Source organism: Alligator sinensis, unplaced genomic scaffold (assembly GCF_000455745.1).
Source record: "Alligator sinensis unplaced genomic scaffold, ASM45574v1 scaffold278_1, whole genome shotgun sequence".
NCBI classification, from domain to species: Eukaryota; Metazoa; Chordata; order Crocodylia; family Alligatoridae; genus Alligator; species Alligator sinensis.
In genome coordinates, this window is record NW_005841952.1 from 2,466,948 (window position 1) to 2,534,913 (window position 67,966).

At 49.1% G+C, this 67,966-nt stretch overlaps 2 protein-coding genes across 2 annotated transcripts; both read right to left on the bottom strand.

Moving 5' to 3' along the window:
- Positions 1-19,628: 19,628 nt before the first annotated feature.
- Positions 19,629-47,399, bottom strand: LOC102374136. The gene is made up of 33 exons (XM_025200015.1): positions 47,340-47,399; positions 46,995-47,141; positions 46,151-46,315; positions 45,404-45,555; positions 44,995-45,163; positions 44,276-44,371; positions 43,701-43,830; positions 42,855-43,000; positions 42,284-42,409; positions 41,643-41,822; positions 41,211-41,435; positions 40,660-40,786; positions 39,560-39,759; positions 39,085-39,297; positions 37,809-37,954; positions 37,066-37,193; positions 36,297-36,429; positions 35,558-35,690; positions 34,909-35,067; positions 34,352-34,478; positions 33,791-34,002; positions 31,743-31,905; positions 31,211-31,293; positions 29,024-29,184; positions 27,561-27,714; positions 26,530-26,690; positions 26,354-26,432; positions 25,639-25,803; positions 25,019-25,354; positions 22,880-22,989; positions 22,317-22,432; positions 20,393-20,522; positions 19,629-19,694 (listed from the first exon to the last, which is right to left on the bottom strand). Exons 2-33 carry the CDS (start codon positions 47,113-47,115, stop codon positions 19,629-19,631), a joined length of 4,812 nt encoding a protein of 1,603 aa, XP_025055800.1. The 5' UTR covers positions 47,116-47,141; positions 47,340-47,399.
- Positions 47,400-49,592: 2,193 nt separating this feature from the next.
- On the bottom strand, positions 49,593-51,872 carry LOC112549739 (signal peptide, CUB and EGF-like domain-containing protein 3). The gene is made up of 5 exons (XM_025200016.1): positions 51,845-51,872; positions 51,162-51,386; positions 50,749-50,898; positions 50,465-50,568; positions 49,593-49,814 (listed from the first exon to the last, which is right to left on the bottom strand). The coding sequence occupies exons 2-5, from the start codon at positions 51,259-51,261 to the stop codon at positions 49,593-49,595; spliced, it is 576 nt and encodes a 191-aa protein (XP_025055801.1). The 5' UTR covers positions 51,262-51,386; positions 51,845-51,872.
- Positions 51,873-67,966: the final 16,094 nt, after the last annotated feature.

Genomic DNA, 67,966 nt, shown 5'->3' on the forward strand with positions numbered 1-67,966 from the left:
CCACCTCCTCTTGTCCTCCCCTCGTCATGCTGGGTTCGAAGGGGTCAAGGCATCATCAATGCAGACTAATCGTCCTTAGCGTGCGCTACATAAGAGCCTCCCTGAATGCATGCAAGAGCAGGGAGGTGGCTGGGATACAAACAGGTTGCTCTAAGTCATCTCCCTGATGGATTACAGTCTCTTGAATGGAGGAGCGTTGTGCAGTCAGGGTGGGACATGGGAACAGCACTGTTTACTACATTGGAGAGGGATTATTGGTTTACGGGTTGTAAAGGTTGAATGGGGTCGGCAAGCCGGAGAGGAGAACAAGCACTCCCAGCAAAGTGAGCAGACAGAAAAATGGGAAGGGGAGAGATGAAACCGGAGAAGTGCAGGGTTTGTGGGGAGGACACATGGAGAGGAAACTAAGCTTTCTGTCTCCTTCCTCACCCCCAAAGGACTCGCTTCTTCCATAAGGCCCTACAACCACTGCACGCTTAATATTTCTGTAAACTCCTTTCAGGGGCTTCTCATCCATCCTGCCTCACTGGACTTGGTTTTCAGGGGTGCTGAGTCCCCAGTGTCTCCACTGTGGAGAATGGGATGTTCACCTCTTTCTTTAGGCAATAAAATGTTCTCTGGCCTGTTATGTGGGCATTATTACTGCTCAGGAGAGTCATCCTACCAAAGGCAAGAGTGAGAAAGGGAGGAGGAGGAAACAGAGCAGGGCATACAGAAAGAAGTGAAGGAGGGAGGGAGACGGAGTGAGGGATGGGTGATGTATCTCAGACAGATTAAAAACATACCGGAAGTTTTGTATTTTAAGCAAATAGAGTAAATTGAGCACAAGATCAACAAATAGCTGCCTGCCAAGAGTGAATTGATTCCCCCTAAAGCAGAAAGCATGGTTGCCAAGACAGGCTCCCGGAAACAAGAGGGGCAGGGGAGCGAGCCAAAGCTCACATGGTGTTGCTTTGCTTGGCCTCCACTTGATTAACATCATGCTCAGAGAAGAGATGGGGAGAAATGTGGACACACAGTGAAATACATGACAGAAGGGGGAAGAAAAAAAATCTCCTTGTTTTAATTTTAAAGCTACCTAGAGGGCAATACCCTTTTAGCTTTTTGCTTTCTTTCGCAAACAGAAAATGTGGGGTAGTAAGAGAGGTGGTATTTAGATTTGAGGCATCAAAATGAAAAGAAAACACATGGACATTATTTTTGTCTTTCTGACCTATTTCCAAATAATGAGATATTTGCTGAAGGCAGATTACACTGCACACAGTTCTCTCCTCGGCCTCACTCCATGGATGATACCCATCACATGCCAACCTCACGAGGGATTTTGCTTGTGGATTGACCATGCACCACTCATCCAGCCCACGGGGTCAGAAGCAGTTCTGCCCTAATTTGTTCATCTCTGACCATGTAGACCGTTTCCAGGAACTTCCTCAAGATTGTCTCTCCCCTAAACACTTCTCATTCTCCAAGAGAGAATATTTAAAATATGCAAAAGCTGGTGGAGAATATAAATTTATGGGGCATATAAATTCTAAGTATTTTTTTTTCTACGGGGATCATAGCATTTTCAATAATTGAATGGCTTGGTCCCATAAATATGTTTCCGTCGTTTCCTGGTACATGAAGCAAGGGAGTCGCATTCCCAAGGCACAGAGATGGCTCCACTGTCCAGCTTTGAAGGCTGCTATCCTGCTGTGCAAATTAAAATTTCAATGGCTCTGCTGGCATGCAGATTTCAATGCGACATTATATATAGGGCCTTGCAACTGAGGAGGCTGAAACACTTGAATTAAAACCACAAGGGCCTGAACCCTTCCGAGTCTTTGGAAAAGCACCTTATCCCAACTCCTCAGCTGGCTGCTGTCTCTAAAGAGGGACTATATGGAGATCCAGGTTTGTAGCTTGGGCTCTGTTCACAGCATCCTGTGTAGTATCAGGCTCATTTTATAGGGGGGGAATTGAGGCACAAATATGGAAAGACTTGTCGACACACTGTTAGCACAGGCAGGGATAGAAAAACCACTCTCCCCAGCTGCCAGTTCCTTCCTCATATTAACCAGGATTCCCTCTAATGCATGGGTGCTTCCTCAGACAGCTTAGCATCTCTTTGATTCATGCCGAGAGGATGTTTCTATTGTGAGCATACCATGCTCGCATCCTGCATGCATCCAGTCAAAGGATGGCTTTTCTTTGTGCAGTCATTCAAGGACCATTCTGTTCTTGTTACGCCCTCATTACTCTTCCTTTGATCTCAATTTTCTATCTCAGTTTTCTTTTTAAAGTGAATGTAGTGCAAGCAAAGCACACTGGTCAATTAAACTCCTGGGGCACTGCAAGAGTCCCTCCGGCTGACCAATAACATGACATGAAAGGATCAGCTGGGGGCTCTAAGGGAAGTATTACCCCCCCACCAAAAAACACAATTAGTCTGTAAGATTTATGGCCATGAGATATAAGTGCGGTTGAGGGCTTTGCAGAATTTCAAGGAATGTGACGAGGGACTAGATCATAGGATCTTCTTGCTGGGATCTTATAATTCTTCCTGCTCCTGGGGCAGGGGCTGGACTCGATGATCTTCCAAGGTCCTTTCCAGCCCTAACGTTGATGAATCTATAGAGAAAACAGAATCTATGGATCTATGGATACATTTTTTGCCGGCTGTCTTCACTGTACTGAGTGAATATCACATCTGTCCTCTCTTTCAACTGCATGGCAGCCACTGGTGGAACCTGGTCTTTCACCTCTCTCATATATTTATTTCTTTTTTAACCATTTTGAGATTCTTTGAGTCACGTTTCGTACAACCTGCCTTCTGTGTAAGAGAGACAAAGCAGACAGTTGAGCAGAAATGAGAGATCCCTGGTAACTCCTGCTGGCCACTACATTTGACATAAAAGAACTGAAACTACATGTCAGAAGGACCAGGTCCTCACTGCCATGTGTGACCACCCCAAACTCTCAACTCAGATGGGTGTCCTGCTGGGAAGACCAAAGGCCAGGAAAAACGAACTCCCATCTCAGGAAAGTAGGAATTGATATGATGGTCAAACCACTGTGATCATCGTCCTCATGCAATACAGCATCCTGTCTGACAGTGACTGATACCATTTCAGAGGAAAATGCAAGAAACCCTGCAGTAGGTAACTATGGGATAATCCACTGCCGGGGATAGATTTTGCCTACATTCCTGTTGCCGGTGTGAAGAGGGATTTGGGTGGTATGTATGCCGTGGCTAACTTTCTGCACATGGAGAAATTCTCGTCGAGGACCTGTGCTGTCACATCTTAAATTCCTTCTTAGGCCATTATGTGGGTGCATGCGAGGAAAAAAACCCAACCTAGATAAGAATAATTTTGCCAGGTCAGTTCTTCCTCTTCAAGCTCGGGCAAGGGGTGCTTGTTCAATAAGCATGGTTTTCTAAGGTGGGGTGGAGAAGCCAGAGCAAATGCAGATTTATAACAAGGCTTCAACGTCTTCCTCATTCTTACATTTACTTACGGGTGCCTGACAAAGCATAGGTAAATACAAATAAAGAGACATTGCTTGAGGCAGTACATGAATCATTAACGGAGGATGTCTGCTGACTTGATACAGTTCAAAACACATTTATCATCTGAAAACAAAATATCTAAAAATTATTATTCCCTGCCCTCTGCCAGAGATCTGAGTTCAAGGATCCACTGAGTGTCTGTAGCAGCACAGAATTGGCTATCTCCTCCTAGGCAGAGCTGGCCTTAGGGGTGGGCGACATGAGTGACCACCCAGGGTGCCATGGTCGGGGGGTGCCACATGCATGCACACATGCGTGAGCAGGCTATGCTCACATTAGCGCTCTCCCCCTGCCCATCCCTGCCCCAGGCAGGAGGAACGGTGCCAGCCCGACCTGCCCCCCCACTTCCAGTCACTACTCAGTTGGAGCCAGGCAGCGTGGGCAGCAATAGCAATGCCTGCTCGCCCACCTGCCTGGCACGCATGCTGCTCGGGCTCCCTGCCAGACTGCACCCCATGCCCCTGCCTGCCTCTGCCTGCAGCAGCACCACTGACTTGGTAGCAGGGAGGACTCCTCTTTATCTCCCAAGTTATCCAGAGAAGAAGGTGGACAATCATACCTGGGACTCGTCTTAGCAATGACAATAAGCTGCCTGTGAGCCTTCAAGAGAGAAAATGCCTCCTAACAGATATCATCACTAGAGTCAGGCAGAGGAGAGAACTGCGTGCAGTGTAATCTGCATTCAGCAAATATCTTATTATTTGAAAATAGATCAGAAAGACAGAATAATGTCCACGTGAACTGATTGACCAAGACATTAGCTGCTCCTTTGAGATCTGTGTTGGACCTTCTTTCTGAGTACTTCCGGGAAATAAATTACAACCAACAGCATTTCCCCCCTGCAAAATGGAAACAGTAAACACTTATATGACAGTGCCCGGCTGACTCAATGAAGCTATGCTACCAGTGCAGGTGAACCCTCATCCACCTGTTTTCTCCTTTTCCCCAGTCATTCAGTAGGTCTACTTCTCCCTTTGTTCTCGACCTCAGAACAAGCGTATACATCTTTATACTACGCAGAAGGTGTCAATGTGCCGTGAAACGTATTTTAGCTTGGCCGTTCTCCCAAGGGCGTGGAGCACATTGGTATGTGGAGTGACCTACATCTCATGTCACTAATGGCAGAGCTGAGGGGAAGGGGGTATGAGGACAAGGACGTTTGTGCAGTCTGTAGGCCTCACGCCCTATCACACACCAGGTAAAATGTACCTGCTTGTCAAACTGGAAAATGCCAATAACAGGTCACATGCAAAAGAAAAAGTAAAACCAGAACCTATTAGAAAAGATCTGCCTCCAGCTCACCCAGGGTTAGCTGACTGATCAACACAATATTAACCCCCACGGCTTTGCACCCTCTCGAAGCTGACCCCAACTGGCAACAGATCACGGAGTCAAGATGGTAATTCCCCCTTCAAATTATGATACAAAGCCAACTGCTCCACATAATTGCTCATGTGCTAGCACTTGACCAGAAGGCACATTGGGCCCTAGTGCTCAAGAGCTCGTCTATCATCTCTCCCAGCTTTGCAGTTGGTCCAGTAAAATATATCACCAAAATAACCTTTCTTAAAGCACCAGCACCTGCACTGATACTCTTTGATATGGATTTATGCATTGATTGAGTACCCCCTTCCTTTGTAGTCAAACAAAAAGGATACTCTCTTGTCAGAGAGCTCAACAACTGCTCTCTCAAGTTACCAGAGAAAAAAGATGAACAAGGATCTGTGAGATGCTTAAGAATGATGCCAGAGCATCTGCTACTGCAGATGCGCCTTGGAGGAAGAAAAAGAGAAGTTGAAGGAAATGCTTCTGCTCCTGAATAGTGATTATCAGTAGTCACATAGGGAAGAAGATTATATGTATTGTAATCTGAATTCAGCAAATAACACAAATGACCTATAGCTCATGCAAATAATGGTGATGCTGGTGGGAAGGGGTAATGGGGACAAGGGCAATTACCCAAGTGGAACTTGGAATCGCTATGGAAATCTTTGAATGAAACACTGATACCTGAAATTGTCAGCAGAGAGGGAGGATGGGCTGGTGGTTAGGCGGCAGGCCTTTCCTACTCTGCCACAGACTTCTCCTCTTTGAACCTGGTGGATGACAAATGCACCTCTCACTGCTGATGCCAAGGGTTTGCACGTTCAAATCTCCAGGCAGCAATAACGGGCAGAGAGAAAATTCACATGTGACCTTGTACAAGTCATTTAGAGAAATATAATCAAGAAGTGTTGCTTTGCATTGCAGAACACTTGTTCTGAGGTTGAGAACCAAGTGAGAAGCAGACCTACTGAAAGACTCTGGGAAAAGGGGAAAACAGGAACAGCAGTGTTATGGCAGGTGTCTGCTACAAACAACTGAACCAAGAGGAAGATGGGAACAAAGCTTTTTTTTAAAAAAAAATTAGCTGAAGCATTCAAATTACAAGCCCCACTGCAGATGCTTGCTCAGGCTGATGAAGGATATTTGTACCCGAAAGCTTGCTAAGAAGAATTGTTCCAACTATTCAAGTTGGTCTAATAAATCATATCAGATTTACCCAAAGAACCTTGTCTGCCTAAGCCCCAGGGAGGGAATTTAACTACTGTGGTATTTGGTAAAAGGGTAATACAGCAGGGCACAGACTATCCAGCAAGTTGGATTACACTGGGGGCAACTTTTTGGAACAGAAGATGGGGAAAACCAACTTGGTAGGAGGCTCTTCTTGGTTTGCTGTTTCCTAATTGGGAGGAATCAATGGAGAATTTGAAGATGGAAGGTAGCATGGGTGTCAAGAGTCGGGAAATGATGTTAAGCACAGGAAAAGCAGAGAAAAGTTGAATAAATCATTAGACTTCAGAAAACCAGCTGCTAACAAATTCAGAGAATCTTAAAGGAAGCAAGTCTAAAGGGAAAAGGGTTGAGGAGAGTTCATCATTCCATTAAAAGACAATATTAATTGCACAAAAACATGTTACTCTAATGCATAGGAAGGATAACAGACATAGAAAAAGACATTAGGTTAAATTATGAGCCTTTCAATGACCAGAAATTAACAGGAGCCTGACATATATGGGAAATTTGGCCATATTATTAAGGAGGAATAAGAGAATAGTAGACCCTTTAGGGATTAAATCAAAAAAGCCAAGGCACACATTGATATACAGCTAGCAAGGCACATAAAAGGAAAAGGAAGACCAAGAAAAGGGTCAGAGCTTTTCTGAAAGGGAACAGGAAGCTGGTAATGCAAATCAAGGATGGGATACAAGAAAAACAAGCCGATAAACCAGTGACACAAAACACCTGTCTACAGGCATTAGGAGCTTACTTTTAACTGTATAATCCTTTGGTTAATGTCTCCATAAAGCTGAGGGACTAACATTTGTAGGGCAGCTGGAAGAAGTATATTTTAAAGACTGATGTAAAGGAGGAACAAATAGAAATGTCAGAGACCAGGTCAGGCTATTCTGATAGCAGCTGGCATTTCCACAGTGTACTCTTCTTTTTCAAGGAAGTTTAAAATGGTTCCTTAATTGATCCCTCCTTACTTGTGCGATACAAAGAACTTTCACACTCTTTTATTGACCAGGAAACTAGAATTAAGAAGTCAAACATTTTCAGAAACATTCACAACTTCTAGCAGCCCAATTTGAGCCAACTGGGAGAAAGAACCTAGCTTTTATAACTTCCTTATTATGTGACAACTTACAGTTTATTGATGAAAATAGGCTGCTTTACATTTTTATGCCATGATCGCATGTTTGATAGGAAATGTTTAGTCTGCTCATGAGATACTTCCTTATGATGTTACAACTTATATTTTATTGATGAAATTAGGATGCATTATATATTTTATGGCCATATTTGCATGTTATGCAAGAAATGTGTAGTTTGCGGCTGAGATACGTTATAATAAGAATAACCTCCATATTGACAAGAGCAGGGATGGAGAAGACAGGCCAGGTTTGTAAAAATATCTGGATGTGTACAGTTCCCTTTCATGCACAGGCAAGTGAGCCTCTGCTTGCAAACAGACCCAAACTAGCTGAATTTCTACTGGGTACAAACTAAATACGTGCATGAAAAAAGCCTTTTGCACACATTAAAAACATTCAGGATGAAATCCTGGCTTCACTGACTTCAGCTTGGCTAGGACTTCTCCCCCCAGCAAATACACAGCCATAATCTGTGAAATCATACCGCCAGACTGTGCAAACACAATATAATGGTGGACAATTTTGACATTAATTGGATCCCACGGGTGAACACAGATCTTCAAAGTATTCATCATCCTGCAAGTCCCATAACTTTGTATTTAGGGGCCTAGATGGGATCTTCAGGGATGCAGAAGTCTGCCAAAGGATGATCCATAGATACCAAAGCCACTTTAAGTAGGTCATGTAAGGCCTATTGTACGTACCCTCAGATTCCACTCACTTCCTTTGAGTCTCTGGATGCTTGGCTGCTTGTTAAGTCAGGTCTTTTTGAGCAAACCTGGGCTATATCCAAAATATTGTTCTTTACATCTTATCCTGATATATGATAATGATCTTATTGCACACACCTTTTAAAGAGTCCACCGTGGTCATGACTATGACTTTTCCATGGTGGCCCCTTACTAGGAGTCTCAGTTCATTCTGCCTCAACTCACATTAAACTCACAAACATTTTTCTATTGCAAAGGTGTTTTTAGCCTAAGCAACAGCATGTTCTGGATGGCAGAGTGTGGGATGGGATTTTGCAGTCTATCCTCACTTCTCGAGTAGTCACTTTACTTGTGCAAGCCACCACCCTATCTTCAAACTGAGGATAATACTACCAACAATGCAATGTGCTTTGAGATCTAAGAACGAAAGGTGTCATTTCAATTGGTCCACTTAGGTTTTAGCACCAGTGTACGTGAGGACGGAGCTTGACCTCTGATCTTGACAAACGATGCAGAGACATTTTAAATGAATTGATTTCATCGTGTGTGTGCAGGGGCAATATAGAGTGATATTCTCAAGACTGACGATTATAGGCCAGAATCTGTCGTCGGTTCTGTTGTCAGATTTAGTTGCTCTGGTGCAAATGCGGAGTAATTCAGCAGACATCAAATAATTTCACAGTATTCTCTCTTTTTGGAGAAAGTTGGTTTTAAAGCCATTCAATGCAACAGACAGCTCTGAAGGGCCAGATACACACAAAGGGCCAAATACATACAAAGGCATGAAACACAACAGGAATCAAATGATAACCACATCAGAAGGAATGTGAAAAAATCCAAATCATGGAGAAAGCAACACAACAGAAGAACCTCCAGGTGATCCCCATAAAGGTGGCTAAACATTAAATCTAAGAGGAGCATAAAGATGCATTTCATACTGCATAGCTGACAACCTGATTACGGTCTAGGCCATGAACTTGTGGTCCTTACTCAGGCTTCAGTGGAATTATTGCCTAAGTAAACACGGTGGGGATGGGCATGAAAGCTCAGTCATTCAGGTAGGTGGAAACTTTCTTGTTCCATTCCTACCATACACAGAAAACAGCTAAGGTACAAAGTAGAGGTGCACTGATATATCAGTCCCTGTCGTATTGGCACCAATAAAAGGAAAATTGACATTATCTGCAATAGGCTTTTTGTGGCTGATAATGACACTGATAAATGCTGCGTGCGTGTGGCCAGGAATGCAGCCGGGCAGCTTGAAGTGAAGTGTCCAGCCGGTAAGTCTGTGGAGGGACGGGGCCGGGGGAGAGGAGGGAAGGGATGTTGAGGGGGTGCAATTGAGGACCCCAGGGTGAGGGAGGGAGTGGGGGGAAGCGCTGCCCAGCCGGGGCGGGGGGTGGAGCACAGGACGGAGCCAGTGTGGAAGGCCAGGGGGGCATGTGCCTCCTAGATTTGTTTGTGGGGTGAGGGTGGGCTGCCTGCTGAGGGCTCGGAGCTAGAGCCTGCGCCAGCCTCGTCCTGGTGGGGCTGGGCTGAGGCTGTGCTTAGGGCAGGTAGGGATGAGGCAGGGGGCAGTGGCAGATTTGGAGGTGACTGTAGCCCACCCCATAGCCCCATGCCTCCAGTGCCACTGCCACCCACCCTTGCCCATCCCGAGCACAGCCACAGCCCCTGGCTCCAAGCCTGCAGCAGGCAGTCCACCCTTACCCCTCACACAGATCTGGGGGCACATGCCTACTGTGCCTCCCTCGGGGAGGTGGGGTGCAGCAGCAGGAGCACCCCCCCCCCCCCCCCCCCCCCCCCACCTTGGACGAGCCACCCATGGCTCCACCCCACGCCCTGCCTGGGCAGTGCCTGCCCCTGCCCCTCTCCCTCCCTCACTGTGGGGGCCTCAATCTGGACCCCCCTCAGACTTATCAGCCTGACGCTGCTAAGCTGCCAGGATGCATATCAGCTATTGGATCGGTATCAGCCAAAAAATCTTTATCAGTGCTCCCCTAGTACAAAGATCCATGATCCAAGTCTTGCAACAAGGAGGGGTCTGCAGAGTTCTGCTGTAGCATGAACAACAATTTGCTGTGTGCTTGTAGCAAATAAAGGGTTAAGGCTTTGATTTAGCATAGTGCATAAGTGAGATACCGCACTGAAGTAGTAGCTCAATGAGATAAGGGTGTGCCTAACTTTAACCATGCCAGTAAAGCATTTTGCTAAATGAAGTGTTTTTAATTGCAAACTCCTTTGGATATGGAATTGCCCTTTTTAACTGGTCTGCAAAATATCAGCACAAGAGGGTGCAGTGATTTAACACTGATGGGTGGTTCAGTGCAGCTGGGCTCCTTCCTGACATCAGAACTCAGGCGGTTTCCACTCCTTGGCCAAGAATTAGACAATGCATCCTTTAAAAGTGCAGCTGGAACTGCTCTGGGAGTCCACTGATGAAACATGCCATTTATTTAATGTAAAATTGACCAATAGAAAGAATGGCAGGTGGGTTTCAAATTCAGATTTGGGATTGCTCAGAATAAAAGAAGATGCACAAAGAGAAAGCAGCTGGTGCTCCAGGCTCCTGCAGCTAAACCATAAAACAAGGTGCTTCACCCAGGAATAAGCCCACAAACTTATACCAGTGTTTTCAAACAGTGCCAGGGAAGAAGAGGTCTACCAGCAGCCCAGCACCTGCCAGCTCCCAGATATCTGTTGGGTCAGAGTTTCTTGCCTTGTTTAGAAGGGGAAACCATTGTATTCCTGTTGCCCTGGGGTGACTGAGTCCTTTTACCTGTAGCAGAAACAAACAGTGCTCATGGATGGGGGGCAGGGATCTTGGGAAAATGTAACAGGACTCTACCCCACGGTTTCCCCATTAGGCTTTAGGGACCCACCATCAGCAGCTGGGATCTCTAAGTGCAAGGTGGGTTTTCTGCTGGCCTTTCTGGACCTTGCTCGGGTGGACGGTACCTTGGAGTCTTCCCAATTCCCCAGTTTTGCTTCAAGAGAGAAGAAAAGAACTGACTATGTAACGTCCAGAATCAAACACTTGTACTTGCACAGCACTCCCGATGATCTGACTTCCCTTACAACCAGCTGTAGAATGAACCCTACCATCTAAACTAAAAGAGGTCAATCAATGGGCCAACCAATGCAAAGACCGAGAGGTCTCCTACAGCGGTAAGAACAGGAGTGTGTCGGGCCTGATTCTAATCCCGCATCTTGGAAGGGACTGGACTCCAGTCCCTAGACGCGGCTAGGAAATGAGGACTCTTAGCTGGGTCTTTTAGCCAGTTCTGCCACCGACACATTTGGTGACCTTTTGCTAAACGTTTGCCTGCTCCATGCCTCAAGTTCCCCATCTCTAAAATCAAGACAGGAGTAATTACCATTCAGAATGAATGCGAGACAGTGCAACAGGGAGCCAGGGGCTCCTCTTACTTGAAGGGAAGGACGGCAGCAAAAAAGCCCCAGGCAGTTGAACAGGGGTTAGCTGCAGGAGGGAAAGGAGCAACTGCAGCCTAGGCAGTGAGCTGTCTGTTAAGATGAGGGGCCGCACCTGCAGCGAGTCAAGAGAAGAGCTGACTGGAAGGGAAGGAGCCCTGAGGCAGAGGGGCAATGTAACCTTGAACTTTGCTGAGAGAGGAGTTGGTGCCCAAACAAGTCCTTGCCTTTCAGAGCCCTTCCTGCAGTTCGTACACTGTATTACCCCTAAGAGAGTTTAGCTATGAACAAAGGAGCTTGCTCATTCCTCAGCTCCGTCTCAGGAGAGGGAAATCCCATCCTGAAGCGTGCACCAGGCGCACTTTCATTAAGCAGGCTAGAAGGCCGGTCTTCTAGGAAGCTAGTCTTCTTCATATGAGGCCTGTACATAATCCTCATTTAAAGGATATTTGAGACACTTTGGACATCTAGATGCCAATATAGGCCCAAGAGGTGCTGGAAACCAGAATTTCTGATTCTGGCTGGAAATGGAAAACTTTATCCTCCATCTTGGGCTTTGATCCCTGCTGAGAAACACAGCCGAGATGGTACCGAAACCCCAATAAACCACGTGTATTGGATTCACAAACATTTGGAAGCACTACCTACCTAGAAATTTAGGGTTAATAATTCCTTCATGTTTCAGCAACGGTGTAAATACTGCCTCTGCAGAGCCATCCGATCCTGTGGGGAACAACGGCATTTCAGAAAGAGGGAAACATTGATTTTGAATCAAAATCACATTGATTTTGTGATACCATTCACAGCAGGGAATGGTATCAAGTGATGGGCCAGCAGACCTGACGGTGACTCGCTGTGCAGTCTTGACTTTGTTACCCAAGGCAAAATTTGCCATAGGGTCTCTGAGTTGAGATGCCCAGCTCCAAACATCTTGGATCTGGCTTTCAGGAGCTGCTGAGCAGCTGCAGGTCTACTTGATTATGATTGGGGTTGCAGGTGTTCTGCATCTCTGAGAAAGCAGAGGCTGAAGGAGGGAAGCCCCTCTTTTAACACTGCAATCTTAACCTCTGCTTCCCCATCTACAGATGGGGAGTAATAATACCCAACTTGCAAAGGGTGTTAACACCTGCAGATGAAAGCACCAGATATCTTGCAATTGCAAATTCTTCTCTTGCTTTTCTCTGGAGGATGGCATGGAAGGGAATAATCAAGGTAAGGCATTCTGCCCTTCAGTGGGGAACTCCTAATGCAATGCTTTAAATTGGATACACCTGTGAGTAGGGCCCTCACCTGAGGGCCTGCATCAAGTCCAAGAAGTTGCTTTGCAATTCCTAGGCCACGTGGTAGGCTGGAGGTCCATCCTCCTTGCCCAGCCCCTGGGGAAATGATCATGGTGTCATGTACCATGTTTGACTGGCGGAAAATTGAGATAATGAGGAGCTATCACCACTCACATCTAGACTGCAAGGGAGAGCGGGCGACTCCACCATCCTGAGCTCCTGTACAAGCCCCCTGTTCTTTTGCTACGTTTCCTCTGGAGGGTTGGGCACCGCTGTACTTACGTGCGATGCTGAGGAGCACACACAGTTCTCTCTCATGCAGCAGCTCTGAGGCATAGCAATGCTGGTTCTGGAGCAAATTCTTCACTTGGCCGCTCTCATCTGCCAGCTCAATTTCCCCTGCAACATATAGTGCATGGATAGATGAGGATGGCAGGCAGGGAGTGGACCGCGGCTGGCTGAAGACTCTCCACATGGCAAAGAAACCAGGGATGGCTTAGAGCAGCACAAACCTTTCAAAACAGCTGGTTCTGAGAAGTATGATTCAGGCCCATGTTAGAAATATGATGGTTACTCTGATCTGCAAGGCATCAGCTAAATTCGTCAGCAGGTGGCTATAAACAGCCAGTCTGTTAGTGAATTTAGTGTGATTTAACCTGGTAATGAAGCCAGCCCATGGACATCTTTTCAAATGAGAGATCAGACTGAGACCTGGGCCAATGCATCTGGCTCTATATGGAGACATATGCAAGGACAGTAGGGGTCAGCTCCAGTGGCCTTGTTTTAGCTGGATAACCGTGCTTGATCACCATACAGGACTCGGTGATTATAATCTGCAGGAAGTCAGCGTGCACTTTCTGGCTTTGGTTCACACCTTGCAAACTTTGATGACAGACTCCTTCCGTAAGCAGATCAACAGGATCCACTGAGTTTGGCCTGGCCTCATGCCAGACTTCACAGCCACATAGTGCCCCACATTGAGCTAAGATCCCCGAAAACCACATATGCCCTCCGTACCTTCACTCTCACAGCCACAGCAGTGCTTCATACTCTCCAGGAGAGGCTGGACCTTACAGTTAATGTTAAAAAGAGCTTGCTCATTCTCTGTTGAAAAAGGCATACATAAAATTAATGGTGACAAGCTGAGAGGTTTGAACAAACCAGATGCATTGCTTCCGCCTTCCTCCAACTCAAAGCTCTGCATGTGGGCAGTTGCTCACAGCTCCTCCTGTCCCAGCCTCTCTAGGACGTGGTTAGGTGCTGGCTATTACAGGAATCCAGCACTACTCCATCCTCACCAAAGCCCACAGTACAAGTGACTACAGACAACAGGGCTAGTTAACCATAAGTTTACTCAAAATAACAGAAAATAGGGTTTTTAATACTTCCCTTTTTCCCCCCCCTATCTTCTAATGGACAGCAGCAAAGAGAAGTTGCATATAACCCAATGCTAAGATATATCCATGGACATGGAGCTGTACTCTGTAATGGCAAGAAGCCATGATAGGGTATGTATTACCAGTGCCACTGCAGACTAGGGAGGCACTTACCCTTTTTTTGGCCTTGTGCCTCCTGGCACCCAAAGGGCATATATCAATGATAATACACACCCTGCATGAGTTTATTGCACTAGCAAGTACAAATGCTCATCACCATTTAGACCAGATTGCATCTGGTTCTGGCCCTGAAAGTTTCACCTTAACTAAACAATTTAAGAGACAGAGTTCTCCAGTCTCAGAATCACTAGGGAGCTAGTGGGCTCAAGTCCCAGAAAATTAGTTCCTAAATTAGTTGCTTTGGAGGATTTTAGGTGCCTTTGACATGTCACCCATAATTTTTTCACCTGGATTCCTTTGGTTTTAAAGTGGAGCAAAAATGCCAGGTAGCTCTCACAGGACATTTAAAAAAAATGTCCATTTTATTAAAAAAGTCCCCAGCAATACTTCTGTGTTTTCCTACCCCAAACCCCCCAACATCCCCACATTTCAAGTTTTGAATAAAATTAGAAACAATCTTTTTAAAAAGCCATACTTCTCTCTCTTTCTCTTCTTTATTACTTATAAGTATAATGTATTTTCTGAAAAGTGTTTGGTTTCCTGTGGGGAAAAAAAAACACAACTAAAAATGTCAATGAAAATGGAAATGTTTCACAGACAACTTTCCTTTGCTTAAAGAGAAGTTACTTCTAATTGAAAAAATGTGTTCAACTGAAAAGGTTTGTTAGGATGACAGAACTTTTAATCATATTCACCTACAGCTCTCCCCAGAGACCGACATGTCCCGAGATCACCCAGCCCACGTAACCTGGTTCTTTGTGAACGGACAGGAGACAACGGAGGGTCAAGGTTGGGCAGGTCACTTACCGCCGTACAGCACGGTTATAAACATGTCTGGGAATAACCTAAGAAAAAGGCAAGAGAGAGACCCATTGGCAGCTTTCTCACCATTGCACGCTGACCATGAGAAGCAGCCACATCGCTTGGCTAAGCGTCCCTTGCAAATGCCCACGGTTAGGTATTAGTTCCAACCCTGCTTTGCTTGACCCCTAAGATCTTCCCACTCTGCCCTCTGCTAAAACGCCCCACCAAGGTGTTGCTTAGTGGCTCCGCTCTGCCAAGATGCGTCACAAGTGCCATTTGGCACCATCTTCAGGTTTTTGCCACAGTGGGAGGGGAAAAGCTGGAACCACAGCCCAGAGCAGGTGAGGAAAACAACAGATCTCAAAGGGGTGCGTACCTGGAAATGTTCTCCAGCAGGAAGAGTCTCCAGATTCCTTCACATACGACCGAGAAGGCAGCTAAAAGTGAAGCTTAGGGTGCCTGTCCTGGCTGCCAGGCACCAACATGCCTTGTTTCTCCTTCGGATCATGCCACCCGTGGGTCTTGCAAACATTTGCTTAGGCTAGGAACCAGCAAAGTTGAGAAATGTCTTTATGTGGCAGCAGCTGAGCAAATATCAGCCCATTATTCATTCAAAAAACCTAACAGGGCTCTTGGCATCTTCTGTCAGGCACCTGCCTGCATGGGGAGGCAAGGTGTTGGGCTGGCCCCTTGCCAGGATGCTTTGCTTTACAGTATCTCACCTGGGAGGGGACTGAGGATAACTGGGGAGAAACGGAGGGAGGAAGCATGTTGCTTCTAGCCCTGCTCAGAGGAAACGAGGCCTGTTTCACAGCCAGACATCGGTTTGGCTTCATCATAGGCTGGCTTGAAGAATGGAAGTGACAGTTTCTTTTAAAAAAGCAATCAACTTTCAGTTCCAGGATTCGGTTTCCAAGGCAAAGGGTGTGCTCAGCCCCTCTCATTGCAGCCAAAATAACAGTAGGAATGGTGGAGGAGTGCTCTCTGCTGGGAGAGCTCACCGCTACACAAGTCTTGGCCTCTCCCAGGCTGGAAACACACTCCTAATTAACGTGAGCGCACTGGCAGCAGACAGAGGCCACGGCTCCTGGCTGCCCTACTCTCTGGAGGCAGGAGATGCTGCAGAGCTTGGGCTGCAGATGGAGCCTCTGGGAGCAGAAGTTGCTCTGAAGAACTGTTTGCACAAAGGAAAAGTGCACACATCTTGCTGAATGCTCAGCTTCTCCCAGTACACAAGGAAATATGCAGGGCATGAAACACTGGGGATTAGTACTCCTCCTCTGAAACAGTGAACGGAGTCCATTGGCTTCCCTGTCATCTGCAACGCTAGCAAGTGAAGAGAGGTAAAGTGATGGCAAGCAAGCAGCCTTCATATGCCCCATGTCTTTGTACGATGCCTCTAAAGTCAAGCCTGCCACTCGGCAGTACTAGAAGAAGTCTGCTGCTGGAACCTGGACAGCAGTAACAAGGCGCAGAACAACCCAGATGCTCTCCTCCTCATGCTTTAAGTCAGTTTTGGCGCTGGGTGTTTTTCCAGATGTAAATTTTAAGACCTACTTGCTAAACCATGACAAGTAATTCTCCCCTATGTTTAGTGTCCAAAACATTGTGAAAGTCATTATTCCAATGTAAACTGCTTTGAGCTCCATGGAAGAAAAGGGCCAAGTTTTAGGATCAATTAGTAATTTAGAAACAGGCACATTTCAGCACATGAGGGATGTCCCTAGCAGTATCCCACAGATGTCTCGGGAATTTGTGGGCCCACCCTTCCTGGAACTGGCAGTGCCAGTTACTGCTTGAGTGCATGGTATAAACCAGACTGTAGAGGTCCAAAGCAGCTTTTATCCAGGAAGGAAAAATATCCTTTGCAATGCAATGTAGTTGCTTATAATGTACATGAAGGCTCTTCTGGATCTCACCAATGGACAGTGGCATATACAGCTCAATGAACAGGGTTAAAAATCTTCAAGATTGCTTACTTATGAATGTCCTAAAGCAGTGGTTTTCAACCTGTGGTCCACAGACCACAGATTATGTCAAAGGGGTCCACGAAACATAAGTATGATCAACCAAAAGTATATGAATACCCACACTTATAATTCAAAGGGGTCCGCACCTCCATTTGAAATTTCCAAAGGGGTCCACGCTTCCATTTAAAATTGTTTAGGGGTCTGCAAATGAAAAAAGGTTGAAAACCACTGTCCTAAAGCATCCCGTTGGAACTCCAGTATGCAACCATCAGCGTGTATTTGAGCATGTATGACTATGCCCACATACTTGCATATTTAGGGTTTTAAAAATAGTATTCCACAGTGTCTTTGCCTCTGCTTGTAATTACCTGCACATACATGCTCCATAACTCACATCAGGCATGTGTAAGTTTGTATTGGAGTTTGTTTCTCTCCCTGTATGTACTGATATGTCTCTGTATGTTATTACGTGTTGGACTGTCCTATGGATATTAGGTATGCATGTGTGCACAGAGGTGTTGTTCACTGCAGCAATGACTGAACTTGTTTGGTTGGATGCTTTTAGCTGGAAGGGATGCAGGAATTATGCAGAAGACAAGCTGGCGGCCACTGTAGTCTGCTGAAGATGAAACAGTTCAGATTCTGTGTCACTAATCCGCTGAGCAAGGCAGCTCCTTCTAATTTCCAGCAACTGGGTCTGGTCTCTCTTTGTGGCCCAGGCTTCCAGCAGCCTTGTGTAGTGCTGTGTTGTATCCCCAGGGGTGTCCCATGCCTTCTGCTGTAAAACAAATGAATGGCACAAACTCAATGACTTAGCCCCAGTGAGCAGCTACATCCACGCTCTAGCAGCCCTAGCCTAGTGCATAAGCCACAGGACTGGGCACAAAGGGAGTCGGCTTCTAGTCCCAGTTCTGCCACTGACCCTCTAGGATTTTGAGCATGAAACAAACCGTCAGTCACTCGTTTGTAAGGCAAGGGTAATGATACACACTTTTACAATGCACACTACAATGTAGGGTGCCCTCACCACGCAATGGCTATTTTCCTCCATTCGCAGGGAACATATCTTATCACCGCACTGATTTTTTTGTTCCCTAATTTCTAAAATCTAGGTGATGCCTATTAACGACTCGCCAGCACCTCAAGGAAAAATCTTCTACTTAGAAACCATTCCCCTAATCTGCCTATTGCCATTTATTACTGTGCAATATTCACATATTTGTATGAAAAAGAATGGGGCTGCCTAATCTGCTGTTTAATTCCCACCCAAAGTCATAAATCTTGGTTTTTTCAGTCTGTCTCCACAGCAGTTGGTTGTGATGAAACAACAGAAAGCTGTCACAAATGAGTTCTTAGGAAACAGAAATGCCGGGTTCACGCAAATACCTGGTGCAACAAAGCATTAAGGAAATGTAAGACAGAAGTGGGACAGGTTCATAATGGCATAGCTTCTCAAAATGTTCTAGAGGGCTCTTGACAGCTGCGAACTCTGTTGTTCCATGTAGGGTTTAGGTTGTGATTAATTAAACACTCATCACTTTTATAGTGACAGGGCAGATTACAAAAGCTTCCTCCATATCGTAATGAACCGGGCCTGACTGCCACCTTGAAGTAGATTATCCCCCCATGTGATAGACAGGTCTGAAACCGAGTAACACAAAATGTATGTGGTTTGTTCAGGACATGCGTGGAACAGGAACAAGAACAGAACCGGGACTAGAAGTGAAGCATCCTGACTGCCGGTTCCCTTCTCCAACCCCTAGATTATATGTCCTCCATGTTCTGGGCACTGCTGATTTGATGGAGAAACAAGCAGCAGTAGGGTTAAAGTGCTGCCATAGCCGTGATGGTCCAGGAAATGCATGAGAGGATGGGGTTGTTGTGATCTCTTTTATTGAACCAACTGTATAGTTGGGAGAGACGTCTGCCAAGCAGGAGTCATGTGAGCCTAGGAAGTGCTTGGCTTCTGATGCTGGCTATAAAGTTCAAAGAACTGGGTCTCCTCTGTGTGCTTCAGAAGAGATCTGGCTTGGCTGGATGAGTCTGCAAATGGCTGACTTGCATTTGCCGTCTCTACTCTGTGGATAGACTCCTGGCATGCACCATGATACAATGGCATTTATATCATCATATAATGTTACATGGCAGGGACACATCCCTATATGCAAATTACACAATATAAGACTTATCCTGGAGGGAAAAAAAAAACTTCAACGGTTGTCAGACGAAATGAACTCCTGATACTGGAGCTGGTGGGTCTGCAAGGTTGGGTATAACTGGCTCAGGTCAGTCCATCTTCCCTGGCTTACAATGTTCACCTCGCCTCACCTTTTGCAGTGCAGGAGGCTGAATCACAAGGGCCATCACTCCATTTTTCATGCAGGCTTCTTTGAGGTTTGGCCAATAGCCCAGTGGAAAACAAGATGGTTCATACCGTAAGCAACTCCTCGTGGGCTCTGAGCTCCTGGTCCAGTAGTTCCCCCTCCTTCTGGCTTGCCAAAGTCTGCACTGTAAGCTGTAAAAACTCCTCATTCAGCTCATCCAACATGTCCTCCAGCTTTGCAACCTGCAACTGAACCCAGTCTAATGAGGCCTTTCAGTCAAAGAGCCCAACAATGAGGAGCCAGGTCAGATAACACTCAGCAGAACTGACCCTGGATCCTTCTCATGTGGCTTGGGGGAAACAGGCAGCTCCTGGATGCAGAGGTAGAAGAAAACACAACCAAGGAGTACCAGCTGTTGAAGAGCTCACAGGACCAAGTGTAAATGCAGCCTTTCTTGGCAGCAGTCAATGCTGGGGAAAGTTATGTGTGCTAACTGTGTGCAAGGTGTTGGGTGCTATTGTAACATCAAGATGCAACAGCATCAGAGCAATGGCAGCGAGTGAATGCCCCCGGGACTTGGACGCTCTGCAGTGACCTCCTGTTCTCTTCCAACAGGTGAGCCACCAGTCAGAGGGGCTGTCATAGCGAGAGGGGCAATGGTTTTCAAAAATAACTAGAGATTTTGGGTGCCCAGCCTGAGACAGTTTGAAGGGCCCTTATCTCTACAGGGGGCACGCTCAGCACTTCCTGAAATTCAGAACCCTTTAAGGTATCTGAAATCAGGCACCTCAAATTTGAGACCTGCCAACATTCAGTATGGAGACAGGAGGAAAAAGGAAATATAAAAGGCTTCTTAAATATTCTTCTTATATAATATAATATAATATAATATAATATAATATAATATAATATAATATAATATAATATCAGCTTCTTAAATATACATTGCTCTGAATTTTCCCTCCCTTCTGCTGGATTACTCAGAAGTTGTTCCATTGAAATGAATGGAGTAACACGTAGGAAGAACTGATATGAACCAAACAAGATTTGACCGACCGACTGACTTACCTGAACATGAAGGGAATCGGCATTCTTCTTGCCTGCGTTTTCAGACCGTTTCCCGGCTTCTTCTCTCCCCGAATTTTCAACAGAATCCAGGATCTCTGCCTGCAGCTGGAAGCATTGGTAATGTTGCAACCTAGACACACCAGACAAGAGATAATCACACTGGGCCTTTCCAAAATGAACCTCCTTTGCTCACAGCCCAGACTCAACAAGAGCCTATGGCTTAGGCCCTTCCTTCCCCTGCAGTGAAAAGGCAGAGGGATGAGGAGGAGGAGGAGGGGGAAGAGAAGAGAGTGAACTGATACACTTGCTATTGCACCCCACACCTGGATATTAAGGTTTCTAACTGGAGCTTCAAACACATTTGGAGAATTTCTCCAATTTGATCGGAGCCACTGTTCAGCACTGAATGCAGCACGGAAGGAGACACTTAGGACCAGCTCTAGAAGTTTAATTGTAAAAGGAGCTCATCTCCAGATTAGAGCTGGTAAAAAATATCCAGCCAGCTGTTTTATTATTAACAGAAAATGGGTCTTCCAAGAAAATATCTTTTAAAGGGAAAGAAACAAAACAATTTTCAGAGGGAAGAGCTATGCTTTTGGAGAAATATTGAGATAGCTGTTATAAACAAAATGTTTTTTAGTTTTTAACCTGATTTTTTTTTTTGTACAGAACTAAACCTGAGTTTATTTCTGTCATTTTCTTCCAGAGAGGGAGTCAGTTATTGATCAGCTTTGGTCTACATACACATCTCTGATTTTTTTTTCCAACCATAATTGGGTGCTAGATGTTATACAAGGCTAAAGAAGAGGACCAATAATAGTCCTTGATGACTTAGGCTAAATTCCTGGGCACTCAAAAACTGGGGACCGGATTGGGGATCCTGTATAAATAAGGGACATATTCTTCTTTCAAATATTTTGGGTGAGGAAAACTCCCAACAAGTTCTATGACAATTTGAGCCCATGTTTATGAACATATAGCTTTAGTAGAGCAGGATCTGACTATATTATAGATGATTTTCTCCAGGATAAAATCACAGTGATTAACAAACCTATTTGATATCTAGAGTGCTCCCACTCCTTCCTCTCTGGGGGTGCATTTTAGTTATTTTGGGTATCTTTTACAGCTCTGGTCCGTCTTAGGATCCCATGATAGTTGAACATTTATACAGCGTAAGGGGAGAAACCAGAACCAGGCAACATGAATGCATCGCTTTGAGACCTAACTAATGGAAACGTTGTCCTGTGATGTAGCCTAAATTCTCCTTAACTCATTTTCATCTGAACACTCCTTTGACTTCTTCCTATCATCTTTCTCCTCCTGCCTAGGCATTTGTCAGATTATTCTCTAGTTGTACTGCACACATCTACCACAACCTACTAGTTGTTCTTTAATAAATCACTCCAGAAATCCTAGAATATTGTCAGTACAGAGAACATGTGTTGGCACAGTGATGGAGAAGGAATGGCTGCATCCTTCAACTTCCTTGCAATCATCTTGATTTAACAATGGTTTTAATATGCTGCTTTACAAGTAGCCTGAGATTAAAACTCACTTCTCACTGGGAAAGAAGCAAGTGGTATTAGCCTAGTCTTTTAGAAATGGGGAAACTGAGGCACAGGACAGGATAAGCGAGTTGCCTGAGAATGAGAGCCCTACACTGTCCAGATGACACAACTGCTCCCGTCTCACTGCAAAGCTGTTTCTGGATCCTTTCCAGAGCGGAGCCAGGAGCTGAGCTGGAACGCAGTATCCACGGCTTAGGTCCGTGCCCAAAAGCAACTTGGAAAGAAGCAGCAAAGTTATGTAACACAAGAGAGGGGAATGACATGCTCATTATCTAGTTAGTCAGAACCTCATTATAGGACTATATAGCAATTGCATGACATAATTGCACAGGGACCAATCTGTCCCTGCCCAGTACCTCTCATGTTGGGATTTCTCATGGCAGCAGGGATCTGGTGACATTTGAACCCTCAGCAGTTCTTCAAATATTGTCCGGGAGTCTAAAAGAGTGGATGAGTTATCTTCTATAGGATCCTAAAGCAGGCACCAAAAGAAAGAAAGAGTCAAGTTCCAAGTCTCTTGTCCAGAGAGGCTGAACACTTGCGGCTCCTACTGTTTTCAGATGGAGATGTGGGATCCCCCCCACTAGAGACAGAAGAAACAAGGCCTGCCCTACAGGATGCATTAAAAAAAACCCCATGAACCAGCTGTTTCAGTTCACCGGGGTTCATGTTTCATTTTGGTGCATTAATATGTGACACCGAGCAAACCGCAAAGTGCTCATAGCACGTAAGCACACTAGAATGTCACAACCTCTGTGCAGAGCTGCAAGGCAACCCCAGGTCTACTCAGGAGGTTTCCCAGTGCATCCAAAAAATCTGGCTGACCCAGGAAAGCTGTGGGTGGTTTGGTGGTTCACTAAGCATGTTTAATAGGGCCTTTGTCCAGGGCTGCTAATGGAAGTCACGTCATCTCATTTACCTTCTCTGCCGCTCCCCAGGAACTCTGGAAAAAGGCATTGGCTAGAGCCATGATGGCTCTGTTGAGCTCCCTCTGAAAGCAAGAACCAGCAGCTGCAGCTGAGGTAGATCCTGAAGCAAGGCAAGCACAGACGGTAACGTGCCATTCAGCTTTCCCTATCACAGTGCTCCTAATCTCACAGTGCTACCTCCTCAGCCATTAATTTGCCAGACCACTTCCCTAAGTGCTCCTGAAGCAGATGAAAAAGCACCAGAGAGGACAAAACTAACCAAAACCAATGCTTCTCTTTTAACAATAGTAGACCACAGTGACTGTCACCAGTCAGGGTGAGCTCAGGGATGTCTCCCCAGACACTCAACTGGTTTTACAATCGGGTTAGCTGAACCAGGTTTAAAAATGATATAAATTTTTGCCCCACAAAACAAGCCAACAGTGTTAAAGGGGCTTTATGCAGTTAGCCAGAGGACAGTGGACCTGATTAGACAGTAGTAACTGGGAACAGTGATAGCTGCTTTGACCTTCCTGCAGCCAATTAGAAAGAGATTAAATATGCACATAAAGAGAAAACATCTAATTATGTGCATAAATAAATATACAAAACCCACGCAACTCATTGCAGAGAAAGAATTACACATTAAGAGCATGCACATGGATCTGTTAGTGTAGAATAGCTGTCCAGTTCATACCCTAGCCAGCCATGCAGGTCATCTAGTGATATTAAAGTGCTCCTGTGTAGTCAAGTCCTGAAATGCAAGCACGTCTGAGGAAGGAGGTAGCCAACAAATCGCAAACATGCTATAATGTATGAGATAAGAATTATCTAGGAAAGGCATTGGGACAGACCATACATTTACAAAAGTCCCAAGATTTCTAGGGTCTGATTTTATGCTCATAAAGGAGAGCTGGGCCGGAGATCTGGGATTTCAAGGTCTCAGACTCCTTTGCAAGGACAAGCTCCGTGTCAGTCAGACAGGACAAAGGGCTAAGATGAGTTTCATGGTATTTGAATCTAGTCATTCAAATGACCGAATCCCATTCCAGACATTTCAAACCTGAAGCCCAAAGTTTGATATATCTCTGTGTGGCAGAGGTTGATTATAGGGAATGGCCAACTTGGATTGTTGTGCATCCCTAAAATTAATCCAAGTTACCAATCTGAGGTGCTGAAAGACACGGGGAAAAAAACCCCAAGCCCCCATGCTTTACTGGAAGAAGTGGAGCGTTAGTTCGACCCAGCTCTGCAGTGCAAAGATTGGGCACTTCAGCAGGTTTTTGTGGAACTTTTTTCTAATAGCTGATTCAATCAGCTATTAGATAAAAGCACCAAGAAAGCCTCGCTAAAGTGCCCAATCTATACAGATGTTGGGCGAGCCAGGTCCAACTAACGTGATGCCTCTTCTGGGTATGCGCCGGGCTTGGCGTGGGAACATGCTGAGTTTAAAGTAAAGCACCCTTTTTTTCCTCACCCCCACTTCTGCAAGCAGCTGGATGTTCAGCATCCTGCCCATTCACCTGGGATATTCATGCTACTCTTGCCTCCCCTAGATATGTATGGCCACCCACAATATTCCCGACTTTTCTCCGCAGCGGAGATGGTAAAATGAGAGGATTAAATTTAATGAGCAAAGGGAAAGACTGAGGCTGGCAATGTTCTAGGAGCAACACAGTTCCGAGCCGTAGCTCACCAGCAGTACAGAGCTAAAGCAAAAATGTATCGGCCTTACTGGCAGAAACGGCTCTGAAGTGTCACCAGATTCCAGAGCTCTGCAGTGTAATGGCCTGACATTTCCTCATTGAGTGCTTTGCTTAGTAATTATACGGTAAGTGAATGTGTTTTCCTCTTGTGAGGTAATGACCCACTGTGAAACCCAAGCATGCTTTCTGCGAGGATATTCATGATGATACTTGAGAGTTTCAGTAATCAAAAAAATGCAGACGCCTTCAAATGCTGGACCCATGCATACTCACCACCTGTGCCATTTGCAATGAGGTGGTAAATAATAGTATAAAGCCAGCTAGAGAGGAATCATTAAGGCAAGGAAAATGTCCTATTTATCCCCGGCTGAGTCACAGACAGAGCGCGAATATCCAACATGCTCCCCACCTAGAACAGATTCTAATGGTGCCTGGCAGTCGTACCTGTTTTGATCCTTGCCAGGGCATTCAGCAGGGTGGCAATAAATGCCCCCACATTCTCCAGCTCTGCTGGATGTAGGTACAGAAGTCTGTTGACGGCATCATAGTAAAAGGCTCCAGGGCTCTGAAAATCCTCTTGAGTCCCTGCCAGATCTTGGTCTGGGATTGCCTGAGCCAACATGAGCACCAGCGCTGGGTGGAAGCAGGCCTTGCTTAGCAGACGAACCATGGCACAGCCAAAACGGTATACCACAAATTGCCGAGGAGACAAGCTGGCTAGATCCATGGGGACTAGGGCATTCCCAGTGAGTCCTGGAGAGCAGTCACGCAACCCTGCCTCTGGAAAGGAGAAGACACAAGAGCCCAGGTGAGCAACTCAGCATCATTCCCATCTTGGAGAATGTCCTCTTCCTTGTGTCGGCCAATACCATTCCCTGCTCCCTGCGGATAGTTTGGTCAGTCTGTATGTAAGGGACAAATCTACCCTGTAATAGCCACTCATCTCCACATATACTGTGAACAAAGCCTGTAATCCCAGACTCCTATTCTCTCTGCCCAGCCCTGGAGGTTTGCATTCTGGACCTCAAAGGGTGGAGGCAGCTGGGATAGGAGCGCTCCTTTACCTGGAGCAGGAGGAGGACTAGGACGCTGTTCCAGCTGCTGTTGCATCTCCAAAGCCTGCTTGATCTCCTGCAGGGTCTTGGCGAGGGGGGAAGTTGCCATCAGGCACTCCACTTCCAGCTCAGTGAGACAGGCCAGCGTGGCACTCCCAGGCTGCAGGCCTAACCCTGGTGAACATGGATAACACGGTACATGAGACCCAGAGGAAGGAGGCAGTTTTCACTTGGATAGCTGGGGTGGTAGTCAATGACTGCAGAATATGTTGCCCCAAATGAACTGTGCTGCACAAAAGCAATACCTCCCCTGAGCCCTAGAGGCTGGAGAACCTGCCTGGTTCTCTTGTGGCTAACAGCAAAGTAGTGGCCAGCAGTTGCTGAGTACCCAGCTGCACAATGACTAGCAAAGCTAATGCTTTGCAGTCCCCCAATTGCAATGTCAGGGATGCAAAAATCCCTGGCTGCAGGGTCTTCCTCAGACTGACCCACAAAGGGAGCTTGCTGGGGAGTGTTCGCTCATTGTCCTCCTTCCAAAAAGACCTATATGTTAATATGGCACATCCTAAAATATCAAAGGACCTTTAAAACATAAAAATTTGGCCGCTTATTCACTCCACTCCTACATTTTAAGGCAACTGTGTTCACCAAGAATGCCTCCACAAAACCTCCTGTCATGATCACTGAAGGGTTACTGTGTCCACAGCTGAAGCACTGCTCTTACCTTGTTCCTCATAGCCAGGAAGGCCAGCAAAGGCACCTTTCCTACTGGAGAGACCATGCTGTAGGGACAGAGCAGGGTCCTGCAGGACAAACAAGGCTGTGGTGTCACAGAAATGGAGAGAGACAAGGCAATTGGAAATAATAGAGACAGACCTAGAAAAAGCACCTGGCCCGCACCTGTCCTTGCTCTGTTTCTGCTTTCCCTTGACTGGCCATCCTGTCCTGTCCCAGGAGCTGCTGTGTCACCTCCATCTTCACAGCCACGTTCCCACAATGGACTTTACCAAGGAGGATTTTCAGTGCTTTCATTAACTCCATTGCCTCTCGCCACTCGGCACCTACTTGATTCAAGCAGCCGAATCAGGCACAGAATAACCATGAATTTATCAATGAAAGTGCCAGGCATTCATACAGCTCCATTCATTTCTTTGAAAAAGCACTTTGAAAACTTTATGTGAGGCTCATGCCACCACCACAAACCAGCAGCTAATTCCAGGGTGCAACATGCCCTTAGTGGAACAGCTTAAGCTAGAAAGCTAGTAATGCTGGTATCAAAACTTGGTGGAGAATTTGAAGAAGCTGGGCAGCATTAACAGAGCTGGGGTTCGGTGGAAACAGGGACGGTTACTAACAACCTTATTAGATCTTTACCTTCACATTGCATTGGAAAGGAACCTCTGCAAACTGCTTAGTTGCAGCCAGGACTTGACCTTTAGGAAGCCCAACCACTGTGGGTGAGCAGGGTATGTGGTTGGTGGCAGTGCCACCCCCAGCTCACCTCACCTGCAGCACAGAGTTCAGCAGAAATTAAATTTAATGGGCAGGTAAATCTAATGGGCTCTCCAGAGCTCTGAGAAGGTTATGGGAAATTACAATCTACCACAAGCCACCCCAGAGAATTTAACAGGGAACTACAACCTGCACCAGGATGCCAGAGGGTGGATCCAATACAGCTTAGGCAGAGACTGATCATCCTCTGTTGAAACACCTTAGGTTGACTGTAATGTCTATGGAGCCCATTTGCATTTCTGAAAGGCTTGGTGGATTCCTCCCACACGGGCCTGATAAACTTGATGCTCAGTGATATGGAAAGGTGTAATGCTCTTCTCTTTGCTGCCCTGACTCAAGAACCTCCTAGCCATCCTACTGATGCCCCATCCAGGCCCTAACACACCCTCCCCGCTGGCGCTGCCTTCTGGTTCCCTCACCTGCATAGTCCACTGCTTGAACATCATTGCCAGTGGGTTCATTGCACTTCCGAGTACCTGTGGCTCCCTGAGTGGTGCTTTGGGTCTTATCCACAGGGACCCTTTGCTTGGTGAGGACTTTCAGCCCTTCGGAGTTCAGAGCCTGTGCCATATCCTAGTTACAGAGAACAGCACCATCATGCTTTGCCACTCCCAAAGTCACCCCTCCTTTTCCTCGGCCTCTTCAACCAAACACACAGACCCCAGCAGCTAAATTCCCCCTCCATGCATGGGTCTTGCCCTGGAAACACAGGGAGGCATTTGGCCCTAGATGATGCGCCTGCCTAAGGACACTGAAGAATCCGGGTGCACTTTAGGAGAACAGTCAAAGAGAAGCGAGGACCACCAACAGCAGGATGCAGCACTGAGCAGGTTTCCCCAAAGCACACGGAGAAGCCAGGGAGCAGTTCAAGGCAGCGCTGTGCCTAAATGGTCCAAAAGGGCACTCGTACAGCATGTGCACTGCAGCCCTTAGGGCAATGGCTACCGGACTCTCTCCCTCCTGCAGCAGATGGGTGTACAGTGGATGTGGGATCAGTGGAGGCAGATGGACCCAGGATAGTTTTAACCCAGCTTGCTTAGGGTACAGTTACAGAGGAACTGCAGTGGCACAGCAGTCAATGAAGGCTGGCAACCCCAGTGCATACCCAGACTCCCCAGGAGGCTCCTCCTCGGGTTGCTAGCCTGGGCTGAAGCCCAAGCTGCTGTGCTAGCACTGCTATTTGTAACCTAAAGCTAGACTGGGCTTGGCCGTCTGTGCTACAATCATGTCTACATGGACGGGGAAGAGCGAGGAGCCAGGCTGTGTGGGTAAAGGCAGCAAGCACCAGGTACTAAGAGAAGTGACTGTGAAGAGTGCAGTGGGCATTCAGAGCAAGATGAACTTCCAGGCACTGAGATTCCTGGGCAGCTGAACTCAGAAATAATGCCTGAACACTGCAGTGCTGGACGAGAGCCAGAGAAAGGTACACACAAAGGCTCAGCACAACTAAGACGGGGAGCAGAAGTGGTCCAGATAAATGCAGTGTCTGGACACTGGGGGAGAGAGCCGAAGCTCATCCATTCTGGATTCTGTATCCATTAGCACCTTGATCTCCACCAGGACGTGGACAGGTATTCAGTGCCACATGATGAATTGCTGCTGGTCTGCTTCTGCAAAGAAAGGGGGCAGCTGCATGCTGCATCCACTGGTGCAGCCTCAAGAGAATAGGCTGCTACAGAAAGGCAACAAAGGCCCTGCTAACCATAGTGAGATGTACGTGGAAGCAGGGAATCTCCTGCTGCAGCATGTTTCTAGTTACTTCTGCCATCCAGGAGCCAGGAACAAGAACTACCCTAAGTAAATCCTCACCCCAGAAGAACTGCCTGTGCTACAACTTCTGTAGGTCCACGACTCTCTCCTTTCATCTCCCTGGAATACTGACCGCCAGATCCTGGATCCTCTGGCTGATCCCCCTGTAAAAGGCCATCACCTCCGTTCTGTGTTTGGTCAACTGAGATGCCAGGTGCAGGTTCTGGTCCTCCAGCTTATCATACAGGGTGCGGACACTGAAATCCTCCAGGTTTCTCAGGGCACGCTGCTCTCCTGAAACACAAGACACCTTTCATTTTCCACAGCTGAGCACAAGATCCAAGATGATTTCTTTGCTGGAATCCTCTCCTGAACTGCCAAGTAGCCATAATCTCAAGACGCTTAGCACGGCACCCGGCAGCTCAGCTGGCTTCACAGAATGCAAGGGATAGTAATGGGAGGAGAAAAAGTCAACTCCCAGGCTAGAAGCAGGGAGGCAGGGATACAGAGGGTTGTGAATGGAAGGACGGCTAAACACATATCTGTGAGTGTGAAATGAGAGTGTGACAGCACTGCACAGACTGAAGCCCATTGGGAGCAGCTCCTGTGAGCTTTCCCCAACCCTACAATAAGTTGAAAAAACTGAAGCCCAGCCTCAAAGGGCAAATGGAAGGAAAGCTACAGCTTCCATGTAACTCAGCTGTGGCCTTCCTGCTGGCCCTTAAAACTACTCACATCCCTTGCACATGCTTTACCTTCCCCAGCCCTGCCCCAGGGACTGAAGATGGCAGCCTTTGCAAAATGTTTTGAGACTGAATACAAAGTACTGTTTGGTTTTTGGTGTTAGCGTGGAGTTTGTGCACTCTGCATAGCAGCAGCTTTTGCTTGTGATGACATTGCAATGCCAGGGCACTTTCTAAATGGGGGCACTTCAAAAATATTTTATACTTATTTGTCTCAGAGATGCAAGGGACTAGGATGGCAGTGGAAACAGCAACACCATCCTGTGCTTCAGAACAGGGGTAGTAAAAGGGAAGTCACGTTGCTCTGCCAGGATTTCTGGAAGTTCAGAAACTCCTCCTAAGACAGCAAATTTCTCTCTGACTGTTCTTTGCTGCACAGCCCTAACTGGCTTTTCCCTACAACATTGGTTCTCGACCTTGTAAGACTCAAGGCCCCCCATCAGAAAATGCCAGCTTTAAGCTTTCAACCATTTTTCGACTTATGGAAAAATAATAGAACTATTCTTGCATTGCAAAGAATTCAGAAATACCACAGCAGTTCAGCACGGGTTTTGTCACTGTGGATTCCCATCTGAAATCTGTGGCTTCATCCTGTGAATCACGTGTAGGTGTTTGCACACCTAACAGTGTTAATACTGTGCAGTACCCTGTGGCACCTTTAAAGAGATCTTGTGGCACCTTGGGGAACTGTGGCACTCTGGCTGAGAATCACTGCCGCCAGCCTTTCTGGTTTTTAGTTATATAGTATAACCTCATAAATCTGGATATCAAAAATCTGGAATTACCAAAAATCTGTCACTTTTTAAAACTTTTTAAAACTCCATCAGGGAGTAGCGGTGGCCATTCCTGGGGCAGAAGAGGGGGAAGCTTGCACGCGGCAGCTGCCGCTGCCATCCGCCACTCCATGCTGCCGCTCCACATGTGGCCGCTGCTCTGGGACCAGCCACTGCTATTCCTCTTCTCCCTCCCCGACTGCTGCTCCGGTTTCAAAAATCACGAATTTTCACATTTCCAGCAGGTGCTCGGTCCCGAGCATGCCCGATTCATGAGGTTATACTGTCGTTTCTTTGTCAGCACAGCAATTCCCAGCATCAATGGCTGGTGCCATCTTCTGGGCTCCAGACTTACTGTATCTCATCTTGTAAATCTCAAGACAGGGTCACCTGTAAAATGGGAGGACACGCACTAGATGTTGGACACCTGGAAAATGGACAAACCCAAGCAGCAAAACACAGGGCCTTAATTTTCCAGAAATGCAACTTAACTTTCTTCTTCCTCTGACACCCCTCAGAGCCTGACCACTCTGCTCATGACCAGCCAGGGTGACCGTTTCATACCCATTATACAGCTGGAAGGACTTTGTCCCCTACTGGGAGGGTGTGTGAATGGAAGGCTGAGCTTAAAATAGGTGCGTGTGTCTGAGTGTGTCTGCATGGCAGCCTGAGTGAGTGACTCCAAATGTGTGTGTGAGCTCTGAGGCTGAGGATCCTTGAATGCCATAAGGGCGCAGAATAAGAGCTAGAAGAGAAGTGGGAGTGAGTGTGAATGAATCAAAAGGAGGGGCACAGCCACTTTACCTGCACCGTAAATAATTGCTTTCTCTCCAGTATCAGCTCCTTCTCCAGAGCCGTGGGGGCCAAGAGCTTCATAAAACTGAAGGCTGGGGGGAGAGAAAGAGAGTGAAGCATATCCATGGCTACAGCATCCCTCTCTGCACCCACCACAGGGCTAGTGCTGGCTCCCAGCAGCAGCCACACTGTTGCCAGCCCTGGTCAGACATGGGGACAAGTGTTTTTCTTGCAGCTTCTGAAGGGAGACGCAGGAGACAGACTCAGGCAAGAGTGAGGCAATGGTGCCAGGCAGGGAGCTGTGGTAGAGATGCTCATGGGGACTGGAGAGCAACAGAGGTACCCACCACTCTATGGGAAAGCAGAGAAGCTTCTCCTCTGTGTAGCTGGTATCTCATCATACCACTATAGTGGACAGGAGCCCAGTACCAAGGGGCAGCAATAGGAAACCCACATTCCCCATTGCTCTTGCCCTGTATCCACAGGCCTCTAAATCTGCATGCTCTGGAGTAAGTGGAGTGCCAACACACGGGGGGCTTACCTGTCTTTAATGAGGACATACTCCGGAGGGATGTGTGGCTCACCCAGGCTCCTCCATCGTGGCTTCCAGCTCTTCATGGGGCTGGGGTTGGAGATGGGGGGCCTCAGCACAATTGCCAGGGTCAGCAGCATGAGGATCAAGAAGCCCAGGACAAAGAGCACTGCTGAAGAGGCCATGAGACAGTGGGATGTAAGAGGTGGAGGAGAAAGCTGTGTGATTCTGAGTGCACCCATAGGACCTACGATGCACGCATGGGATAAGTTTCCTTTTTGTGTAATAGGTCACTGGGATAGCCTTGGTGTGAAACTGGCCCTGCACTTCACAGGAGGGAAGGCCTAAAGGCTCCTGCAGCTGGAATCAGCAGCACCCCAGAGCCTGCAGCCATCTGTCCTGATGCTCTCAGCACCTATGGTCGGAGGATGGTCACAATGTCCAGCATGCAGGATATGGGTGGATGTTGGCAATCACCACTGGATTGCACAAAGCATTTGCCCCCTCCATGGCCTGATCAGAAGGACTTGTAGAGACTGTCATCATCTTGGCTGAGCACTCTCCTTCCTCCACAGGCTCTCAATGCCCCACAGCATGGGGGGGCATTAAGTCACCTGCATCTCCACTGATCAGGCCTTTGCCAAATGTCCCTGTGAGCCCAGCATTGTGTGGAGGAGGTAGAGCTCTTTGGCACTGGCATCGGAGGGCCCTGGAAGCTGGCGCACACACTTGCTGGTTCATTTATATTTCTGTGCTCCCTCCCTTTCTGCCCCTTCTCACTGAGGGGAGACTGAGCCAGGTGTCTACCATAGGTACAGATGTGCTCCTAGGATTAGATCTTGCCTACCTGCCTGCTTGAATCGTCTACAGGATGTGCTTTACGAGACAGTCCCACTCCTCCAGCCTCCCACAGAAATGCTGACATTTGCAACTGGTGCTAAGGGGAGCAAAGCCCTCAATTAACTGCATTCCTTGCAGGGCAGGGAGAAAAGGCAGCCTTTTAATACCTGCCTCTGAGCAGTTTCTGGCGAGGGAGAGCATGAACCCTTGGGAGGCTCAACCCCAGGAGCAATTAGAACAGGGAAACGCCAGTGGCTTGATGCTATTTCCAGAGAGGAAAGCTGGTTCAAACATGATCTACCACAATAGGAGCCAGTCTCTTTGGCAGACATGCCCCAAATTAGCTCAACAGTGCCACTCCAATCTCCTTCCTCTGCCTGATCTGCTGCTTTCCTTTCTGTTCCCCACTCTGTGCTCCCTATCTGATCTGCTGCTCTGCTTTCCGCTTCCTGCCCTATGCTCCCTGCCTAATCTCCTGCTCTGCTTTGTGCCTCCTGCCCTATTTGCCACTGTGTTTCCTGTCCCCACCCTGATCAGCTATGTGCCACACATGGATCAGCTATGTGCCACACATGGAGGCTGCAGGGTGGCTACCCCTGCTCTACCAGGTGCAGAGACTGACTTATAGGCTCAAGAATCCAGGTGCTACAGGGCTTGGTAGTGAATGAGGGAGCAACACCTTAAATTAAAAAATAAAAGCAGGCCCCCCTTCATCAGCAGGTACTTATCAATGGAGAGCTATGGAGACTGTGGTTCTTTATATCCCTAGCACAGAGACTATGGCTCTTTATATCCCTGGCATGAGCTCTTCCTCATTGCCAATGTCCCATAGGACCCAGCTGCCTTCATTTCTGCTTCTCCTACAGCTCTAGCCTGCTGGAAGCCTGCAGAGCGCAGGTCACAAGCTTTATTCACCTCACAATGGGTTTGTGTATCTGCAGGACAAAGACAGATGTTCAGTCTAAATGCCAACAGCTGGCCTAGCATGAACATACTGGGCTAGCCAAATTAATGCCTGCAACAAGCAGATTAAGAACGGTGTTATAGCAAAGATCATGTTGGTCCTTTAGTGATAAGGCCTATAAGGTCATTCTTCCTGGTTAACTGAAAGACAACCTGATGAAAAACAACATGCATCAACAGGAGCTCATTCCTCCAAAGGAGGCCATTAATAAGATCCTTTAATTGAAGGTATCAGTGGACCTTGGCTGCGGTACCTGTGACAGCTGCCCAGTTGGGCGCTAGATTTAGTTTCCGGGGCTTCAGGATCCCATGCCTGGCCAGCTGGTATGGAGACGAGGGCTGAAAGGAGGAATCCTTAGGGTCACAGCCCATGTTCTCCTCATTCACAGTCACAATCAAGGTACGGTCCTGGATGGTGCTGTCCCTGAAAACGTATCTCCCAGGATCTGGGAAAACGTGGGCAAACCTGAAGGAGAGGGTGAAGTCATACACATAGGTCCAGCTGCCCTCTTGTGTTCAGCTTCACACAGCTACAGCCACCAGTCTGCTCCAGCTGGGAAGTGAAATGCCTTATCTGGAGGAAAGACTCTTGTCGAACTCAGTCATTCAGGCTGGTCTGAAGCTCATTGAATTCAATGAGCATCTTTCCATGGACTCTGGTGACTCAAACCCTTGGTCATGGATTCTCACACTATGCCCAATGCACTGGACCTAATATTTCATTAAAGAATAAGGGGAAGGCACAACATTCCCCATACCTGCTTATGCATAAGCTCCCTCCCCACCCGGGCACTGTTAGCAGCATCAGGCATTACTTGGAGATGTTGAGGTGGGTCTCCTGAATGAGGTGGTCCAGTCGTCGGAAGGGACCGAAATCCCAGCTGGGGTTGCTGTTGTAAAGATGCTGTTTCTGATAGACTGGGTAGTGGCTGGAAGCGCGATCTGGGAACAAGCAGGACAGAATCACAACTCTGAGCTCCAGGCTTAGCCTGGATGAAGCCAGGCCACACCGCTTGGGTGACAGGGTTTGTTTTATGCAGCTCCACGCATGTCAGAGCTTCTAACAACAATATGTGGTATAACTTATGAGATCTGAGGGTCTTAACAGTGCTTTACCCTATACAAAAGTCTCAGAATCACCTCCTGTAGTAGGCACTTCTATCCCAATCATACAGATACGAAAACTGAGACTAAATATACTGGCTGAGTCTGGAGTTGAGTCAAGATTATACCAGGAGTCCTAGGCAGACAAAGATATGCAGGCAGGCAGGCAACCCCAGCACAGACTTTAGTAGGCAGTCACAGAAGTGGCTGAGCCTAGGCACGCAAATAGCTTGGACAGACAGGCGTGAATCCAAATGGCAGCACTCACCATGGGGATGGATGCTGAGCTGGAAGAGGATGGTGTCTCCCACATGCATACACACGATGGGGTTTGGGATGTGGGGTAAGTGGTGTGGATCCTTGGCAGGGATGGCCTTGCTATGCCGACCTTTCTGCAAGGGTGTAGCTAGCCCAAATCCTCCTGAGGCTGACAGTGGAGACAGGGAAGAAAAGAGTGAACCCTGCCAACAGGCAGCAAAGGACAAAATCCCCTACCCACTTGGCAATACAGAATTATTTCCCTCACATGGGGCCAATTTCTGCTCTGAATGCAGAACAGGGGTAACTTTACTGCAGGCAGTGGCCAACTGATGCAAGAGGAGCATCATGCCAGCTCATCTATTTGCAAAGGTGCAGGATCTTCCACTTATTCTTTTTCGTGGGCTGGAGTCATGTTATAACCACAAGTGAGTGAATTTCCAGGTGCCCAAGGGGTTTGAATGTGAAGCCAGCTAATATCTCAACTGAACAAAGGCCACAGTCCAGTTTTTTCTGTCAAATGAGGACCCCTCCCTTGCACAGTGTGGAGGGATCGAGTGCAAATTCCCTCTACTACTGATGAGCTGGGAGGAAACCTGCAGCTTGGTCTGACGGGCTCTTTGCTGACTCTTCCCTTCTAGAGAGCTCTTGGGTTTCACCTGTGAGGAATTCATTGAGCTCTTCTGTGCTGGAAATCATGACACCCAATACCCCGCCTGGGCTAAACAGAACAAAATGCACCCGCTGGCTCCTCTGCACGTGCTCATCTGGTCCCAGGATGCCAGTCACTTCCTGTAAAACACAGGAGGACAATGAGCTCTTGGTGATACTCTCAGCCTTGGAAGCTGTCCACTCTCCAGGATTTAGGCCTACCCCTGCCTTTAATTAATCCACCTTGAACACTCCTAGACTTGTCTACCCTGCCCCTGTGCCACACCCAGGACCACTGCCAAGAAGCACACCCTACTCACTTGTCCCTGCCCAATACATGCCTGTTCCCACAACGGAGAGGGCGTAGCTGGCCTAAAGTAGCCCTGGTACCAGCTCCAGTGCTGCTCTCAGATACTCTGCCTCAGGGATGCTCCATGGCAAGTGCTTTGAGGAAGCTGCTGAGGGGCAGGGAGTGGGCAGCATGGCGGCAGCAGGTATGGGCCTGGTGACTCTCTCTCCCAAACCCAGCCACTGCTATTTTGTAATGATTTGCAACCTCCCACCTTCTCAGCATCCTGCTCCATGAACAATATGGAACATCCCCCATGTCCATCTCACATGGTGGATCCCACACATCACATCAACTCCCTGCCTGGAAGCCCAGGAGTCTCTCCACCTCTCCACGCTCTGCAAGCTCTCCCCAGCCTCCCTCCAACCCAGAGAGCAAGTCCTAGCCCTTATACTCACTCTGTCCTCTCCCTCCTCCACACTCAGAAGCAGCTCTCGATTGATGCCAACCCTCAGAGAGATCTGTGGGGCTCTCAGCAGGCACTCCCGGTCACACAGCTCTTCAGCAGAGACGTATTGTTCACAGTGACACCTTGCAAAGGAGAAGAAGGGGCCTGTTCCTTAAGTCTCCTGGCAGGCAGCTGCAAGGTGCTGATGGCCAGACCTGAGACCAGCTCTATTGTTTTATTTATCATCTGTACAGGGAGTAAGCCAACTCTTTAGGAAAGGAATTGGCAAGCTGGATCACATGCAAAGTCCATCCAGTCTAGGGCATCGTTGATGTGACACCCTTCCTGATATTGAAATGATAAACTCATAAGCTGCCACAATGTATCTGTTATATCTGCACCATTCTGTAGTGATACTAATGTAGCAAAACCATTGCAACTTTAACACTGTTTCATTCAGGGTCAAAACTGCGGTGATTTAGCTAACCTGTATCACCACAGGTGCAGGATATGTCATAACAGCTGATGTGCACACCCGGGAGGCAGCTCCTCTTAAGAGGTTGGCAGCAGTTCACAGTCCTATAAACTCTTTGCTCATCTATTGAGTCCACCCGCAGGGACAATGATCATGATATGGACTCTTTTGAAGTTAGGAAATGGACTGAAACCAGCAGCTTATTTCACAAGACACACAAGACCGAACTACTTCCATTCACAGTTAACTGGCCAAAATTCAAGCCCAAACTCTGTTTGAAGTGTTTTCTTAACTAAAAACGTACATGCCCAGCTCTGCGTTGAGTTCTCCACCCACTGGGCCACAGAAAGGAGAGCAGTCATACTGTTCGGGTGAAACACACTGGCGCGTGGATGCCAGACGGACCTCTCCGGGAGCGCAGCGCTCCTCCACCTGCAGCAGCAAAGCCCACAGATTCACGTAAGACAGGGATGAAAACCAGAGGGATACCACTGCTCTGGCATGACCCAGCCCCCCTGCCACTCTGCCCCTGTCCCACCTAGCATTTGAAGGGTAAATCTTAATACATTTTGCGCTGTTAATTGGTCAGAAAACAGACAGAGGAAATGACAACAATATCAATAATGATCTTGTGAGGTCCCTTCCAGCCCTGAAAGTTGATTCCCATCAAATTCCCTTTCCAGGTCTAATTATAAGACATCATAATGACAACACAGTGAATGAGGTCATCAGTTTTGGATACATAGATAGCCCCATTACCAGAGTATGCTGTTGCCTCCCAACCTTCAGTGTGCTTATCCTCATGCTACCTCTGTGAAGTAGGGCAGTGCTGTTATCCCAGTTTTACAGACTTAGAATGGAGGCACAGAAAGACCAAATGATGTGGCCCAAGATCCAGGGGTGGATCAAAGAATTGAACCCAAGCTTTTGCATCCTAATCCACTATTCCAACCACGGGGCTGACTTTCTCCCCCACTCACTTGCCTTCTCACCTGAGTCATTCAGGTTTAATACACTCAAGGGCCTTGCGTTGCAGAAGCATCTTACCTGAGACTGGCAGTCCTGGTCACTGTTGCTGTCAGAACTTTTCTTGCCTCTTTCATCATAGTAAACATACCCTGCCTGGCAGATACAGGAGCCATCTGACTGCTGAAATGCCCGGTTCAGCCCATGGCAGCTACAGCTGGTAGCACCTTAGGAAACAGCAGCAGGAGTAGCCAGCATTAGTGGAAATCAAGGTGACTGGGAACTGTGCAAGTTCCTTTCATATTGCCTGCTCTCCAGCTCCATTCACAGCTACTGCTATATGAGGAAGGGTTGAAGCACTGGAGTCTGGAGAACAGAAGACCAAGGGAAGATTTGGTAACTGTCTGCAGTTACAAGAAAGGGCTGTTGCAAAGATGATGGCAGTCAGTTGCTCCCTGGGTTTGCAAGGGATAGCACATGAAGTAATGGGAATGAATTGCAACCGGGGAGATACTAGGAAGAAGGATCTCATTCTGAATGTGGTTAAGTCCTGGAACAGGTTACCGAGAGAGGGCACACAGCCATCATTGTAGGGAGTTTTCAAGTGCATGCTAGCCAAACCTTATGGGGGATGGTTTAGACAGGGATGGCCAGCCTTGGACAGGGGTGGGTCAAGATGACCTCCTGAGGCTCTTCCCAGTCATATTTGCTATGACTCTAAGTTCCTACAGTAGGTGGGTTTTAACTTGTCCATTGAGCCATCTGGAGCAGGTCAGGGCCTGTCCACTTCACAGCTGGTAACTGCAGGAGTCCCCTGTTTTATTACTCACAACCCGCTAGGGAGGACATGACTGTGAGTGGGATAGTCAGTGTGCACACGGCCACATCACAGGGCAAGGAGTATGCTCCACTTCATGGTGGCCAAGAGCCCAGGGCTTCTCCCACTTTATCAGGGCCCCAACTGGAGTTATTTCAGGTCACCCTGCCCAAGTAACCTCCATCCACTGCACTCACTGCAGATCTGGGCAATGCATCCTGCTGTAACTCCATTAGATTCAGAAGAGTCATATGGCAAGCATAAACAGGGACACTTATCTATTCCTCTCTCCTCCCGGACCTGGCAGGACTGAACTTCTGATGCCTCAGCTAGCCCAGTCTGTGAGGGATCGGGGTGGGTCTGAAAGCTGTGCACTCTGTCTCAGCGGTGGGGCAAAGCCAGGACATGTGGCAGATGCAGAACCACAAATGAGCTGGCCCTTCCATGGATCACAAACTCATTCATAGCAACACAGAGGCCAAGGGGTTGTTGGTGTTTGAAAATCTCAAGGCAGCTCCATGTACAGAAGATGCAACTCACCTGGCTGTGAGGAGGAAGAGCTCCCGCAGGGAAAACACCCTGTCTGAGCATGGAGGTGGTTGAAGGAACCAGCAGGACAGGCATGGCATTCATCAGGGTGCTTTGCAAGGCTGCTGTTCCCGTGCGTCCCAGGGGGGCAGGGCTCAGGGGCATGTGCCATGGGAGGGCAGTAATAGCCTCTGGGGCAGGGCTGCTGGAGGTAATTTGAACTGCCTAGGGGGAAGCAACGGAGGCAAGTCAAAGGTGGCTGTCCCCTCCATTGGTGAAATGGGAAGGACCTAGCTCACTGCATTATGAAGGCAAGCAAGGTGGTTAATTATTTAATTTAGAGTTCTGGATCCGACGGAGCCCAGAGACCTGGATCACCTGTGAGATCCCAGCCCCGTGCACTGCCCAGTCTCAGCAGAATCACCCTGTAACCCGCCCAGGCTCACAGGCTTCTCACACCCCTGAAGCCCCCTGGATTCTCAGTTACCGGGTGGGCAGGTGAAGCCTGCTGGGCAGGGCTGGCAGGATGGGGTGGTGAGGAAGTCACTACGGTAGGTGCCAGCATCACAGAGCCTGCAGCATGTCTCAAAGGAGTCCCTGGGGCCTGTCACGTTGCACGCCATGTATCCTCCTTTGCAGGGAAGCGGATGCACACTCCCGGGGGGGCAGTAATAGGGAAACACACACCTAAAGAGAGACACAGAGGCAGGAGACAGGGTGAATGGGAAAAGTTCTTGGCTAATATTCCCAAGTGCCTTCCTGCTAGGCTGACAGGAAACTCTAGTCTGCAGCAACTTTGGCACCTGTCCGCAAGGAGAGAGCTGCTGCATTTCAGAGGGAGTGACAGCATGCAGAAACAAGTGAAATCTGTTCAGAAAATACACAGAATCCACTGAAATGCACCAGAAGCTCTCTTTTCTTCACTGTGAACAGTGTCTTGTTATCCCAGATCACTATAAGCACAGTCTGCTGTACAGACAGCTGTCAAGAACCCAGAGCTACAAAGCTGGGGATGCTTTGAAGAGACAGGTTCAAAGTCAGCTTGAGCTGTGCCAGCACTGTAACACTGGGCCGAGCTGCTAGCCTGTGCATGGGGAAATCAGCGCCTCAAACCAAATCTGCCAAGCCAGCTTTGAAATCAGCACTCTGGATGTGCTCACACATACTTCACTGCAGTGCATGGCATACATGGGACTCTGCTTTTCCTGTGCCCACAGATACCATTGACACAAGCCCCTCCACAGCTGACAGGCCCCCAGGGTCCACTGCCAAGGATGTAACTAGAAAACTTCATGTTAGCTCAGTGTGAATCTGCTGCACACGTGACGTGGATTTCACTGGCCCAGATTGTGCTCTGTCCTGTCTCCTGCCCCAATTGCAGGCTAATTAACACAAATAAAGAAGCACTCTCATTCGCTCCACCAGCTTCCAAATCTATGGCTGTGATGGAAGACACATCTGCAATGTTTGCCATATTCACAAAGGTTGTGATTGAAACATTTGTCCCAGTTTGGCAGCAAGTGGATTTCACAGTGTCAGAACGTCTCGGAGGCTATTGTCGCCTTCACCAGTCTCCCGTATACTCACAGCTGCTCGGGGGTGTTGTACCTCGAGGATCCTTCAGGACAGTAATACCCACCAGGACACATGGAAGGGAACCCTGTATGAAGCCCACAGTAGAAGCCAGGTCTGCATATGATTGGATTTACTGAACCTGAGGGGACACAAGAACCAGAGACCCAATGAGCCTGGGGACATTTCCACCCTGAGGTTATCTCTGCATGACCCACGTTTCCCAATACCCATTGAAGGCCAATGGAAACCCACTAAAGTAGGCTTGAACACAAACAGGGTTGGGTGCATTTGGATGTTGCAAGGCATCTGCTCTTCACTAGACTCATCTCACTCCACCTGGGGCTTATGCACACTGCAATTGAGGACAGGATTCAAGGGGCAAGATCTAGTTTCAGGGATCTGTGACTACTGCCATGTCCCCCACAATGACCATTGCCCCTGAGGCTCACTGCAGAGCCACCATTGCCAACTCCTGTCAGATCCCACTGGGTGCTGGATGGCATTGCAGGGGTGCTGGCAGACAGCAGAACAAGAAAGAGAGCCAAAGGGAATGAATTCCTCACCAGGTGGGCATTCATAGCCAGGTTCACAAGGTGTTCCTTGGATATTGGGCATCTTTGTCTGGGCTGGGTCTGGGCAATAATATCCAGGAGAGCAGGGGTCACACTCGTCCAAGGAGGCTGCACCAGGCTGGGTCCTGAAGGTGCCAGGTGGGCAAAGGAAAGTGTCTCCTTCCCCTGGGCACCAGTGCCCAGGGGGGCAAGGGTAATCTTCAAAGGTGGTAAGGCCTGTGGAAAAGAGAATGGAAAAAAAGAGAGAGGAGGCAAAGAGGGGTTTAGAGGAATATGCTCCCACTCCCTTGACCATCCATGGCTCGTGAAGCTTTCCTTGGCATCTCCCATGGCCCCCACCCCCTGTCTCCACCCACTCATCCTTTTCCATGCAGGGATTTGACCCTGCATCTGGTTTCAATAGCAGCAACATGGGGCCCTTACCTGGCATGGGACAGCGGTAGCCAGGAGGGCAAGGCTGGCAGTCTGCTAGGCTCTGTGCTCCTAGGCCTGGGTAGTAGGTATGCTCAGGACACTGCTGAGGGACCATGACGCTGCTGGGACCAGTGATGTTCCCCCCAGTGCAGTAGTGTCCAGAAGGGCAGAGGTAGCTCACTGGGTCTCCTAAACACACAGAGAGCATAAGCTTCAGTGGAGGGACCCTCGCCCACCACCCTGACCCTTCTTCCCCTGCCTCTTCCCCAGGCCCTCTCAAACTGGAGCCTCTTCAAACACTCATACACATCCAATCTAGCCACAACCCCAGCATCAGTTTGGGGCACAGGAAGATTAGAGCCTGGGTTTGGCCTTGGGTCCCTCTCCAGATGATAAGGTCCTATTACTATTTAAGGAGGGGGCAATACATTAATAAATAATCCTCCTAGTGTGAATCATGTGGGGATTTGTTCTTTCCTCAGCAATGTCCAGTTGGCTGCAGTGGAGGCAGGATACCTGACTGCCTGGGTCAGCTGGGTGGTCCCTGTGCCCAAAGGTCTAGTCCCCTATGCCCAGTGCCAGCCTGGCTAGACTCAGCAATGTGCCACACATGCGTGGAAAGTGACTCCTGTTCCCCCCCGAGCCTTGACCTGCTTGACACCAGCGGCCTGGGGGGCAAGGCAGGCAGTCTTCTCTTTGGCTGGCCCCTGGGACAGCTCGGATGGTGTTGGGGGGGCATGGTGTGGGCACCTCGGATCCCTCCTGGCAATAGAAACCTAGAGGAGGAAGACAGAAGCTGTTCTGATGGAGAAGGTGACTCAGGGTCTGTCCCAGGATGAGCATCTACAGGGTTGGGGAGGCACCATTCTTATGAAGAGAAGAGCCAAACCAAACCAATCACCAGTACAGTGAACTACCGAACAAGGGGTGAGGGCTTCAGATTCAGGGCTCTTGCTCAGGTCTGCACTGAACTGGAACCCGGAGACCCCTACTCAGTCACTGAGGGCAGCAGGTACCAGGATGAGAAGAATTGGAGGTAGACTTGGGCTAAGCCATAACCTTCAGCCAGGGTCTGAGTGATACCACACCCTGCATTGCTTGGATTTGGGGGTTTGGTCAGTTGATGGAGAAAGGGAAGGAGCCAGTGTGAGGTTGTGAGGAGTGCAGCACTTCTAAAACCAGATATCTGTCGCCAACGGCTTCATGCTGGTGGGCACATACCTGCAGGGCACAGTCCTGCGCACACCTGCCCCCAGGGGCACTCAGCCAGGGAGCTCCATGGGAAGTCGTGGCCTTGGGGAGTTGATTCAAAGCTCCTGGCCTGGCAGAAGTACCCAGCAGCACACTTCCCCTCCAGCCGTCCGCCCCTGGTGTGAAGAGAGCAGAGGGATATGTATATGGGAAACAGAGTAATGCAATGCATGCACACACAAAGTCATGCAGGGGCTCCTGTACACAGTACACCCACGAGACAGAACAACCCAGAGGCTTATACCAGAAAAAGGTGCAAATTGACCAATTCTTTGAATAATAGATGCATGTATTATAAAGATGAGGCAGGGGCTCTCAAGATTCAGTACTGACCCCACCACAGACTCCTTCTGTGACCTCCAGCAATTCATTTCAGATGAAACTGTCAGTGGCTTTCAGAAAATCTTTGGCTCCTAAGTGCCAAAGTCTCTTTTGAAAATGGGCCTTGGGTGCCTGCATTACTGAGAGGTCTCTGCAAGTATGAACATGCCCCCCTGCCTTTGCCTTGGCCTCGTCTGTACAGGGGGGATAATGTTGCTCATTATCCTTTGATATAGGACAGAATACATTTGCTGGACCCCAACACCCTCAGTGCTTGGGAAATTCTGCATCCAAAGCTTATGTGTGGGGCTCCAGTCTGTCAACCTCTTAGAAGACAGAACATAAAACACCGCTAAGGGCAAAGTGACCTTTTTCCCCGCTTGGCTCTGGATCTCAAAGAATCTGCAGCACTTGCAATAACCATTTTTCATTGCTTTTCAACTAGAAAAAATGCAGAAAATGTACCAGCTACTTCCCCAATTTTCCCTGAGAAACCTGAGTATGACGTCTAGCGTGACATAAGTGGTGTAGAGGAGTGGGAGGAGAGGGTGCATTTCTATCCTCCTAGCTTCACAACACAAAACAAAGGAGAGTTTCCACGAGCCTGAAGTTCGGAAATTCAAACCTGAGAAAAGAAAAGATGCTACATGCCATGGAAATCATTGCCACAAGAAGGCACAAAGGCCAGAGTGTTGCAATTCAGAAATGGAGATGACAGGTTCAGATAACCATAACCGGTCCAGCCCTCCCCTGGCCCAAGTCTGCCACCCAGTGCCCTGCACGTGTCCCAAGAAGCTGGAGTCAGCACCCATGCAAGATAGGGTAAGGATTACTTCCTTCTTAGATTATTACACAGAGCCATAAATCAGGCCCTGTGTAAGGGTTTCAGCACCGAGACTATTGTACTTTGGGACTGCTGCACCCACCATTAGCATGCGGCTGTTTCTGAGGTGGAACCCGCAGCTGCCTGACAGCACATAACAACGCTGTGCAACAGTTTAGGGTGGGGAGCAAAAAAATACAACCAAAACGACAGTGCAGCAGGGAGAACTGTGACCTGCAGTAGTGACCAGCCGAGCAGGCCAGGCATTCCCTCTCGTCTTGCAGACCGGTTTTGTTCGGCGGAGTAAATGTGCCATCAGGGCATGGATAAGGAACCAGGGTGCCTAAAATGGAAATGTGAGAGGTGATATAAAGGCAGAGGGTCATGGAAAGGCAATGGTGTTTTTCAGCACAAGGTGCTTCTCTCATGCAGCAGGCTGGTTACACTCAGTGATGATACAGGTTGGATGTGGAGCTCCTGTACCTACCATGTAACCAGATGAGCACAGCCAGGGGGACGCACCCACCAGGTCATTACTTATACGGGGTAATTATCCACCTGCTCCAGGCTGAGCAGTCTGAGCAATGCAAAGGGGGAGAGGCCTTACTCTTCCCTGCCTTGCTGAGTGTGCTGTGACCTTGGAGAGTGTTACATCCAAATCACACAGATGTAATGACTCCCTAAGATGCAATTCAGAAGCAGTCAGGCCCTTTCTTGCTGCATCACTCTTAATTCTTTAGTAAGGTGTATATGGGGTTTACTCCAGCCCTTGCTTGTGGTGAGATCCCCAAATGTACGGTCAAGGTTAAGACACTCACATGCCAGGGAGTGGAGGGGTAAAGAGGGAAGTAGCAGCAGGGTGATGGGCAAGGGCATGTACTGACACATCCTATCCAGGGCAGCCAAAGGGACAGTGGGGGCCTGCATATGCTGGTGTGTTGGGGGCAGGGGGCATCCTGTACATACCTGCTGGACAGTAGGTGTGTGATGGGCAGTGTTTGGGGTCTCCTGAGACCGTCTCCTGGCAGTAGAAGCCCGGCTGGCAGGGGATGCAGGACTCTGACCCCCTATTTGGCTGGTACTCCCCGGTGGAGCATGGGGTAGGGTAGGCAGCCCCTGAAGTACAGAAGTGACCCTAGGAATCAGACAGAGAGGGAAGAGAAATGAACAGAAACCCAGGTAAAGTCAGGTCTGTTTGCAGGGCCAGCCCCCAAGGAACAAAAGCCTGTGGCAAAGTCCTGTGGATAGGACTAAAGCCACGGCCTGTGAAGCTTCTCTCCAAATGTTAGGCTGACACTGTTAGACTGAAGGTTAGCTAGCCCAGCTGTCACCAGCAGGGACCCAGCCCCTCCTCATCCCAGTGACAGGCAAGTACCTTCAGGCAGAGGAAGGCAGTGGGGCTGAAGGAGCTGAAGTTGGCTGGGCAGTAAAACCCGGCAGCACAAGGTCCCGTGGGTGAGCTCAGACCGACGCTAGCGCAGAAGAAGCCAGGATAGCACGGCACACAGCTGTCCTGGGAGGAGCCGCCTGGGGGAAAGGCAGAGGCACAAAGGGATGGGAGGAAGCACTCATCTGAGCTGCAGTGACATCAGTGTTGCATTTGCAATAATAATAGCTATTGCAATTGCTTGCAACTGCCACCCTTCGGCTGGAACTGGATCTGCTCTGCCATGTGTCACAGGCACTTTATCGCTGCCGATTCAGAGAGAATCATCCTTAAATGCAAGCGGCAGGTGGCAGCCAGCTTTCAGGGGTATCCTTGCTGTTGCCATAGGGCTCTCCACAGCCACAGCACTCTGCACTGTGACTGCTGTAACATGTCCAGATAACTACAGATGAGTTGTAACCCACTTCGCAAGAATAAAACTATCGAGCCTGCCCCTTCCCCAGGGGAAGAGGTGTTTTTTTCCCATTTTACAGACAGAGGAAGTGAGGCACAAAGCGGGGCAGAAACCTGGCAGGACAGGACAGCAAGTCTGCAGAAGTCCACTCTGTCATTCTGCTCATCTCTAGGTACTGCTCATGTCCGGGGAAGAGGCTGTGGGGAGGGCAGGGTGATGCTGATAATGAGCTCTGCAGAAACCCATGAGGGAAAGCAGGAGAAGCCCTGAGCTGCACTTACCTGTGGAGTTATTTAGGGTGCCCACTGGGCAGGCGACAGGGAAGAGAGTGCCCTCTGGACAGTAGTGCCCAAGGGGGCAGGGCCCATTGAGCGGGAACCCAGGGGTCCTGCGTGGGACAGCGTCAGCAGCCCCTCCTGCGCAGTAATATCCAGCTGAACACAACCCTGCCATCGGAGAAGAGAGGGCTGCTCAGGGACCTGCCCATGGCTCTTAGCTGGGTGAGGCCAAGGAAAGCACCTACTCCCAGTCCCACAACACGGGGGCAGCTCAGTCATGGATGAAAGTGGCTCTAGTTTCCACCAGCAGCACACCTCTGTCTCCCACCCCTCTGCCCTGGGCCATTCTCCTCTGGACTCACTCACCCCAGCCTCAACATCCACCCCCATCACTCATCCTGACCCCCTACCCTGCAGGCCCTCCCATCCTCTCCTTCCCAGGTCCCCTGTCCTCTGGAAAGGGCTCAGTCTCTCCTGTTTTTCCTCAGAGTATTAACATCTGCCTCTAGATCTCAACACCTTTCCTCTGTGCTTGACAGACAGCAACAGAGGACAAAGATTGAGTGAAAGAGGGGTGGGGACTAGACAGCAAGGAAAGATGGGAGACAAGAAAAGCTCTGGGAGGAGACCTAGAAGAATGAAGGAGCCAAAGCTCTTTGCACAAGTTGGATTGCAAGAATGAAAGCAGGAGAGATGGAGGTAATAAGAGCCTCAGAAAAAGGGTACCTTCAACACCCTGCCTCTGATCTCTCCAGTATCTGCCCCACTGAACTCAGAAAACCCCACTCCATCTAATCCAGACAAGCACTCAGAGCTCTTTAGCCCTGGTTCTAGCAGGTCAACTTACCATCCGGCTCCCAGTTCGCGTGGCCCCGACAGTACCTCCCCACCGGGCATGGCTTGCATGCTGCAGGGGACAGTGCCCCCTCCAAGGTGTTCAGGGTGCCCTCAGGGCATGGCAGGGGCATGGCGGTCTGAGATGGACAATAGTAACCTGCAAATACAAAGAGGGGATGCTGGTCCCTGGACAAAGCAAATAGCAGAGCTCTTGGTGACTTCAGTGGGGCTGCAATTCCACCCCACTGCGGTGCCTGACGGGGGGATGTACAGAGATCTGTGTGCTGGCAGACTCCTCAGAGCCTGCACCTTCTTGTCTTGGGTTAAGGACGCTGCTGTACAGCAGATGCCTTACCTTGGGGGCAGCTGAGTGGCTCTACAGTGGCAGCATGTCTGCAAGTCACACCAGCGGGGCACGGGAGGCATACGCTTGCTCCAGGCATTGGGCTGAACATGCCAGGCTCACAGGGTATCTCCAGTCCGGTCCCAGTAGGACAGTAGAAGCCACTTGGGCATCTGTACCCATGAAGACCATTAGAGGGGCAGGGGCCAGAGCTGCCTTCAAGACAAACGTACCTGTAAGAAGTAAGGAGGAGGAATTCAAAGAATTCACACTTGATTTAATGGCCCCAGAAAAGGGCATCAGTTCCAATCACTGGGCACCCGGGCATCCTTGTTCAGTGATGTCCAATAAAATAAATGGACTGCAGACAACTTGTACAGCCACCAACACTACCATCATCCCATCCCATCTCTGCCCAAACCAGGGAGACCAACTGGTTCTTGTGGCTAACCCTGAAGGACAGCAAAGTGCTACAGAAATCTGAGGGTCCCAAGACACTGTCATAAAATCATAGACAATGAGGGTTGGAGGGGACCTCAGGAGGTCACCTCTAATCCCCCCTCCTGCTCAAAGGAGGACCAGCCCCAACTACATCATCCCAGCTGAGGCTTTGCCTAGCAAGGTCTTAAACACCTCCATGGATGAATCCACAACCTCTCTGGGTAACCTATTCCAGTGCTTTTTACCACCTTCCTGGTGAGAAAGTTCTTCCTAATATCTAACGTCATCTTCCCTTGCTGCAACTTGAGACCATTGTTCCTTGTAATGTGTAAGACCATTGCTCCTGTGAGCAGTATCCTCTCTTCCAAGTGGCAGTGTCTCCTTGTGAGATGGGCTGCCAGAGGCAGGGAGATCCTGACCCATTGTTTGCATGTCCAAAGCAAGAGAGGACATCAACTAGCTCCAGGAAGTACAAGCCTTTGGGTAAATGATCCATTGTCCATATCTCATCAAGACGCCCTCTTCTGATGGACATCACTGACGATGACACAACTATCCAAACTACATACTTCCTGTTTACCTGCATCTCTCCACTGCCCCAATCTTCCCAATGTAACCAAAACTGAATAACATATACAGAAGCATTAAAATTGTTCTGTTCAGCCAATCTACATGGCATGTGAAGAGGGGACTTGTAAAATGTCTACAGGGAATCAAAGGGTGATGTCTCCAAGGAGAAGAAACAGGAAGGGTGACCTATGGGCAAATTCCCAGAAGCACGAGGAACAGTGTTAAGCAAACGAAGCTTTAATTTGCATGTTGGCAGTCACTCCCTCACAGGGCCGTCAAGCAGACTGTGCAGCTGACCCACAAAGGGAAAGAGGGGATGCCCCATTACTTGGGATGAGTAAAAGCAAAGTGGGCAAAGCACAAGGAATATCCTGTTAGGAGGATCCTGCAAGGGCATGGGATTTACAGATTTTAAAACATGCGAGGGCTTAATACGCGTGATGGTGAGGTGACACTGGGGTGTTGTAATTAGCATGCGGAGCAGACTGAATTAATTAATCCTGCAGTTTCCTTGTCATGGGTTATTGCACCATCTAGTGGGAAATGTGTTTAATGCAGGAGAGAAAAAAATGAAAAAAATATTCCATGTTGACATCACAGCAGGTGAGATCAGGAGTTTAAAGCAAACTCAGTTTTGTGATAAGGTGGCTGGGGAGTAGGGTGTGACTGATGGCCCTGGGCCCTGAAGGCTTCTCTGCCCACTGTAGAAGACAGTGGGCAAGTGAATTAATGCCTCATTCCTCTCCTCAAGGGACTGGCTCCTGCAGGGGTGAGAATAATATGGTCTGTGGCTTAGTTAATCCTTGGACATCTGTTCTGGGATTGTCAACAAGAGGCCCAGGCCTGAAAATCAGTGGCCCTGCTATCCGGCTGTCCTGCAAGTCATTCAATCATTTCAGCCAGTGCAAAGATACCGGTACCTACTGAATCAGAAAGGCTGCACTTTACACCAGCTGGCACAGGTGAGTGCACACAGTGCAGGGCAGCAGAGATCCAGGCCCTAACTCAGCTGCTGTTGGAGCCCATTGCCCAGCACAGCTGGACCGAGACCAAATGAGTGATGTTAACGTTATCTGGGATCATGCTGGGCTGGATTCCAAGTGACCCAGGAAGGGGATATCCTGTTACTAAGCTCCTGGGATAACCTGTGCCCCTATTTCTCAATGACAAATTGCTACAGCTGCTCCCTGCTCCGTCTGTAGGAGAACGGTGGGTCTGGATTTGTCAGCATTAAACATAAGTGACCACATCTCCTTACCCTGCACTACACAGCGATGCCTGGGACAGATCGGACAGGCCTGCCCGACTGCAGTACCGCCCCGCTGGACAGAGCTGACACTGATCCTCTGCCGCCAGGCCCAGCGAAGAGGAGTAGGATCCAGGAGGGCAGGGAATGGGATAGCTGGTACCATTGGGACAGAAATGCCCAGGAGGGCAGATGTCATTTCCAGGAGGAGAAAGGCCAGCAGACTCAACCTGGGGGAGAAAAAAGCAACCACAGTGAGATGCAGGAAGCATGATCGGCTGCAGAAAGAACCACGGGGAAGCATGAATTTGAGTTCATGCTCAAATTCATGGGTGTAGGTGAGCTACACCCATGAATGGTGAGCCTGCTCACCATGCAGGCTGTAGGTGAGCTCCCTACTGGGCCACTTGTTAGAGACCTGAGCTGGCTTGAAAAGGGCCCCTGACACATTGGCTGGTTTGTCATGGTTAAGCACATCTATGCCAGGAATTAGCCACCCCTGTGAGGGGCTCCAGGCAGCACAGCCCCTGTGTGACATGCAGAGAGGAGGACTGGGCAGGGATTCCTACAACATCACATTCCAGCACCATGCTGCCATCCACTCCTCTCAATAGATAATCTCCGGTCTTCACCCAGAAGCTGCAACTGGGCAGTGGTCTGAAGGTGTGATCCCAACCACTGCAGGATTACTGGAATATCTAGAAGGTATGGTACTACTATAGTATTACTATGGTACTATGGTACTACTATGGAATATCTAGAAGGTGCTGCTCTATGGTACTACAGCACCGTCATTGCTAGGAGAGAGGCCCTTACTCCTCGGTCCCAGCCTAAGGTTACTGGTGCAATGGACAACCCAGTCCCTCTGGGATTCACTCACCCGGTGTCTGATGGGGGCTGGGGTGATGGCTCCCTTGGTGCAATAATAGCCCGAATGGCAAAACCCAGATGGCTGGGTCAAACCTGGAGCTGAGCAATACATGCCTGAAATGAGAAGAAAGGAAGTCCGCGGTGAGAGGGTCTCTATGTCTCCTTTATGCCCTTGCTGTGAATGTTGGTGGAGACTCTGCTTGCTGCAAATGCTGGTGGAGACTGAAGTCAGTACTTTCCCCTCAGGCCTTCACTCAATTCCCCACCAGTGCCTTGTGGCAAACCCTTTCTTACCTGCGGGGCAGGGCTCACAGTCAGATTCATGAGCGGCACCCGGCTTTGGTCCAAAGGTGCCCCTTGGACACGGGTGTTCTGTACTGAAGCTGGTGCCCGGTGGACAGAAGTACCCCACAGGGCATGGCCTGGGCAGCTGCACCCCCGAACCTGGAAGACACAAAACACAAACCCACTCAGGTGCCTTCAAGACTATCTCCCCAGGAATGAGGAGTGTGCTATGCATTGCCCTTAGTCTTCTGATCTATGCATTAGCCCCTGCTTTCTTCTGCGGGCTCAGCTGGACACAAGATCACCCTACAGGAGACAGAATATGCCTTATTGAATCCAACAGACTACTCTTGGCCGCATCTTCCCTCAGTGACACAGACTGACAGCAAAAACACACGCACAGCCCTCCACAACCTCCTCACTTTTGTTGGATGGTTCACAGAAGAGTCCTGCTGGGCAGAGATCACACGAGTCTTTCCCTTCCTGGGGCTGGTAGGTTCCCCTCTCACACGGCACGGGCATGGCAGATCCTGCAGGGCAGTAGTAGTCTTGGGGGCAGCGGTAGGATGCGGGAATGGCTGAGGTCTGGCCTGGTGGGCAGTAGAAACCAGCAGAGCACGGTCCTTCTGGAGCAGGTCTTCCAAACCCTGCAGTCATTGAGGAAGAAGAACCTTTCCATCTCCTTCCCCAAGTCAAAGGCAGGAGGATCCCTCTATTCCCGCACACAACATGGCCTCATTGCATACTGAGTTCAAATCAAGAAGCAACTACTCTTGATAGCATGGATCCAACCTCAGAAACATGGATGCTTTGGGATGCATCACTCAGGAAAGCATTGATATGCAATGCCTGGCATGGGGAAGCTTGGGCTTCTACCTGAAGTGCCCAGCTGGAGCTGTCTGATCACTTTTTGCGGTAAAGAGACAATTCTGTGCTGGCCAAACAAGATGAGCTATGCAATCAAATGCAAGAATCTTCATCCATTCATAAGAGTTATGAATGCAGTATGCTCTTAACAACTTTACAGGAAACAAAGCTGGGAAGGACACTGGCTCCCATGTGTCCACCCTCATGAACCCCAACCCAGAGAGAGGGAGACTCATACCGCTGCAAAAGTGTCCAGCAGGACAGAGCTGGCAGTCTGTGGGATGCCATCTCCCAGCATGGGGGTTGAGACTTCCAGAGTCACAGGGGACTGGCAACTCCGAGCCTTTGGGGCAGTAGAAGCCAGTGGGGCAGAGTTCCTGGTCAGGTCTTGTGGATCCCAGAGGGCAGTAATACCCAGCATGACAGATTCCTGCAAAGCAGAAGATTTCAGTACCCAGACTAAGGAACTGAGGAACCTCCAAACATTCATATAACCGGTATGGAAAAATATGCAGGGGTTTAGTGGCTTTCTGGTTCAGATTACTTCAGTCTAGGAATCCAGCTGCTTGATTCCCAGGGACACGAGAGGTTGCTCTCTCTTTTTGCTTTGAGTCTGTCCAGCTATAGTTCAGTGTGTCTGTACTTATTTAAGCCAAACTGGAGTTTCGCTCCAGGACCAAAGCAGGAGAGAACTCGGGATTTGACATTGGGGCCTGCCTAGCATCTTAAGATCCTGCAAATCATAAAGGGTAAGATCCATCCCTGACTATGACCTACCGAGAGGTGATACCCTGGAATAAAAAGAGCAACATTGTCTTGCACTCATTCTCATGTGCATGCAAGTGTACAGAGCTCACCTGAAACATCGGCCACCCCTTCTCCCTGGCAGAACTTCCCCCCCAGGCAGGGCAGACAGGCGTTACGAGATGCCATCCCGGTTTGGGGTAGAAAAGTGCCTGTGGGGCACAGCACTGGGCTGCTGCTACCCAGTGGGCAGAAGTGTCCTGCCGGGCACAGGTCTCCGGTTTCATCGTGCATGGGATTGGGTATATGTGCTTTCGAAGTGCAGTAGTGTCCAGGGGAACATGGACCACTCGGAGCTGAGAGGCCTAGTGAGGAAGAGAAGAAAAGTGAACCAGGGGCATTAGGCATCATACGAATGCAAGGTACGTCTAGAAATCCTGGCTCGAACGAGCTCATCAGGTGATCAGTCCCTAAGGAAATATATCACATGGAGGCTTCTCTCTCACAGTCTTCATTCCTCCAAGTTTGACTCTCCAAGACAAAACACAGCATCCTCCCAGCCTGAGCAGTGACTCTACTCCGCACCTGTCCGTCCTTACCTGCATTTGCACAGAATTTTCCTGCAGGACAAGGCTGGCATTCATGGGAGCTCTGCAGCCCCGTCTGGTTACTGAAGGTGCCCTCAGGGCAGGGGTACTGCCTGGCAGCTTTTGTTCCTGAGGGGCAGTAGTACCCAGCTGGGCAGTCCACTGGTTTGGCGAGTCCATGAGAAGAGGTGTCTTTGTGGTTTTGTGTCTGGTCTTTGTGGCTGCAGAACCTAAAAAGAAAAGGCAAAGTCTGGCATTAACCTGTCACACCCCAGGCCAAAAGGAGGTCCATTTGCCAGGTAACCAATAACCATGGTAGTTTGCAACTGCAAGAAAAGAGAATATAGATTGTCCCTCCAGAAACAAGTGGAAAGGTGGAAAGCAGCCTGTTGGGTCAGTGAAGTTACCTGTGGGATCATTTTGTTCCTCCCTGGAGATTATATCAAAGCAAGGATAACTGTAGTGAAGGAGAAACAATCCAGAAATTGGGATAATAGTGGGATGGTGGTAGGAGGAGAGGAGCAAGGAAACTACCAGGAGCCCAAGGCAAAAGAGGGAGGACTCGCATGCTAATTCCCAAGAGAAGCATCAGGAGAGAAAGCAGATGAATTCCACTCACTTTCCTGCTGGACATGTTTTGCACTGGCTTTGACCAGTCTGGTCCTGGTATTTTCCAGCAGGGCAGGGTTTGGGCTCTGGGCTGCCTGCGGGGCAGTAGTGGCCTGCAGGACACACATGATCTAGGAGGAAGAAAGAAGTCCGTGTGTCTGTGCCCAAGCCCTGAGAGCTTCTGTATCAACCTAGCACTTTAACCACAGGATCCATCCTTCTCTCTCCTTTTCTTCCCCAGGTACACCACAGTGATCCTGATAAGTTCATTGAGGACTCTATCTCTCTCATACAGCTTGGAGGAAGCTGAAAGAGGATGGCAGGTTCGGCTCAGCCAGTCTGAACGCTGGGATGTAGCCATGATCAGAAAATATCATTAAAAAGAAAATGACACGAACTGGGTTTTTTTTGTCAAAATGGAAAGCTCTGTACGAAATATCTAGTTTCAATTACACTTATTTTGCAGTAACAGACACCCAAAACATGTTTGATTTTCAAGGGGTGGGATTTTTTTTTTTTTGGTTTCTTTCTCTTTTTTTTTTTTGGACAAAGGCTAAATGTTTTGAAGAAACTTTTCAACCTTTCTTCAATTCTGACGGGTTTTTTTGTGGGGAAAAAGGGCACTTCCCACCCAAATTTAGAGATTTCCCTAATCCTCGGCCAGACCGGCCAAAGCTCCAAGGTCCTTGAAACTGGGTGGAAAATTGCTAAGGGATAGGCAATGAAAGTACCAGAGCCTCTTCTCAGGGTGTTTTGGCAGGTGTTACCTGGATGCAGCTAAAATGCTGGTATCTGTTAAAAATATTATGGGTTACTCAGAGGAAAAAGACCCAGGAAGCTCTTAGGTATTTGATCTACATGCTCTTTCCATCTTGACACATAATATGAGCCTCTTGGCTGCAAAGCCAGAAGACTGTATGTGGGTGGCAACTTTAGAGCATCTCTCCTCCTGCTGCTTTTGGATCATCCCGTAGAAAACAAACCGTTTGAGGACTTTCCTACCTGGACTCCGGCCTGACACAGACCCCAGTGGGCAAAACCATCCTTCCTTACACAATCCCTCTGGTGAGCTTTGACCTCGGAGAGAGCAGAACCAGCCTGCCAAACAGAGCTGGCAATCTTGGGCTGACTGGCCACCACGTTGCGCCAAAAAAGAGCCTTCAGGAGACAAAAAAGAAAAGAAAAATGTAGTATTTTCCCAGCATCCTGTGGGGAAAAGCACAGGCCAACTACAGAAAAAGCCCTGAGCTGCACTACTCCCAGCCTCATCCCTCAGGAGGTGCTGGAGGGGATGCCGAGGGGGTACAGGGTAGGCAGGAACAGAGTGTGCAGTCCCCGGCTCTCCCAGCACAAAAGCCTGCGAGGGCCAGTGGCAGGGGGAAAGCTTGTGGCTACGGCAAGCCCAGCCTTTTCTACAGCAAGATGCTGCAGAAGTTGGGGGATGGATGCTTGCTGAGGAGGAGCTCTTCTTTATTCTGGTCCTACCTATGCAGGAGAAACGCAGGCTTAAAAACACCCCTGGGCCCAAATCAGTAAAATAAACAACCCAGAAAACCTCTCTCAGTGGAGCCCTAACTCTCTTCTCAATTCAAGCACAAAAGGCCAGGTCTCTGTTCCCGGGGAGGGAGCAGAGGCTTTGAAATGTGTGCAGCTGACTGCTGCTTCATGCCCTTTTCCCCCAGTGCCTCCCCTCCACCTCCCCGATCAGCCTGGCGGTATCTAGGCCACAGGACGAGGCCACAATGCCAGCGCTGCAGTTACTGCTCCTCCCACAGCGGCGCCAGCCTGGAAGTGACGGCTTTGTGCTCACAGACGTTGCTTCTCGGGCACTGCCTGGGCAGGCTTCAGCACCGCACAGGCAAGCCCTGCAGAACAACAGTCTCAGGCAAATCACACAGCACTGAGCAGAGCAAAGAAGGATGCCAGGCACCAGCTGTCAGACTTACCTGGGGGACATGGAGAGGGAGATGAACTCCCCTGAGGACAGAAGTGGCCTCGAGGACAAATGTTGCCCACCGCTCCATCCGTGGGGTTGGGCAGCGTGGAGCCCCCTGTGCAGTACAAGCCAGCATCGCAGGGACCAGAGGGAGCAGCCAGCTCGGGAGAGGCACAGTACCACCCTGCAGCAAGGAGCAGAAGGGACACCCTCGTTCGGCACTCATGTCCCTCTGGCTACACGGCAGCACGACTGCCACAGAGCACTGGAGATACAGTACTGTCACAGCCCAGAGCCCGTGGAAGCTATGGTCAACAGGAGATGGTGGTGGTCTAGCGGTCAGAGCACAGGACTGGGACAGTCAAAGGGATCTGGAAAAGAGAAAAACCAAGACCTCGCTCTCCCCTACCTGGAGTGCAGGGAACAGGGATGGCTGACCCCCCCGGACAAAATGTTCCAGCTTGGCACAGCCCGAGAGATCCAGAAGCTGCAGCACCTGCCCCTGCTAATACAAGGGACAGACACTCAGGGAGCAGCTGAGGAATATGGGACAACCATCAGAGTCCAGCTGCCACATCCCAGCCTCTCCAGCCACTTAGGGCACGTGGTGTTCAGCACCTGAGGATGACAGCACCCACCCCAAAGGACCTGCCCAGCCTCTTCCCACCCATCCTGCCATGGGGGAAGTGACCTCTCAATGGCAGGCCTTGATTGCAGCCAGGTCCCTATGATACCTAGGGTAATAATACTGCTTTTAATGATCATCAGCACAACCCCCTGCTCCCCTCAGTACCAGGGAAACTTCCTGGGAATACTGGCTTGGTTGATGTGGATCCAGGTGGGCAAAACCATCCAGGCATACACAGTGCATCTGGACTCGTCAAGCCCGGCTTGGAGCAGACCTTTCCAGGGGGGCACAGCTGGCACTTGGAGGCATCCCAGATGTTGAAGGCATCACTGTAGGTTCCCCGTGGACAAGGGAACTGTGTGCCAAACTCTGTATTCTTTGGACAGTAATGTCCTACAAGGGAAAAGAGAGCCATCCTAAAGGTTGAGAGAGGCTTATGAAGATCCCCTTCACATTTTTAGCCGGGGCATAAAGATCCCATCTGCCGCTTTCCCCAAAAAGCCAGATTCCAGGATTTACAGCCCAGTCCATGGAGTGATTTCCAATACGGCAGACCCTCCAGCCAGGCTGGATGCATTCAGAGACACTGCTTGCTCTTTACCTTAGTGCTGACTAGCAGGATGGTACCTGGCTCTTAGACAGAACTTTTCACTCATAGATCTCAAAGTGCTGTAACATCATCACTCCTATTTTAAAGGGAGGAAACTGAGGCACAGAGAGACAAAGCAACAGGGTGAAGATCACCCCGCCTGTCACTGCCAGAGATGGTAACAGAGCACTAATTGTCTTGAGTCCCAGCCTAGGACCCTGTCCACCAGGCACACTGCTTCACACAGCACTGCCAGGGTCCTGATGACCCTGTTTACCCATGTTCCCCAGGGTGGGATGGGACTGCCTCTGGACTCACCTGTGGGACAGGCCGTGTAATTAGTGGAACCAGCCTTACAATAAAAGCCTTCTGGGCATTTGAAGCACTGTGCCATGCCCCAGAACGGGCTGTAGCTCCCTGTAGGGCAAGGCTGAGCTCTGCTGCTGCCCACCACGCAGTAGTGTCCTGGTGGGCACGGCCCCCCACTGCTCGTCGTCTGCGAGGACAAAGTGTTATCATTACAGAAGATCTTCCCACTGCAGCCACAGTCTGCCCATTCATCTATAGCCTTACAATAAGCACATCTTGCAGCAGTAATACACCAGATCCTAATGGCAAGAAAGACAAAACGATCGAGATACGAAAGCATCATCTTCACTTCGGCCAGATCTTTGGGCTGCAAACTCATCCTGTCTCCCAAGATAAGCAGAGTCAGTACGAGGGCACTGTAAGGAAAAATTAGGTTTGCCGCAGACCTGATGCTGATAACTTGAGAAACGGCACTACCTGCCTTTGTGAGTCAGCACAAGCAGTCTTTAAGGTTCCCCTGATATTTTGGGTAAGAAAAGAGTGAATAAAGCCAGTAATCTGGGCCAAATCCTAATTTACTGGCCTCTGTGATTCTTATAAGATGTGGCATCCTTCTCGGCTTATGCCGTTGTTCGTTCTTAAGAGGCTGATGACTTCTGCCCCAGACGTAGGTGCTTTTCTGTGGTAGGTGAATTACTTCTACATCAGCTACATAATGTGGATGGTCCGGTGAAATGGTCATTCACTTATCCCTGTCCAGCGAGCATTGAGTGGACAAATGTGAGGGAGGCGGCATGAACACACATGGGCTCAACTGATTGGGACATGTTTTGTAGAGCAGAGGGGAGGGTATTTATGTTTTAGTGTCTATACATCACTTCACCTTCAAAGACTAGATGCATCAGATAGGGAAGGGAACTCACTAAGACGTGCAGAGAAAATGTGATCTAGGATACAATTCTTGCCCTCACACAACTGCATTTGAGAAAGCACCCGGGTCCAGATGTGGTGGTAACAGAATGAAGGGCTGGTGGCAAAGACAGATCGAGGGGAGACAGCTTCAAATACAGATTGAGGGGCTGAGGCAAGCTCCCCTGAGATGCCCTAGAGGTCACAGGCAGGCTTGTCAAACAGGGATACAAAATCAGATATCCACAGTTCCAAGCTGCAAAGTATTTCCCCTCATGGACACCACTTACCATGGGAGACTGAGGGGAAACAGCTCCTCCACTGCAGTAGAACCCAGCTCCACAGAGACCCGCGGGGGACGAGAGCCCGGTCCTATTGCAGAAGTACCCTGGAAGTGAAAGAGCCTCCATATGAAAACTGAGAAGTAAATCCATAAAACTGAGAGGCCTGTGCTTTCACCCACAGTCGTGTTACAGATCTTCCCACTACTCAGAAATGCTTGAACACAGGACATGCATGGCATGCAGAGGGGGGGCAGTGCTCATTGCCACCCTGCCGCCCTCCAACCCACCCACTCTGAGAGACGGGGAGGGAGGCAGGCTCCCACTCTGCTGAAGGAGTGAAAGCTTCACTGGGAAGGTCTCCTCTGGAGGAGCGGAGCTGGAGGTTTAGCCTTTCTGCTGTCCATTTAACTGATGGAAGCCCTGAAAGAGCCGTCTTCCACTGTTGCAGGCTCTAATGACACTCAGTCTCCATTAGTGCTCAAGTCTGGTTAGGTTTTCACTGGTCTCCCCTTACTGTATTGTACCTGCATCACACAGGAGGCAGTCTTCAATCTCCATGTTGCCTGTAGAGTTGCTGTAGTAGCCGAGGGGGCATGGTCGTGGCAGGACAGACCCCATAGGACAATAATTTCCTTTGGGACACACGTTCCCCACCAGACCATCAGCAGGGGTTGAGGTGGAGGCCCCTGTGCTGCAGTAGTATCCAGCTGAACAGGGCCCCGTCATGTGTGACTGTCCTGCTAATGCACAGTAGTGCCCTGGAAGAGCAAGGCAACAAAATCAGTAGCAAAAGAAGAAACAGGAAGAGGCATTTCAAAGACAGGGCTGGATACTTGCATGAACCAGAGGAATGCTACACTGAGGTGAGGGTCAAAGGGTGAGCAGTCCTTGTGATTTAGGCCAGGGCTATCCAACTTCCTACCCAGCTGCCACTCCCGTTATTGCTCCAGTTGCAATAGCAGCCAGGACTTCTGGGCTCCCCCTCCCTCCTCCAGCGTCTGCCTCCTGTGCCCACCTCAGGGGGCAGAATGAGGCAGAGCACCATGGCATAACCTCTGGCTCCAGGGGAGCCCATGGCCCAGGGCAGCAGCACTGTGCAGTGCAGTGGGGGAGAGCCTACAGCTGGCGGGCTGAAGGTGGGTCTGAAATGCCAGGGCACATGTGTGGTGCAACAAGGGGGAAAGCGCTTGCATGCCCAGGAGGCCTGGGGCTTGCATTGGTGCAAGGGGCACAGCTCTGATTTAGGCCATAAGGCAACCTGCAGAGTTGGTCTGGCAATCAGCTGACCTCTGAGACTGCAGGTTCTCTAACACAGGCTCTTTGGGGTTTTTTCTAGGCCTGTAAAGCAGTGCGCGCGCGCACACACACACACACACAAGCATACAGTGTTGCATATACACACATGCAATGTTGCATAAAGTGACTGCAGGATCATAGATTCATAGATTTATAGATGTTAGGGTCGGAAGGGACCTCAATAGATCGTGGAGAACTACCTTCTTTCATGTAACAGCATTGCAAGGGAAGGAGCACCACAGGCAGTGGAATAATTCCCCATCCAAAAATATTGGGCATTGGTTCAGTTTGGAGACAGGACTCCAGAACAGGCAGACGCAGGGGCTGATCTCATCTTTATGGGTAGGGGCCAGGGCTCTGACTGCCCTTAATTCTCCAGGCTGCTGCGTGTAGCTCAAAATGAAATGAGCAGCTTGCTGATGAAAGGCTTCGTAGCCTGATACTAATTGCCTGAGCCACTCCAGTTTCTGCTGAAGCTTAGGAATATTTGAAAGTCATTTGCAAACAGTGTTCCCATGATGCCAACGCTTTGTTTCTACCTGGATCACAAGGGACGCAGTGAGATATGTGGCTGCTTCCAGTCTGTGGGTTATAGGTCCCTCGGGGGCATGGGAACTGAGTTGCAGAGGCAGTACCCAGGGGGCAAAAATGACCAGCTGGACATTCATTCCTCTCAAGGGAAGAAGAATTCTTAGGACAAAAGAACCTGCATCCACAAGAGAAAGAGTAGGGGAAGGAATATGAAAACTCCCTGGCCAATACCAGATTCACAAGGGCACTGACAACACAGCAGAGGGGATGGCTCATCTTTGTGAGCCTGCTGCACTGTACGGGATGGACTATGAATCAGACCTGCTCATGTATATAGGGACACGTATCTACATAAGGGCACACATAGGGACACATATCTACATAAGTCAGCAGCATTTGCCTCGTACTAAATGTGTGAGGTGCACTAATTGTGATGGCACAGTTGATTCTGTTTTAAACTCTAGCTCCCTCCACCTCCAGAACTGCAGCAGGGTTTGGGAGCTCATCTCATTTCCTGTCCTATTCGACTGCTAAGCAGCTGTTTAAGTTGCTAGGCTCCATCTCAGACATGGGTGCTCTCCAGTGAAAGATGAAGTGATTATGTCTGCGACACACTGCCCTGCTGAATCATGGCTGGAAATGAGAGTTAGGCAATAGCTCTTTGTTCAAACTTCAGACAATAATGAGCTCTCTGTCTTGTTCTTACCCTTTAGTGCAGGGGAGGCAGCTGGCTTGCCTTTCTGAAGGATTATATGACCCTGCTGGGCAAGGCAGGGGTGTAACTGTGCCCCTAGGGCAAAAATATCCTGAAAAAGAAAGAACAGATCAGAATCAAGAGGACCCTCCTGTGGTCAGGATAAGAAGGTAAATCTATTCAAGACTCCATATCTTGGAACAGGCAATGCAGAAACCCCCCAAAGTTTTAAAGAAACTCAAAGTGCTGCAGTGGCTCAGGGCTCCCTGATGCCTGCAGGATGTTCTCCTCCGGGCCAATGGCACAGTGCTTGAACAAACATGCAATTTGTTCAGATGATTCTTACTCAACAAGATTGGCCAAAGATCCCCGATTAGTTTAATCAGAGCAGTTAATAATCTACCTGTGGGACAGGGGCCTCCAGTCTTGTCCACGGCTGGAACGACAGGAAGGGTGGACCCCAGGGTGCAGTAGAATCCCTCGGCACATTGCCCTGTAGGGACCAGGAGGCCGCTGGAGTTGCAGTAATGTCCAGGAAGACACGGTGAGCAATGAGCCTGTAGGAAATCAATGAGCAACTTCCAGAGGTCACTCTGGACAGAGATGAATCACGGCTCAGCCACCGACTAACCATGAGATTTTTGGCAAGTCACAGCCCCTCTGCGAGGGATGCAGAGAAGCTTAGTGAGGTGCTTTGAGAGCCCCCAGTGCCAAAGGCTTCATACATGAGAAGTACTAGTATTTTTTCAGGGCTTTTCCAAGGAAGTATTAAAACTGGGTCTTTGCCTCCCTGCTGAGGGCCAGCTGCTTGCCATGGAGAATGCTTGCCATGGGGAATGCTTGCCATGCTCCACAGCACACAACCGCCACTTTACTAGTTTGACCCTCCATATTCTCCTACCTCTGAGCTCAGCTTAATCCTTGTGGTGAAGGTTCCCACAGGACACGGCTCAGGGACAGCAGTGCCCCTAGGACAGTAGTGGCCTGGAGGGCAGGGGCCAGCCTGACCTGCAAACAACAGGTGAGACAGGTGTTCAGTTAATCAAAAAGTGATCTGGAAATTAATACAAAAGGCTCTTGTGGCTCTTAAAATAGTCACTCTCTGGCCAAGACAGCAGCAAGTCCTCCAGAGACTGCTCACAATTCTCCTCTCATCTAAGAGAAAAGTTTGAACTCGAGAGACCACGCAAGGGGCACCTTGTGGCCTACTGGCTGGAAAAGAAGGCAAGGCTGAGAAGCCAAACCCTTTGTCTCCAGCTCGGGGAGGGAGGACGATATATCTAATGATGCTCACATGGCACTATGATGCAGGATACACGAGTTCCACTTCTAGACAACTAGGAATATAAGTCTAATCATTGGGACTGAGAGGCAAGACTTGAATGCAGAGCCAGGGCAGTAAACCCAGAAGCCTTGACCTCCTATCACTTCCTCTTACAAGTGCTCTCTGTTGCTGGATAAGAACCTAGGTAAGATGTTGAGTTTCTTACCCATAGTTTACACTGCTGGGCTTCAAAGAAGCAAAGGGACTTTGGAATTGGGGCAAAAGAGGAATTAAAAAAAAAAGTGCCCGCATCAGGAGCCATAAAGAAATTTGGTCAGGGCTCGACTCAGACATGGGCATCACCACTGAACATGCACAGGACCCCCCCCCCCCCCTTGGCTTTCCAAAAAAAAAAAACCAACACGCCCCGGCCCCCCCCCCCCCCATTGCTTTAGCAAAAAGAAAAAGGCAGCACCTTGGAACCTGGTATGTGGGTTGGGCCGGTCTGACCCCTTTGTGCAGTAGAAACCCTCCCAGCACTCTCCAGCCACATTTGTTGCGTTACGGTGAGAGCAGAACTTCCCTCCATCGCACACCCTGCAGCCAGTGCTGCTATCCAGGCCTTGCTCGGGGCTGTAAGTCCCTCGGGGACAAGGCCACCAGTCGAGACCTGTTCCTCTCGGGCAGTAGTAGCCTGAAGGCGAGCACAGACAGGTGTATAGGTTAGAAGGGGAAACTCTGGAGATTATCAGTAATCAGTATCTCAGCATTGGGAAGCATCAGGGTTCAATAAGGCAGCAATGGGAGTTTGACAGACTCACCAGGGACATTTAGGCTAAACTCTTTGGACCCTGCATGAACAGAGGTAGGAATACATCCCAGTTGAATTTCTGTGACCCAAAAGCCTCCCCAAAAACCAGGGGCTTAAGTGGATTCTTTAGAAAGTGTGGGACAAACCGGCAGATATGCCCTTAGACCAACACGGCTACAACCTACACCCCTGGGACAAACCGGACATTCAGTGGAAGCACAGCTCACCTTTGGGGCATGACTGAAGCTGCTGACCAGGGACACAGTACTTCCCCTCTGGACAGTCATAGCACTCTTTTCCATGGGTCTGGGGCATGTAGGAACCGGGCGGGCACGGGATGGGACTCTCGGTTCCTAGGGGACAGTAGTGTCCCACAGGGCACGGGGCTCCTGAGGAGGCATCGGTGGGTGTCGGTGTTTGAGCCCCGGAGATGCAGTAAAACCTGGAGTAACAGAAGCAAAAATATTAGAAACACTATGTCAGCAACTGAGACATATTAACCACTGAAATAAATCTCCTCTTATTCTGGGCCCAAGATAGCAAGGTCCCCTCCAGGGGAGGAACTGCGGGCTATTCACATCTTAGCTCCCACTAAAGTCCAGGGGGTCCTACCAAGAGCTGAATGAATGTTTTCCAGTGGGACTTTCTTTGGCCAAAAAAGACAGGTTAAGAATAGGTAAAATAGGGTTGGGAGGGACCTCAGGATGTCACATCTAATCCAACTGCCTGCTCAAAACAGGACAAGCCTGGCTTAAACCATTCCAGACAAAAGCTTGTCTAACTTGTACTTGAAAGCTTCCAAGGACAGAGAGCCTATAAGCTCTCTGGGCAATCTGTTCCAGCACTTAACCACTCTCATGTTTAAAAAATCATCCTCCTCTCCAACCTAAATCTCTTTTCTTGCAATTTAAGGCCATTACTTCTTGCCCTGTCCCCTGTGGACACAGAGAACAATTGATCGCCTTCCTCTTTATAACAACTCTTTTTGTACTTATTGTATTTAGCATCACTGACATATTTCATGACTTTGTCTCGGTGTCACTGGATTTCTGAGTGTCAACAAAAATGCAAACAAAGCATTTCCAAGCTGTTGCATTTGGGGTTTTTAATTCTAAGCAACCTTTCCCCCCACCCAAAAAAAATAATTTCAATTTTATTTCAAAACAAATATTGTGAATGCCTAAAATCAAAACTAAGGGAACCGTTTTTATTGACTTTGCAGTTCAGTTCACTGATTTTATCCCCCAGAAGTGCCAGCCAGGCAGTGATTCGGATTACCCTCCTCCTGCATCCCAGCCTTGGGTCTTATTCCAGGAGAAAAGTATTGTTGACTCCCACTGTGAATGCAGAAGAGAAATGTGCTCCCTGCTGTACTTACCCAGGGCTGCAGTATCCTGATGGGGCTACTAGCCCAGTGCCATTGCAGTAATGACCCCCAGAACATGGCTGGCAGTCCTGCAGATTTTTGTTGCCTTTGCTGCTGGACCAAGTACCATGAGGGCAAAGAAGTGGAATGGGTGTTCCTGGCAAAAAAATAAATGCTTCAGAATCCATTGAATACTGACACGAGGAGGAAGCAGACCACCCAGTACTGTACTGGGGTGGAGTGAACTGGGCATGAACACTGGATTGACTAAATCTGACTTGGAAACAGAGTGATCATCAAACAGCTTCCCCAGCTGAAATCTGCAGAGACCCTATGGGACAGCAGAGAAGTACGGGTTACAGAGGAACTTACAGCTGCTGCTGTTCCAGATGTTCCCAGCCAAAGGCAGAGTCGGGAGGGGTATAAGGAGCACTGGGAGAGCTGTGATTCCAGACTCCCACTGCTGGCAATAAAGTGAGTAAACCCTGTCTTATGCTTCACGGGAAGTTCGAAGGACTGTGCTTAGGTCACTGTACCTGCTAGACAGTAACGCCCGGGAGGACAGGGGAGCCCTGACTCGCCATCAATTGGGTCTTTGACTTGGGCACCACCTTTGCACCAGAATCCTTCAGAACAGTCCCCTGGAAGACACGATACATATGAACAGTTCAACATAAAACGTAATGAAAATAACAGGGATTTCAATATAAGCCCCCAGATACAGACCCACAGGCCATATTGCAAGGCACAGATGTAGTCTCTGGGCTAAGTGACTGTCTAACTTTGCTATGAATATTTCACACAATGGAGTCACTTCCAATGCTGGGGAATAGAGTACTACTGGCAGGGGCTGGATGGGGTGCTCCTGGTTTGGCTACAACTCAGCCGGGTATTTCAGCACATGCCATCGTATGCACTCACTTGATGCAACCTTAGCACATGCTTAAGTGCTGAACAGATATGGATTTAACCATGTGCCTTGCTGAACTGCAGCCTTCATACAGATTCAGGACAACCTGGAGCAGTCCTGTCTTCCTGAGGTTGCCCTCAACAGGCAAACTGAGCAGTTTGGGGATCATCTTTCATTCTTCCTTTCTCTGCTGAAAGTAAGAATGAAAAGGCCCATCTTACTATGCACACACCAGTTTATTTGCAACTGGACTGCAACGATGAACTAATTTCAACCGGATCACCAAACAGTTGTGAAACTGGGTAGCGACCAGCCAAGGAAGTCCGCATTTCTATGTCTTGTATCCAGCCCCTCCAGCCAGTGCTTATTGAAAGGACCCTTGCTTTCCTCTTGAATGATCTTACCAGGGAAGGAGCAGACAAGTCATTTCTTTGTTGCACCCAAGAACCTGGGAGCACTTTACACAAGTGGATGTGACCCACAGTTTTCACATGGCAAATCCGAGGCGCCGAGCAGGGAAGACACGCAGTCAAAGTCACCAAGCAAGTCAGTGCCAGAGCTAAGAAGAGAGCCCAGGAGTCCTGACACACAGTCCTTTGCTCTGCTCATCAGCCAGCAAGATTCGTCATTAAAAATAAAGAAGTGCACTGCCCAGGGCAAGTGACAACGCACCTGATGGGGCTGCAAGTCCAGGTAACGCACAGTATTTTCCTGGTGGGCATCCTTGACATTCGGCCATACTCTTCAGTTTCTGCCTCGGTCCAAAGGTACCTGGCGGGCAGCTATGCTGAGTGGCCTGCTGTGTGCCTGGTGGGCAGTAGAAGCCTTGTGGACATGGGTAAAGGGTGAAGTTGCTGATGGGCCCTTGGCTGCTGTCGCAGTAATAGCCTGAGGGGTAAGCAGAGGAAGAAAAGCCAAACCAGCCACTGGGAGATACTTGCTGCAAAGCAGCAGCTCATTAAGAGATGAGAATCCCAGCAGGCTCTCACAGGCCTTCAAGGCTTACAAGAGATGACTCAAGGAACAGCTCTATCTCTGACCTTTAATAATGATTGGTCCCAATTGTGCCCCTGCTGGGACAGGCAGACTAATAGTTTTCCAATTAATGCATGCACATAAAGGAATGTCACTGCCACTTGATCTCCGGACCGTGAGTCTCTGATGGTCAATAGAGCACTCTGGGCAAGAGCCAGCTAGTCCTCCTCGCTTCCAGTCGCAAAGTCCCATCAGAAGCTGAGAATACATTATGCCCTCCCTGCCTGTCACTGCTATGTCACCCATTGCTGCATTTCCCAGAGGGATGCTAACAACATGCAGCAGCTTTCTTTTTTAAGCTTCAGAAGTCTTCTGTTAACTTTAGCACATCTTAAAGGACCGCAGAAGTGCTAAATCTCTCAGCGCTGCTCTCAGTCCGGACCAGAACAGAGGCTACTCCAGATAACAGGATAGGTAGAACGAGCATATGAAGCAGGTGGTGACAATTCATGGGACCGCATCCTCCCGTGACTAGGTAAGGGGAAGGGAAAGATGCATCGTATCAGGGCGGGGGAAGGAGAGCTGGACACAGAACGCTAGAAAGCAACTTTAGTTTCTGCATGTTCATCTAGAGGAAAGGAGCTCCCAGAATGGCCCACCTTTATTAACTGCCTTTATCGACGTGAGAGCAGTGAGTCACAGCCCTGCATTTCCTATGTCCTCGTGGACACACACATGCATCCTCACCTTCATCCTAAGTCTCTCGCTCTTCCCTCTGGCACTCGAGTCATTCAGCCCTGTACCTGCAGCTGCAATTTGTTCCCACAGGCCTTACCTTCCCAGCACTCTCCGCTGGGAGCACTGAGCCCAGGCACCGCACAGTAGAAGCCAGAGAGGCAAGGCTGGCACTCAGACACCATACTCTGCCCCTGGAGGCCGCAAAAAGTGCCAGCTGGGCAAAGCACTGGCATCGCCGAGCCAGGATCTGTCAAGGGAAAGGAAACACCTGAGACACCGACCCTGGGACAACAGAAAGGCAGTGGCACATAGGAAAACCAGAGCTACACAAGCATGGATTGACAAGGAAATAATCAAGTCAGGCTCTTCTGCAGGACTTCTCACCCTCAGACCCAGAGTGCTTTACAACGACGTGCCAGCCCCATTCTACAGATGGGACAACTGAGTCACTGAGCAGTGAAATGACCTGTGCAAAGTCGCAACAACTGGAAGCAGAGCCAAGAATAGCAGCCAGGACTCCTGACTTCCAGTCCTTCATCCTAACCAGTGAGTGGCCCGCCCTTCCAGTGCATCCTTTTGACATTTCAGGCAGTCAGTGCCAGGGAATTCCCGTTCCTGTCTCAGGCCTGATACTTACTGCAGTAGGTCCCTGGGGGGCAGATATTCCCGGTGACACCATCAGTTGGTTTAGGAGAGGCTGCTCCTCCTGTGCAATAAAACCCAGCAGCACATTCTCCACTGGGGACAGACAGACCTGGGAGGCAGAGCGGACACAAAGGTGCTCAAGGCACTGTGGCAGCAATACGGAAGCAGGGCGAGCAGACAGGGCTCGGCAGCCTGCAAAACAGTGGGCTCACAGCTTTCCATGGGGCTTGAGTCACAAGAGAGCAGCTGAGCCCCTTGCCCCACACATGAGCCAGGCCAGCCCCCAGGGCTCACCACCTTGTGAGCACATTTATGCCCCTGAGCAAGTATTAGGCTGAAAGCAACTCATATTAAACCTGCCAAAATAGCACTGGGAGGACAAAAAAAAACCAGCAGGGGAAATGCAGAGAGAGGCTGTTATCATTGTTCTTCCAACCTGAGCAGAAGCAGAAAATAAAGGAGTCTGAAGGGAGACCCGATCGGTCAGACCCCAGAGCTGTGGATGGGAGGGATCAGCTTTTGGGGCAGGGGGGGG

Bases quoted from the DNA above. Each gene is read 5' to 3' on its own strand.
- LOC102374136 (XM_025200015.1), bottom strand. From the start codon at position 47,115: ATGCCCCTGCCATGCCCTGAGGGCACCCTGAACACCTTGGAGGGGGCA. The intron at 44,372-44,994 runs GTATGTACAGGA...TTTCCATTTTAG, and splicing joins ACACACCTACTGTCCAGCAG to GCACCCTGGTTCCTTATCCA. The intron at 35,691-36,296 runs GTGAGTATAAGG...TGTGTTTTACAG, and splicing joins TGGAGGAGGGAGAGGACAGA to GAAGTGACTGGCATCCTGGG.
- LOC112549739 (XM_025200016.1), bottom strand. From the start codon at position 51,261: ATGCCCGTGCCGTGTGAGAGGGGAACCTACCAGCCCCAGGAAGGGAAA. The intron at 50,899-51,161 runs GTGAGGAGGTTG...TGTGTCTTCCAG, and splicing joins CTGTGAACCATCCAACAAAA to GTTCGGGGGTGCAGCTGCCC. The intron at 50,569-50,748 runs GTAAGAAAGGGT...TTCTCATTTCAG, and splicing joins CTGTGAGCCCTGCCCCGCAG to GCATGTATTGCTCAGCTCCA.